The sequence below is a fragment of the Amblyomma americanum genome, chromosome 5, assembly GCF_052857255.1.
Source record: "Amblyomma americanum isolate KBUSLIRL-KWMA chromosome 5, ASM5285725v1, whole genome shotgun sequence".
Lineage (NCBI taxonomy): Eukaryota > Metazoa > Arthropoda > Arachnida > Ixodida > Ixodidae > Amblyomma > Amblyomma americanum.
The window spans coordinates 143,478,405-143,545,725 of record NC_135501.1 but is presented as its reverse complement, the minus strand read 5'-3'; the positions used below and the strand labels follow the sequence as shown (position 1 = coordinate 143,545,725).

At 44.6% G+C, this 67,321-nt stretch overlaps 2 protein-coding genes, 1 long non-coding RNA gene and 1 other non-coding gene across 4 annotated transcripts; all 4 read left to right on the top strand.

The window, feature by feature from the left end:
* The first annotated feature begins 13,851 nt into the window (after positions 1-13,851).
* Positions 13,852-22,949, top strand: LOC144132801 (U20-hexatoxin-Hi1a-like). The gene is made up of 5 exons (XM_077665461.1): positions 13,852-14,007; positions 15,317-15,368; positions 18,792-18,822; positions 20,712-20,969; positions 22,509-22,949. The coding sequence occupies exons 2-5, from the start codon at positions 15,339-15,341 to the stop codon at positions 22,682-22,684; spliced, it is 495 nt and encodes a 164-aa protein (XP_077521587.1). The 5' UTR covers positions 13,852-14,007; positions 15,317-15,338; the 3' UTR covers positions 22,685-22,949.
* A 1,840-nt stretch (positions 22,950-24,789) lies between these two features.
* Positions 24,790-40,898, top strand: LOC144132804 (uncharacterized). Its single transcript, XR_013314935.1, has 3 exons — positions 24,790-24,881; positions 33,544-33,726; positions 40,765-40,898. It is a non-coding gene; the product is annotated as an uncharacterized LOC144132804 (long non-coding RNA).
* On the top strand, positions 36,264-36,334 carry TRNAG-CCC (transfer RNA glycine (anticodon CCC)). Its single transcript has one exon. It is a non-coding gene; the product is annotated as a tRNA-Gly (tRNA).
* An 8,052-nt stretch (positions 40,899-48,950) lies between the features above and the next one.
* Positions 48,951-57,786, top strand: LOC144132797 (uncharacterized). Its single transcript, XM_077665458.1, has 5 exons — positions 48,951-49,139; positions 50,158-50,200; positions 53,667-53,697; positions 55,487-55,741; positions 57,315-57,786. Exons 1-5 carry the CDS (start codon positions 49,027-49,029, stop codon positions 57,647-57,649), a joined length of 777 nt encoding a protein of 258 aa, XP_077521584.1. The 5' UTR covers positions 48,951-49,026; the 3' UTR covers positions 57,650-57,786.
* The last annotated feature ends 9,535 nt before the right edge of the window (positions 57,787-67,321 follow it).

Here is a 67,321-nt window from a genome sequence, read left to right as displayed (position 1 = left end):
TATGGCGATACACGGCTAACGTGGTTGGTCTGAAGGTTGTCCAAGGTCATTCTCCGTAAAGCGTAAATAAATCTAGCCCATGTGGGATTTTCTCCTATCTTTTCGAAAACATTGCCTTCTCCAAGACACGCGCTCTACTTGCCTACAGCGTGGTTTACAATGCTGAAAAGAGGGATGAATTTTTGAATAGGCACCCACTGGCCAATCTTGACAATCGTAATTTTGAGCTTTTTTGAGAAAAAATACATTTTAATTTGCATCCACACCAAAGCACTCAAACTGCTGCGTCCTGCGGTGGCCGCGTTTCGCTGGCGGTGGCACGCAAGGCACCCAGTTTCTGAATGATGTTAGTACACTTTCAAGATGACCAGATGGTTTAAATTAATGTGGAGTCCTCCAATACCGTTCTTCTTTGGGCTTTTAACACAATATACCATACATACCATACCAAAGAAAAAAAGCGAAATTTTTCACAGAAAGTTGTGCAAATTTTCTTGACGGCCATTTCGCAGCTCCTTAGTGGATGCCATTGTGTCACAACTCCCTTACACAGATTGTCTGCATTTTTGGAGGCCTCCTAGACACAGTTAACTAGGATCCAGGCAACCTCATGAAGTTTTGACATCGTGAGGTCAACCTCAACCTCAAAATGACCTCAACCTCATGTCGTGAGGTGAGGTTCAGGTGAGGTCGGCGACGGATCGAAATTTTGTGACTGAGTTCAGCAAATCAGACCTCAACATCAAGCAGGAGTTTGAGGTTGAGTGCGGTCGTCATTCCGTGAGGTCGAAATTTTGAGGTTGAAACTTTTTGCAGTTGCCACGTCTTACTCCGACGAGTGCCGCTTCCGAAGCTGAGTTGCAGGGCACCGCCGCAATTTTCATGCAGTGATGTCGCTTGGCGATCGGTTTCCCCTGTATAACCGGATGCCACAGTTCCTTTAGCTTCCGGTGCTGCGCCCTAATGTCCGTTCAGTCCGAGCCTAAAGGACGCGCACCCCTCTGGTCTTCCCGGAAGGAGTGTTACTGTCAAAGCACGCCACTCTCCCTCCCCTTTGCCCCGTTGGCGTAGCATCCGGCTGCCCGCCGCTCGGCTCAAACTCCCGGGAGCCCGCAAAACACGTAACTCGCGTTGACCCGCGATAGCTTTGTTTGATGCAGCAAACAATTAAGTTCAATCCAACAAGCACGCAATAATTTCATCGCAGCGCGGATGGCTCCAAGCAAGACTGCTTCGTGTTCATGCTGGTTGCCGGCACTTACGTCATGGCTCTTGCCTTGCAGTCGAAAAAAGGGGATCCTGCTGTACATTACAAGCTGACATAACAGAAACTAGAGTAGTCGGCACAGGCGAGGTAATGTGATTCAGGTGGTTCCTAACAATGACACCTGCCGATTAGATTTAAAAAGCACGAAGCCAGAAAAACCTGTAACACCGTCGAAGCCTTTAATCGGTGACTTCCCCTTTCTATTCTCACACTAATTATGTATATTCCTGTTCCATAATGCAAGCAGATACAAATATAATTTCTTTTTTTAACCATACGAATAACCTCTCTCTCGTCTCCTGTTCCTTGTTCCTTCTCGGAAATTCGCTTATTATGCAGAAACACCACAACACGAGGCGAACACACAAGCATAGCGGTGTTGCAGCGGCGAAAAAATGCAAAACTATAATGAATGTATGATGATGTGGTTGTTGATTCCTTTTCCTTTTTCTTAAGCAAGATGTTTGAATGGAGCTGATCACATGCTCGCACTCTGCTGCTGGGTTGCGGTTTCAAACCTTCCAATACGACGTTTAATGGGGCACACTGTTGTTCGCTTCGGTTTTTAGTGTGCCATTTTTGTTTGTACGTCTCTAATCATTCTCTTTTATTTCTTTTCTCGTATGGGATCAGTTAGGTTGGCGGACTGCTTTGCGGAGGAGCAGGCACTACACGTTATCTTTCCTTTACCTATTTTGCAGAGACCCACCGTTCATCATAAACGGCTTCGCTGAATGCTCGCGCGGTGCTCGTGGGTAAAAAACATCGATGATGCTGGCGTGCCATTGATTAGTACAGTTTTGAAGGAAAACAAGTGATTGCCTTCAAGCAGCTTGTATAAAACTGGTTGACGAAATTTAGCCAGAATTCTGTTGAGGCGTATGAGTACTTAGGCGGGTTTTTTCCCCCCGGGGTAGGGAGAGGGGTAGTAGGTGGGCTGGGGGGGGGGGGCGCTTTGGAAAAAGATATCGCTGCAGGAAAAATTGAGCGGAGAGCCGTGGTGATCCTGACAGAGAGTGTGCTTCACGCTGCCCATAATAGGCCAGTTGTTTTGACCCGCGTGATTTTAATAGTTGGCACAGTGTTCCAAGACGTAATCTAGCCCTTTCGACCAAAATGCCGTACGTTCACCGAGTCATCGGAGACTTCCCAGGATTTTGAAACCGTTACCATCGCCACCTGGAGGGAAGTGGCGCCAACGGGGGAGAGTCTTGACCTCCCAGGTACATTATCATCCTTAATTATTAGCTGCAGGTATTCCTATTTTCCCGCACAATAATTGTCTTCGGTTGCATGGTAATGTTCAATATTTATTTAATATTCTGGCAACTTTTAAATTGGTAGCGGTATATCAGACTCCCCCTGGCTCATAAGGATACACTGTTAGCATCATCGTCATTGCGATCATCTCGAGTGTCAAAATCATGTGTCGTTGCATGGTATTTGCTGTATGATATACATGAGAACTGGCCCGTTTACCTGCTGGGCAATACGAATGTTCTTAATAGGGGCCGGGTTGTGGGCACTCTTTGTAATATGCCATGCGCGTATGTGTAGTAATGTGGAATTCATATGGATCTTGAAATGGAGTGGAAAGGGGATGGATGGGGGCCTGGTATGACGAGAAACTACAGCGCCGTAACGTGATTAGGTTTGACGGCACATTACATCGCCGTCACGTGACCTGGTATGACGTCACACTCATATGATGTCATAAATAATATTACCAATTAGTCTTAGCGTTACCAAATTATATTAATTAGCTTTGAATAATTATGCGAAGTCATCATTATCGTCGCGTGACTCGTCGCGTCGTGACGTCGCATGGCGCCTTTTCCTTTTCTTGCGGATACTTTTTTGCGGATATGACCTGGAAAGTGAGCCATCTAATGCTTTCGAATTAATAAAAGAAGCCTCTCGCTTCTACACAGACATAAATACAGCGTTCCTCTGTTGTTAAGTGTTTTCGAAGGCAACATAAAATGACTGAAAAGAGGATTATCGCTATGTGGGATAGAGCTAGAAAATCGAAATATACTGATGTGCGTTTGCATAACCCTCGCGTTGGAATGTACATCGACGAGTATCGTGAATACCTCCCCCTCCTCCCAATTTTTGGTAGATGGTGTAGAAGGGCTGTGTTTGTCAATTGACGGTTCTTGCGTGAATGAGCAAGAGGCTTCCAATACGAACAAGTATGCACGAAGCAGGTTGCTAAGTATTGACACGTATAAAGTACTCACCGACGTACTACTGGTGGTAACCGCGTATGGGACACCCCTGCCCTCAGGCCATATGCTTTATGAGGGTTCATCCCAGATTATAAGCTTGTCCTATTGCTTGCATATCAATAGTGTCTGTAGACAGCTTATTAAGTAATACCATCATCATTTTGGCTTTCCTGTCTCACAGGATTCTCTGAATTGTTTTTAACTGAAATACTTCTTAATCGCTTTTTGTTATGTTTTCCGTTAGTTTTCTGAGGTTGAGGCGAGGTTGAGTGAGGTCAGCAGTGGCCTCAGGAAAAGTGAGGTGAGGGCGTCTAAGGAGACCCCAACCTCAAAGATGAGGTTAAGGTTGAGTGAGGTCGGCAAATTATTTTTTAGGTTAATGTGAGGTTCAGCGTTTTGAGGTCAGATGCCCACCTCTGGATCCAGGTGCCTTTTTGGCAGAGAATCTCTGTTTTGTTCACATATCTGTACCAAAATTAACGCACACTTTTTAATTTATACCCCCAATGAGAAACCAAGCTAATCGAATTGCGGGGACATTCGTTACGGATCCAAAGAAGTCCAGAGACAAGCGTTTCTCAATATTAGAAGCGGTTAGAACCGAAAGAAAATAAGAATTAAACGTTGTCATCGATACCGATATGGTGATCTCACATAAAGTCTGAATTATATTCTCAGCGCATATGGAAAATTAAAGGAGGCATATGTTTGCGATTTAGTGCAGTCGATTTTAATTTAAGACGGAGAAGGTGCAAACAGATAATCTGCGTACTTGTTTTGAAATGATGACGACAGCGATGCCTTTGTGTGCAAAAGATGATACTGTAACGACAACGCAACTGGCCTGAACGGTGGGCAGAGGGAGTTCTGCACAGTAATCCAAGGTTTCTGAGGTAATTTAATTGTCGGTGTCAAGCTCGAGGCCAGGTCCGCCCTGTCGCACTGGAGCTTTTTGAGGCCCTTTCTTACTTTATTTACAACTCATGGGTACTACGCCCTCCAAATTGTATATTCATGAAAGCTTGCCCAACTTACTCGAATTTTCACTCGTTTCCATCAAAATAAGAGGCCACTTTATGACTATTCATCTCTTGCCGGGCCCGAGGACAGTGAATTTTCCTAGTTCTTCGAGCCACATAATTACATCGTTACACAACGCATCCACAATCGCTTTTCTTTGTATTTTGTTTTTGTTTGTTTAGTGTGCACTTTAAAGAATATCTCTTTGTAATCATGCTTCTTGAGTGTTAGTTCAGTGGCGCATTAACTGCATGCAGTGTTTTTTGTGTGCGTGTTCTGCTTTACGTTCCCTTTATGTAATGAATGCCCCGAGAAGGCCCCTAGGGTATTTGAAAGAACAAACAAACAACCCTATAAATAAACAAACAAACAAGCAAACAAATAAATGCGCCAAGCACTAGCCTCCTCCGGCGATATTGTCGATCCCACAACTGGCGTAAGAGACTAAGGGAGGAACTCTGCCGCCGAATGACAACATATGCGCCAGTACGCCCATTTAAGTGGCCCCTTCGACGTTGAATTTTGGTTTTAGCATGGGGCAGACGTATTTGGGAATGTCGGAATTATTGTTATACTGCAACACTGTAGGGTACAAAATCAATGATATTCTGACGGACTAGAAGACGACAAATTGTGCAGTGGCACGGGCAGGAGTGCTCGCGCCAGGCCGTCCGCCATTGAATCATCCCTGTAACCATCCGTTATCTCATCTCATTCATCGGCTTACCATCACGTAACATTTGGTGGAGGTTCTGGGAAATCATCTTCATCCTGGTTCCGAAGCTTCGGCGTCCTCCGCCTGCCGAGGTCATCGGCAGTGTGCACCTGGTCCGTTACGCACGGCTCTGCCCTAGCCCGCCGGATGTGAACCAACTTCGCCGCTCACCCCAGCCCCGTCCCGCCCACCCAACCACAAGACACGACAATACGACAACACTGCCGCGACCCGAACCCATGACCCGACCTAACCTAGACGCTGCCCTCCTGTTCCTGCTGTTCGGTGCGTTCAAGGACCTCGGCCGCCGGCTCCTGGCACCCTGAGGCCCGGATACTTCGTGGACCAGGACTCATTCGCCGATCTTCTTCCATCGTGGCGGCAAGCCCTTCTCATTCTTCATTCAACGATTTTTAAAGCCCATCATCATGTACATAATTTCATCTTCAGTGCCGATCTTCTCGTTCGCGATCGGGACGATCCCCCGACGGCCCCGAGTGGTGTGACGAAATAGAAGAAGACGAACTGCGGAGTGGTGCAGGCAGGAGTGCTCGCGCCAGGCCGTCTTCCATTAAATCATCCTGTACTCATCTGTCCTCTCATATGACAAATCGGCATGGCTTTAAGTAACAATACTTGTGTACATTAAAAAAAATGGTCGAACGAATGCTGCCAGCCATAGGTGGGCATCTGACCTCAAAAATGTGGACCTCACCTCAGCCTCAAAAAGAATTTGCCGACCTCACAATACCTCAACCTCATCAATTGAGGTGTTGAGGTCTCTTTAGGCGCCCTCACCTCACTTTTCATGAGGCCACTGCTGACCTCACTCAACCTCACTTCAACCTCAAATTGTGAGGTTGAGGTCGGCTGCTCGACCCTAGAAAACTAACGAAAAACAAAAGAAAAAGCGATTGAGAAGTCTTCAAATAAAAACAATTCTTAGAATCCTGTGAGACAGGAAAGCGAAAATGATGATGGAATTATTTAATAAGGTGTCTACGGACACTTTTGATATGCACGGAATAGGAGAAGCTTATAATCTGGGATGAACCCTCAGAGAGTATATGGCCTGCGGGCAGGGGTGTCCCATGAGCGGTTACCACCAGTACATCGGTGAGTACTTTATATGTGTCAATACTTGGCAACCTGCTTCGTGCATACTTGTTCGTATTGGAAATCTCTCGCTCATTCACGCAATAACTGGCAATTGACAAACACAGCCCTTTTACTCCATCTACCAGAAATTGGGAGTAGGGGGGGAGGTATTCACGATACTCGTCGATGTACATTCCAATGCGACAGTTATGCAGACGCATATCAGTATATTTCGATTTTCTTGCTCTATCCGACATAGCGAGAATGCTCTTTTCAGTCCTCTGTGTGTTGGTTTCGAAAACACTTATCAAGCTCATGACTGTAGTACACCAGCAGAGGCACGTTGAATTTATGTCTTTGTAGAAGCGAGCGGCTTCTTTTATTAATGCAGAAGGATTAGGTGGCTCACTTTCCAGGCCATATCCGCAAAAAAGTATCCGCAAGAAACGGCACCATGCGACCTCACGAGCCGACGAGTCACGCGACGATTATGATGACGTCACATAATTAATAAATGCTAATTAATATAATTGGGTAACGCTAAGACTAATCGGTATTATTAGTGATGACATCAAATGAGTATGACGTGATACCAGGTCACGTGACGGTGATAGAATGTGCCATAAAACCTAGTCGCGTGACGGCGCTGTAATATGACATTACACCTACTCAAGTTACAAAGATGTAATTTCTCGTCATACCAGGCCCCCATCCAACTCTCTTCCACCCCATTTCAAGATCCATGTGGATCACAGATTGCTACATATAAGCTCATGAGGCATTACAAAGAGTGCCCACAACCCGGCCCCCATTAAGAACATTAGGGTTGTCCAGCAGGAAGTCGCGCCAGTTCTCATGTATATCATACTACAAATACCATGCAACACACATGATTTTGACACTCGAGATGATCGCATCGACGATGAAGCTAACAGGGTATCCTTATGAGCCAGGGGGAGTCTGATATACCGCTACCAAATTAAATGTTGCCAGAATATTAAATAAATATTGAACCTTACCCTGCAACCGAAGACAATTATTGTGCGGGAAAATAGGAATACCTTCAGCTAATAATTAAGGATGATGATGTACCTGGGAGGTCAAGACTCTCCCCCGTTGGCGCTGCTTCCCTCCAGGTGGTGATGGTAACGGTTTCGAAATCCTGGGAAATCTCCGATGACTCGGTGAACGTACGGCATTTTGGTCGAAAGGGCTAGATTACGCCTTGGAACACTGTGCCAACTATTAAAATCATGCGGGTCAAAACAACTGGCCTATTATGGGCAGCGTGAAGCACTCTCTCTATCAGGATCACCACGGCTCTCCGCTTAATTTTTCCTGCAGCGATATCTTTTTCCAAAGCGCCCCCCCCCCCCCCCCCAGCCCACCTACCACCCTTCTTCCTACCCCGGGGGAAAAAACCCGCCTAAGTATACTTGCCCCGCCGCGGTGGCTCAGTGGTTAGGGCGCTCGACTACTGATCCGGAGTTCCCGGGTTCGAACCCGACCGCGGCGGCTGCGTTTTTATGGAGGAAAAACGCTAAGGCGCCCGTGTGCTGTGCGATGTCAGTGCACGTTAAAGATCCCCAGGTGGTCGAAATTATTCCGGAGCCCTCCACTACGGACCTATTTGTTCCCCTCTTCTTTCACTCCCTCTTTTATCCCTTCCCTTACGGCGCGGTTCAGGTGTCCAACGATATATGAGACAGATACTGCGCCATTTCCTTTCCAACAAAAACCAATTATTATTAAGTACTCATACGCCTCAACAGAATTCTGGGTAAATTTCGTCAACCAGTTTTATGCAAGCTGCTTGAAGGCAATCACTTGTTTTCCTTCAAAACTGTACTAATCAATGGTATGCCAGCATCATCGATGTTTTTTACCCACGAGCACCGCGCGAGCATTCAGCGAAGCCGTTTAAGATAGTTAAAGGAAAATAGTTAAAGGAAAAATAACGTGTAGTGCCTGCTCCTCTGCAAAGCAGTCCGCCAACCTAACTGATCCCATACGAGAAAAGAAATAAAAGAGAATGATTAGAGACGTACGAACAAAAATGGCACACTAAAAACCGAAGCGAACAACAGTGTGCCCCATTAAACGTCGTATTGGAAGGTTTGAAACCGCAACCCAGCAGGAGAGTGCGAGCATGTGATCAGCTCCATTCAAACATCTTGCTTAAAAAAAAGGAAAAGGAATCAACAACCACATCATCATACATTCATTATAGTTTTGAATTTTTTCGCCGCTGCAACACCGCTATGCTTGTGTGTTCGCCTCGTGTTGTGGTGTTTCTGCATAATAAGCGAATTTCCGAGAAGGAACAAGGAACATGAGACGAGAGAGAGGTTATTCGTATGGTTAAAAAAAGAAATTATATTTGTATCTGCTTGCATTATGGAACAGGAATATACATAATTAGTGTGAGAATAGAAAGGGGAAGTCACCGATCAAAGGCTTCGACGGTGTTACAGGTTTTTCTGGCTTCGTGCTTTTTAAATCTAATCGGCAGGTGTCATTGTTAGGAACCACCTGAATCACATTACCTCGCCTGTGCCGACTACTCCAGTTTCTGTTATGTCAGCTTGTAATGTACAGCAGGATCCCCTTTTTTCGACTGCAAGGCAAGAGCCATGACGTAAGTGCCGGCAACGAGCATGAACACGAAGCAGTCTTGCTTGGGGCCATCCGCGCTGCGATGAAATTATTGCGTGCTTGTTGGATTGAACTTAATTGTTTGCTGCATCAAACAAAGCTATCGCGGGTCAACGCGAGTTACGTGTTTTGCGGGCTCCCGGGAGTTTGAGCCGAGCGGCGGGCAGCCGGATGCTACGCCAACGGGGCAAAGGGGAGGGAGAGTGGCGTGCTGTGACAGTAACACTCCTTGCGGGAAGACCAGAGGGGTGCGTGATCCTGTAGGCTAGGATTGAACGCACATTACGGCGCACCACCGGAAGCTAAGAGGGCACTGTGGCATCCGGTTGTCCAAACAGGGGAAACCGAACACCAAGCGTCGTCACTGCATGAACATTGCGGCGGTGCCCTGCAACTCAGCTTCGGAAGCGACACTGGTCTGTGTAAGACGTGGCAACTGCAAAAATTTCGAACTCAAACTTTCGACCTCACCGAATGACGACCTCACTCAACCTCAATCTCGCGCTTGAGGTTGAGGTCTGATTTGTTGAACGCACACAAATTTTCGAGCCGTCGCTGACCTCACCTCAACCTCAGCTCACGACGTGATGTTGAGGTCATTTTGAGGTTGAGGTCGACCTCATGAGGTTTCCCACCTCTGGTGCCATCTCACTTACGTCTATACTCAAGCCCAACGTGCAAGAGGGTTCGTGCTCGTCGATAATAAAACAATATTAGGGGACACTTAAGCTCCGGATTGAATTTATGATGCGACAGCGGTTTTGGTTTTTTGCTACACTCTTTCTTAATTTTTACCTTTTTCTAGACACACGCATTGATTAGCATGCTTCCGTTGGCATACTGCATCACGTGAAACATAACAAGAAACACATGATCTCCTCTTATTTATGTCGAACGAACGCGGCTCAGTGACCTAGGAGTAGAGTGTGTGACTCGCAAGTCAAGGCTCATTGGTTCATTACCTTACTACATACCGCATTTTTCTCTTTTGTGTAAGTAATTTACTTTATATTCATATACGTCATAATGACGTTTTAATCATGCTACCATATTATAGTCACAGTTTATATTGAGCATAATGAATTTCGTTCCACAGACCAGCATGGGATATCAAAACCCTGTCTGCCAATCCTGAATTAGTGTCAAACGCGCGCGTATTTCCTTCCGAACATTCGCTTAAGCACTGACGCGTTAACAGGCGTCATGGCACTCATGAATGCGATTATGCGATGTATTTCATAAAGTGTGTTCTTTTAGAAGTCACCAAGGAAGCCGCGTATCGTATGGAGATGTCCCGCAAACTAAACCGGGCGATTCAAAGGTGAGTGTTATTCAGCAGTTCTTGTAGATAATCTAACGCAATCAGTTTGTTTGCCCGCGTCCTTGTGCGCGCCAGTGTCTAGAGTAGGTTCCTCGTAAGGTGCAAGAACAACTCAAATATTGCACTGTTTTGGCTTGAAACATTTCCTGCGCGAATAACATAGCATACAGAACTGAACTCTTAAACTACTGGTTCACGAACTGCGAAAGAAAGTGTATATGCCAAAAAGCAAGTGCATTTACAAAATCATTTTGGCACGTACGCAAAGCACATTCAAGGTGAGCTAGATTTCAAAAAAATATTCAAGGGCATTTGAAATCAAGACGGGCTAGAAGATGTTTCCTCAGTTCTTAGTGAACTGCTGCTCGTGCGTAAGGCGCTGTTCGGGGGTATGAGATGAGCAGGCTGCAGAAAACAACATCCGAATTTTAGCTAGAAGTAAACAGGCTGAGAATTCGAAAGCTTTGTCATAGAAAGAACTTCTTTAAATCTAATAAATGACGATGATGGCAGTAACAAATTGAGATCAGCTTTTGAAGGCCCTGTTGCAGTGGTTTGCCTACACGTGACTGGGGAAATTGTGGAATGGCCGGTAATAATCCGATAGGTTGGGACATGGTCGCTGCCATGGGTTTCTTCATCCGAAAACCACCGGACGCTGTTGGTAAGGCACTGTGAAACGAATGTCAAGTCCAAGCAGCTGGTATAAGTCACCCATCGAATATAGGTTGGGCTTCCGTCATTCAGGCACTGGAGGTCATGGTCAGATGCGGACACAAGCTGTCTTCCCTTAAAGTCCATCATAACGCCTCCTCACATGGTGTGATGAGCATTGAGGTCACCCATTGGACTTCTCTAAACTTTCAACTATAATGTCTTGAGAATGTCAATAAAGCTAATACTAGCTTTTAACATCAGACTTATATAAAAGGCCGGATCGGGTGAGTGACGAATGAACCGAAATGAAATACGAACTTCATTCACTAAACAATATTTTTTCACTACATTTTTTAAATGATTGGCAGGTAAGTGAAGGAGAGGCGTTGCACGTGTCGAGGCAGGATACAGAGTGCTTCTTCCATCCGCTTGAGGCCACCTCCATCTCCGCTGATACTCGTCGGGGCGATTTGCTTATCATGCCGCTTTCTCAGTATTCACAGTAGTGGTGTATGTCGTTTTTTTCTTTCTTCCTCCTACCGCCCCTCTGTTTGTCGAGGCGAGGGTCAGTTCGCTTGGAAGAAGGGGGGGGGGGGGCGCAGATTTCATTTTTTTTTGCTAAACGCCGTTTTCGCCCATGAAGAAGGTGGCGAGAATTTACATTTGTATACCGGTCGGTGATCGTCCCTAGAAACGATTATCTTACACAATAAGCCTAATACCTTTCTTTCATGGTGGTATACTACCTCGAATAGGAAGAACAGTAATATTGTGTAACGGCTAAGGTTTTGATTCTGCATGCAAGCTATGAAAGATCTCACAAGGAACTACTCCGGACAAGTTTCAGCGGCCTGTGTTCCTATATCATGGACGAACAAGTCGCAGTACGCGTCCGTTTTTCATTCCGCCTTTACAGAACTGCAATCACTATCAACACCCTTTAATTCAGCGAACGTAAACTGGGTAGCTGAAGACCACTGTCAATGTAGAAGGAGAAAAACTGGTAAATTAAGCTTATAGAAGTAGCGAAAATAATTATTAGCTTAGGGCAGCGTTTAGGACGAACAGGTAGGACTGATAAAAACGCACATGAAGACAAGTAAAGGCAATGTTCGGTGTCGTCTAGAAATTATGCTCCCTTCTACTCAGTACTCGTAATTATTTAGCCTGCGGCGTAATCTGCTATAAGGAAAGGAAAATTATGCTGCACGAAAAAGGAAAAGTTAGATACGCACCTCAAAGAATTAAAGATTTATGGCCAGAAAAAAGCAAATAATTCGCTTTCCAGACAATCATTATATACAAGGAAATGAAGCTCACCGTAGACTAAGTGTTTTCCGTCAAATTCGCGCCTTAAGGAAACAATGAAAAAAAGAACTTCCAGGGCCGCTGTTGCAAAGGTTACGCAGCACAGGCACATCCTATTCGTACCGTACCCTCCTCCAAACATTCGCGTAGATGAACCCTTATTACCTCAGGCCTTCTAGACACACCACTAGCAGCAGTTAAAAAGTTCTTTTCTTTTGCCTGAACCAAGGCTGTGTTTTGCCTGGGAGAACTCATGAAATCTCTTAGTTCATTACCAGATTTTATTATGTGTGTTAGAAAGGCGTGCACACTTTCTGAGTGAAAAAATGGCAGCAAGCCTAAAATATTCCCTTCTTTGTGTCCAAACAGTGACCATATAACCTTGTTCAGTATTTTGTAGTTGAAAAATTCATGTTAATTGTTTACAGACTTGTACCACTTATCAACTATCAGTTACTTCAAGTAGCGCCCAGCATATATTTTGCAAGTTATCAAAATTATTTTGAAGCGAAATGTATTCCAAATTTTTAATGCCTAATGGCACCTGTCATACATTCCCTAAGCTCAAAAAATGAAAAATCATGTTTTCGTTATTTTAGACACGGGTAAGTTGAGAGCACTTCTGGTATTAAGGGTAAGGAACACTGCTTCACGAAAATGAGAATTGAAAATTGGTTTCTGGGAAAAGGAAAAAGCGTAGTAAGTGTCTTACAGCTCGATATGTACCTGAACCGCGCCGTAGGAGAAGGGATCAAGGTTGGAGTGAAAGAAGAAAAGAGAGAAAGAGTAGCCGTAGTGGGGGGCTCCGGAATAATTTCGACCACCTATGTATCTTTAAGGTGCAATTACATCGCACAGGACACGGACGCCTTTTGCGTTTCCGCTCCATCGAAACGCGGCCACCACGGCCAAATTCGAACCAGGAACTCTGGCTCATAGCCGAGAGCTCTAACCACTTAGCCACCGCGGTTACTTCACAATACCCTCAACTGCTCCTCATCACGTATCTTCTAATGCCAAGAGACGAAAGGTGATTTGAGAGTTTTAATATGAAACTGTCGAAATCAGCTTACTTCTTGAAAACACGACCGTGTATATAGAAGCCAAACTGTATACCATAAAGTGCAATATTCAATAAAATATAATTTAAAGTAATAGGAGTCACTGGCCATGCGCTCGCCAAGAGACGATTTATTGTATATGTGTGACATTTCCAACTGTCCACAGCACAGCTTCATTTCACTTCCGAAGAAGTCAAATCGTGGCAGACAGACTTCGAGGGAAGACGACGCGCTCTTGTGTTTTAGTGAACAGTACTCTCCAACTCAGAGCCTCGGAAAAACCAGCTCACACACCCATCTCGGATAGCACCGTATCTGTAGCCTCCTGGAAAGCGCCTAAACTAGAATGGGGGTATCCCTTCGGGGCCTGTTGCTGCTCTCAAAAAACACAGCTGTAGCAGAAAAGCAGAGTGTGAGGAGGAGATGGCTAGCAGTGTTTCGTCCTCGCCTTGAATCTACAGCCAGGCATTTTTCCGGTGATCGCCACCCTGCGCACACGATCCGATGCTGTGCCCTCTCCTACGGCTGCAAGATAATGGGCGCCTCGTTCCGCTTGACGACACAACCGGTTCCCCGGGTGTCCTTCATAAGCGGCACGCTCGGGCGGCGTTCTCTACAAGCAACCCTCGGAGAGGCAGGGAACGGGCGTCAGCGTCGGTTAACTTGCACTGAATGTAAGCGTCAAAGTTTCTTACTCTCGGCAGTCTTAATAGGGCACGCTCGCCTGCAGCAGAGGCACGAGATGAGAGTCTTACTTTTGTGAACCCGCTGCAGATGGAGAAGCCGTTTAAGCACTTGCTCTCTGTAAATTTCTTCGGCCAGTTAGCAGGCCATAAAGAAAAAGATGTTTCTTAGACAAGTCCAGCTTTCTCGGGCAAAAATTTCGGTAATTTCAAAATTGTAAGACACTTTTAATGGTGTGTTATTCTGATATGTAGCAAAATTTTTCTTTTAAAGAGTCTCCGCCCACTCGCACCGAAGAGTTAAGACTGGCATATAAAACTAATGAGGAACGTTTTTGATGACAGCAAAAACCTGAATATTAAGACACGACAAGAGTGTTGTCGGGTGATCTGCGGATAAATTTATTGTTGTAGTGAAATCTTACCTTATAAGAAAAAAAATGCGTTCATAAACGGTTTCCGATTCAAAAATGCTTTTTTCCTGAATTGCTGGGTAGCGACATCGCAATATTATGGGTAGGCATAACATTCAAAGTTATATTTGTATAGCGGCATGCAGATGCAGTGAAGTTGATTGGTTATCTGTCAATGAAAAGGGCATCGAACAGTAATGAATGGGATGAGAAAAAAAGCGGGCGCTGTGTCGTCGTCTTCATAATTTTTTTCTCCTGAATTTTCTGCCGTGTCCCGTCCGGTTGAGCAACCGAGAAGCCTTTGTATACGTCTTAACATAATTCATGCATGGTCTAGGTTATTATGGCTGACATCAAAGCACAGAATACGAACACTGCAATGAACGCTCAGTTAAGCTGCCGGTTCATAATCAATTCTTTTATTTTGCTTTTGCCTAGTAATAATTGACTGAGAATTCCATAGTGTCAGATTCTACTGAATATCGACATAAGGATTGTGATCTGAGGCGAGAGATTGTTAAATAACATTAATATCTTCGATAATGTGGTAGAATACCGTGATTGTGGATGGTGCAATGTCAGTATAGTTTTATGAACAGAAAAGAATTCCTTTTCATAAAGCAAACCCAAGCGTATGCACAATTAGTATATTTGGTATTATGCTATCAAGCCTAAAAAAACTCGACGACTTCTAAAAAAGTTGAATAACCGTCAAAACGTTTTGACAAAAAATATTTTCAGCACCGAAACCTAATGAAATTATTTTTGATTGTTACATGTAGTGTCTAGCCTGCTTTCGGGAAAATCTCCGGGATTAGCTTTACGTTAGAACAGTGGAGAGGGTTTTCGAAATTGCTTCTTTAAAACACCCGTATCTTTTCTTCTAGTGATAACAGAGACCCCTTCAAGATGACCCGGATCGTGCCTTGTGTAATCGTGGTAAGATTCTCGATCACAGTTTGCATTTTCAATCCTAATAAAAAGTTATATAGGTAAATGAAAATTACAACACACATCTTCAACTTCCAATGTTTACTTTTACTTACTTATTCTAAACGACTCTCAAATTGCATTAATGCATCCACAGGCGAGTAACATGGTGTTCACAACGCTTTGGGCGTAGCTGATATCGAAAATTCCTACATCTGGGGACTTGTAGTGCTCTCATTTTGTTGTGGGTACAAGCGTTTCCAAAGGACGAGTCGTTCTTCTAGCTTTAAATTTCAGATAAAGTAGCAACCTAAATTTTCCAAGGGAATCGCTTTCTGTTATCCGCGCAATGAGCAACAATGGCGTCCATAGCAATTTTGTTATATAAATATTCACTGGGTGACCAAGGCGTTATTTTTTTCGGTAGAAGCAAAGTTAATTTTGCAATGCTAGTAGGTCGTCATGACGAAAGAAATGGCGCAGTTCTGGCTGATCTAGAATCCATGTCACTAGCCTAAGATCCCTGTCACTATGATGAACCGTGACCTAGATAGTTACCTAAAAATTCTACCTATGAAATGGCTATGGCGAAATGGTCATACAGTTTCTTTATTAAGGCAGTGCGAGTAATCGAGGGATAATAATGAGAACGCGGCATCTGTAGTGCCCAAGATCATGATTATTGGACATGAAATTTAGCTGAGAAGCAACAGTGCAATATTTTTAAGCGTTGTTGTACCAAATAGGTAAAACTGTCACAGAAAAGCAATGAGAAACGTTTTTTGACGAGTATAAAAACGTTAATATGCAACAAATACAAGCCTGCAAAACGGAGATCGGCGGAAATATTAGTTTTTACAGTAAAATCTTACATTATATGAATAAAATGCATTCATAAACTGTTTCTCGTTGAAAAATGTGCTTATCCAGAATTTCTGGTTACGCCAGCACGGTCATTGTTGAAAAACATATTTAATAATAAAAACAACTTCTGAACAGACCGTCCCGCAGAGTTAGCAAACGGGGTAACCTGACCTAACAACCCTTATGCTATTCTCTAAGTGCGGATGAAGTTGAGATATCATGGAACGCCTGGAGGAAACCCAGCGTTCTCTGTAGGTTTTTAGGCGATCGGTGCTGAGCATGATTACTGAGAGTAACTAGGTGTCAGGTATATGCGGTGTTTCAACGAGCGCTAGCCGGAAGTTTTTGAAACTAGGCTTCTGTGCTACACCAATAGCATTAGCGGCATATTAACACCATTTTTTGAGAACATCAGAAGACAGGTGTGTCATCTTGACTAGTAATACAGCTAACGAATTTAATGTCTAGCTATTCAGCTATTACATTTGGGCGCCATGCTGCAATTAGAGATTTGTAGCGTGTCGCATTTGTAGCTTGTGGTAGAGAACCCGCCTCGCATTCGGGAAGTGCTGGCTTCGATCCGCAGTGCCGCCAGGTACCCACCGGTTTTCAAATTGATACAAAATTTCCGCGGGCTATGTGCTCGGCTCTTCTGGGGTGAGATTCTTGGGAAAAAGGACTTGCAACAAACAGTTGCGTTGACGGATCGGGTTTAAGTTCCGCCGTCAAGCCACCCTAAATCCGCCTGGCGCGGTAGAAGCCCATTTGTGGCCCTTTTTATCAGTTTTTATCAGATATCAGTTTTCGGAATTTCGACAGAGCGAAAGGGCTAAGACTGGCGCTTGTTCGTATGTCATGTATTGGAGGAAAAGCGCTAGTCTGGAATATGGAACATGGCTAGATGTACGAAACACAGTTCGCTACCAGAGAGTGTTTGTGTGTTTCTTTCATCTATGCCTGTCCCATCTGCAACATAGGGCTCTTCGAATAATACGAAAAAGTTAAATTCGGTGCTGTGACTCAGTAAGTTTTCACCATGGCGCATCTTTGACAATCTCAAAGGAAGCCCCACCTTTACACGTCCGTCTGTGGACTGCGTGCTGACTGAATTTCAGTCTCCATAGCGGCGTTTATGTCAGTTGGATAAGCAAGCAGTGAGCGGCAGCGGACTCTGAGCGCCAATGTAGCTTTGGTGAAAAAAAAAAGAGTCCTTGGGTTGTACATAGTAGGTAGCGTGACACACCCACCATTGTGTAGCGTGGCTTCGTGGGCGACTCTTCCCGCGCTTATTTCGTAAAGAGCCCTCGATGGTCCGAACTTTGTAGTGACGCGACCGTGGGGAACTGCGTTTTGAACGAGCAAAAAGTGACACGAATTTGACTAATGAGCAGCTACAAATCTTTAATTACGGCTTGGCGCTAAGCTGCATTATTTGAATAAATGTCTACTAGAAATTAGCTCTCTCTCTCTCTCTTAGTACTTAACATGGGATGCCTCTTTTCTGAAGGTCTCCACAAATGGTGTTACAATGCTTTAAGTGCCATCTTGATAGCACAAGAAGCTTGGTTATAAAAATTATGCGTGATGTTAGCGGAAATAGCGCGTATAAGTAGCACGTAGCCACATAAAAAAATAATGTTCGAGCAACCGGGCGCCTAAATGCGGTACTTAAAAAAAATATTTATTAGAAACTAGTTCCACAGCTTTTGAATTGACATGATTCACTAGTTTGTCTAAGTCAGTCAACATCGGTATCATAAAGCCAATCAAGCCATGTCGAAATCATAATAAAGCTATTTGGTCGGATTCGCTAAAATAGCCTTAAGATTAGGAATCTTCAAGTGCACGTACGGCAAACCACTTTGAAAACGCGAAATGTGTAGACAAATTATGCAGTAGGTACAAAATTCAATTGAACTACTTCGTTAACATTTGTACGCAAAAGCTGAATAATGAATTCATTTTGCTCCGGCGATATCATTCGAAAAAATTTGTTTTTGGAAATAATGGCGCTGCCCTTATGATTGAATGTCGCATTCATCTTACATGTTACATTCAAAGAACTTCAAAAAGACGTTATCACATGCAGCCATTTAAGCGTAACAGATATACATGTAACACGTGACTTTGAAAAGGGCGCATACGTTCCGCCTCATAGGCTTATAAAGCAACTGTCATTTGCGAAAGTGGCAGAGTCAATTTAAAAGTATCTGACAGTCATTTATCCTGCGTCATTTATTATTATACGAATATTTGAGCAGTTCCTCGCTATTCGCTCATTAATGGGATTATTAGTTCTGAGTGCGAACTACCCTACTCATTTTATTCAGGCGAAGACGGATAACGGCAGGGTTATTTTAAAAGGTTTGTAGCGTGCTGTGCAACACGATTCTTTTTCTCTAGTATGCCTTGATAATTGCTCAACCATTACTTTCATAAACTTTCCGCTAAAAGGGTTTTCCTCGGGCAGCTTCAGGAACAAATGCGTAGCTTGCAGCTACGCATGCCAGTAGCTCACTTCTTTATGCTGCCGATCACAGCGTTAAGATCTTTTTTATTTCTTTACAGACCGTGGCTCTAATCGGCTACATTTACTGCGGTAAGTGATAATTTTCAGATTATCAAATTTTTAACGCCGGCAATAGGGCATGGTTCACTGAATGGCGAGATTTGACAGTCTTTTTCAGGCATAGTGCCGCGCTGGACACGTGGCTGTGTTCTGCTGCGGTTTTGACTTTGACTAAGGTGGCCTTTAGTGAGTTACGTTAGGGCGATCCCAAATACATTTCTCTTGCAGCACCTAATTACGTGAAGACGCTATTGTAGTTTTTTTTTCATGTCCTTCAGTACATGGAACTGATAGATTATGCCTTTCTGGCAACCGTTCCCAATGCATGCGCCGCAATATTCTTTTTTGCTTCTGTATAACAGTTTGCAAAACATGACGAATGGCTTGAACGGGTGTGCAGGATATGATCGGCAGCAGTTTCTTCTTTCTTTACTAAGCACTTCAACTGGTTAAATAAATAACAGGAGACCGCAATTCACATCACCCCTTCAGTAGCGGCCTGTAGGTTATTTGAACAAGAAAAGCTTTCTTGCATTCATTTTAAAAATCCGCCTGTTATACGAATATGCGCAGTGCCGCTTCAAAAGATCTCATTTTATAACCATCCCTTCCGTGCTACAAATTCTCACAATTTATTCTGATAGCGCTGTCTTTACAATACACATAATGAATACCGAAGAATTATGTTCTGGTTGGAAGCAACGTGCAATTGATTCTTTCGCGGCCGCCAGTAGCATAGGAAGAGAGACATACATACGTAAATATAGCCTACGGTGCACATAGCTGTAAGGTATGTAGACAAACATATCTTTTACAAAAGCTGAATAGTTTCCTAATTCTTCTTCCGTGAAGATTATGAATTATATATGCATACAGTGGCTCGCGGCAATCGCATCTTTATTTCCTTAACTTCGCCGCATTTGTTTATATCTAGAAATGTGGCATGCAGACAGCTGTTATTCAAAGTGTAAGAACTTAAAGAAAATAATGTTACTGATTAGCTCATGCTTTCATGTGTTTGAAGCTACTAAGAACAGACCGATCTACCTTATGCCACAGTTAAGCAGTGACAATGGTGCTATGACAAAATGTGAGAACTGTTTATTTGCAGTACTGGAGTTCGTCAGGTACATATTGGATTTTTTTTTCAAAGACAGTTCCACGGAGACGTTCTTTCTCGAGTAAACGGGATTCGATAATTTTCACAGAAACAATGGTCACTTCAACACTACCATACAGAAGTTTTATTTAGACAGAAATAGACATCGTCAATTAGTAGTGGACTGCCCGGAAAAGAAATTACATGCTTGGCCAAACCTGCCACACACACTTCAAGCACAGAGAACAACAATTAACGCAAATGCGCCTACAGTTATTTAGAGGAACAAAAATACCCGTATCAACATACGTTGAGTTAAAGCCAAAATGAAAGGAAGCATTAAAAATAAATAATTTTTTTCGCTCGAGCTCAATACAGCTAGAAAGGGGGGCGGGGGGTGACAGCAAAAAAAAAAACATGCATGAAAAAAAAAGAAGACATGTGTCCCTGATACTTAGCGACCACTTCCTAAAGCTAATCTATTGAAGTAGTCCCTTTAAGCCAGAGCATCTAAATTGAAAAGGCGACTATATTAAAGCGAATGCTCTGTTTTGAAAGTTCCAACCATGTACTCTATCAATGAGCTAATGAATAAATGCATTCATGTATGTATCCACACAGACAAACATCAATTGAAGTGCAGGCAAATAGTTCGCACAATTGCTTATTATGCAAGGGGTATGAACGTTGACGAGGTCTAGCGTTTCGCAATCGGCAGATGATATACTGCAGTTTCTCATTATCGTGTGCCTGCGTTTAAAGCAAAGCTCAGTTTCCTGCTGTAATGTGGTTTGTAACCAGTTCCCTTTTATTGAAACAGCTCACACCGGTGAGACCGACTGCCAGCGTCGTCGCCGCAACGAACAGCGCGCGACACGAAACCTGACAGGTCTACTCGTTCCCGAATGCGACGAGCACGGCGAATACAAGGCCATTCAGTGCTTCGGAGAGACCGTCCGAGGAGGAAGGCCTTTCTGCGCTTGCTACGACCGGGAGTTCGGGCAGATCAAGGGCCCCTCCAGGAAACTGAAGTCTTGCAACTGCGTTCGCGAGCACTACGAGTGGGAGCGCAGCAGAGGCAAGTCAAAGCAGTGTGCACTTTTAATCTTTTCTGTTTTAATAAGGAGATTAATGTCCATCTAGGATTTGCCGTCTGCTTTGAAACAGCAATGCTGGGGAACCCCATAACTCACCGTCACTGTTAGTGTCGTGATCATTGCCCAAAGCAAGCCATTGGTACAAATAGGAGCATGGTGTTTCAGGTGCTTTGCGTTTGGTTAGCTTCTTTCGGCTTAGGCGGTTGGTGCGACACAAAATAACTTGAAGAATTACAGCGCGAGACACGGGCTTTCATGAATGCTTGTACGCTGCGTTTAAAGTCTCGAAGCTACCCTTGGGCTATGAGGGACGTCGTAGTGAACGGCTCCGGATTAATTTCAACCACCTGGGGTCCTGAAGCTATCGCTGACATCCCGCAGCACACGGCCGTTTTGCAATATGACTCGGTAGAAATACGGAGCGTTCTTGTTTTGATGATCTATCCGGGTTGAGCATCTGAATAACTGAAGGACGGATCAACCGTGGCGAGTTCCGGATTTTCAGATGATATAAGAATGGCTTCCGGTAAGCGCCTAGTAATGGAATTTTAGGTTGAAATTATTAGCAGTCGTTTTTGTCTTCCATTTATCATGCACGATGTGAAATTAAAAAGGTGCAGGGAAATTGCTTTTGTAGCGACATTTTTGGTACTGAGTCCTTCGCTCAGTTCAACTCAAGCTGACTGAAGAACGAGGCTCTCTGCTATGCATTCGTTTCAGAAATAGCGGGACGTAAGCTTTTTTTACACAAAATTTGGCACGTTATTTAGTTATATGATTTTGCGCAATACAGGAAAACAAGGCGTGAATTTTCTAGCAATTTCGATCCGCATCAGAAAATAACAAGCGTTATAAGTAGACTACTAAGCACTTAGGCAACAATGTCCTTTTTGCCGTGATCATTCTTTGTTTCCCGTCGGTCCTAGGCTAGGAAGTCCTAGCCGCGAAATATAAATTATAACCATCCAAAATCTTCAAACTTGGTGCAAATAATTTTCCTATGTAAGAGAAAAGGAGCAGCTTGAGATGCTGTACGGCTCGGGTTGTCAAATTAAGATTAAATTTCTGAAAGCCGTGTAAAAGTTTGAGTCCAATTTGTCGCTTTCACGAGCTTTTTACTCATAAGCATGAAATATGCATTCAGGCGTGAAATACGGGTGGTCAATTAGAACGCTGTAGATATAGCAAAACCATAGTCATTGAATAGGTATGTATAACTGCATAAGCGAATGTACACATTCGGGTTGACGGAAAACATAACGTAAACTACATATTTATCAATCTGCACACATAGACCTCACGCAATCTCCTTAGGGAATGTTGACGCCACACTCATCGTACGAAATGCGGGCGGCACTTGTTTATGCAGCTTTCATTTATCTGAACGTTAGATTGGGGTAGCATCCCCGCGCACATGAACGTTTGCGCGGAGAAATACATCTCCGTACGTGGAATAACCAACGCTATGAGTCTGAAGATTAACCACTAGTGTAGACCTGAAGCTTGCCTTCCGCCCGCAGCTACCAGCAGGGGAGACGAGCCCCGGTGCAACAACACATCTGGCGAGTTCAACCCGGTGCAGTGCAACACGCAGCAGCACTGGTGCGTGGACAGCGACACGGGAGCGGTTCTTGGCAACAAGCAGCCCGGCGGATGCTCCTCTGATCTTTCCCGCACCACCTGCGGCTCTCATTAGGACGGCAGCTCTCGCAGGCACCGCACCTCTGGCTCACGCAGTGGCACCAGCTAGCGTAGTGGCCCTGGTTCACTCTGCGACTGTAGCGCCTCCCTGCGCACCGATTTCGATCGTCACGGCGCGTCGCACCACAACGAAATGAAGCTGCAGCGTTGGGTTCCAGCCGTTTTCTTCTGGTCGCTCTAATGTATTTTTTCGCGCACTGAATTTGTCTGTACATCATCGAGACTTTCGGGTTATATAATAAACCAAAGAAATCAACGAAGCTCAGAAGATTTGTTTTTCTGGGAAGAGCGCGTCGTCAGCTTTGTTAAAAAAAGCGCGATGAATGCCCCCTCAAGTAATGTGGTGTGGCTTTTTTCGCAATTCAACATATGAGAAAATTCCATCTACCCTATCTGTGCTGGAACTGGTTTGGCAATTTCCCGGGAGCAAAAAGATTATTGCGATCGCCGGGAAATAAGCACCACTACATGTAACCATATCATTAGCCATGGTGAGTTTCTAACTTCAGGGCTGTAAAATTGTCGACATAATCTGCGATTTCTAGCTCGCAATACCATTTCCTAGCACACATCAACACGCTGATTTACATGACATTGAATTTGGCGAACACCGATAGGTTCAATTATCAGGTAAGACGCAATAAAGTGATGAGCTCGACGACGCCTGACCATCGGGAAGTCGCAAGCCCTGGTAATGTTTCAGAAGATGCTTAGCATTTAAGTATCAACTTTGACAAACGATTTCTGCCCATTAAGTCGGTGAACGGGGACATTAAACATGTCGGTGAACGGGGACAAAATTTACGAGCGTGCGCAGTGGCGGCGAGAGCCACTAACGCCGAGCGTGTAAAACACGGACGAACATTCTCCGGACATTGCAGCAAACCCACTCCGCTATAAGATCCCCGTATGCGGGTGACGAGAGCAACAAATGTGAGGCGGGTTGATTAGAGGGAAAACCATCTCCGGACGTGGCCGGGAAGCGTGTTGCGAGGAAAGTTCGCGCGGAAGGCGTGAGCCACAAACCTACGGCGGCTTAATGAAGTGCCAAAAACTCTCTGAAAGCTGGCCACAAAAGCGCCGCAGGACTGCATCCTCAATTCTGTGCAAATCCTCAAATTCTCAAATGTGTCACCAAATCCTACGCAATAAAATATGTAATGCATACTTCCCGGAAGACAAACACAATCATTGTACCTCTGCGTTAGCTTCATCATCAACGATTTCGTATTGTGACTAGCGCTGAGCATTCACAATACCTTGCAGGTAAGTGTTAGTAGCTTTTATAAGTACAAAATGTAAATTGTTGGTTGTAACATCCCCAAGCGACACTTTGTCTACGACGGGCGCCATAGAGGAGAGCACTGAATTAATTTAGATCACCTGGGGTTCATTTCTGTGCACTTTCGTCGCACAAAACCCAGGCAGTTTTTGCATTTCGCCTACACTGAAACGCAGCTCCTAAAACAGCTGGGTATTGAACGCAGGTCCTCAGACCCAATAGCAGAGCGCGCTAACCACTGAGCCACTGCCCCGTTTTCCTCAGAAGTACGTTAAGGACAACTTCATTCTCGCAATATGCAAAGAATACGTTCTTCATTGACGTGTAAAGAAAAATATTCCTGCAAATAATGTTATATTTACTCTGTATTAGACACAATATTCATAAACGAATATAAAGCCACCCTCAACACTTTCTCTTTCACTGTTAATGCTTATAACTAAGATGTTATCGCAGTCCATGGATTGAAAAAACTAAGCCATAAAAAAACACCGCCATAAGAAGCTTTTCGTAATTCGAAGTTATACTAGCAGGGTAAGGAATACTTTATAGGCTCACATCTTTTTTAAGGCTTTTTTCTAATGTGTGGCTGGCAATGTGCTGCTTTATAGTTTAAATCAAGACCCATTTCGCTCCGGCTTTGAAATCAACAGTTGGCTTCAAATGAGGGCTCTTTAAACTGCATCTTTAAACAAGCGAACGCGGCCAATTGCTCATTTTGTAGTTGCACACGCATCTACCAAACAAAGGAAATTGCTCCAGCAATAAACGTCAAATGAGTTACCGTAGTAAAATTTTTCCAATAGTTAACTCTCTATAGCGAATCGTAGCACCAATTTCTAATGTTAATGTGACAATGCGATTAGCATTACCGCCTGCTTGCTTGCCTTGATTGTGTGGGTTTTATTCGGTAAGCTTTCTTGTTTAATTATTAACCAGGGCTTTTATCGGTGCTTGTTTCTTCCTGTTTGTACAAGACGTGTTTCAGGTGCGGTGTATTTTCGTGATGTAAAGAGAAATGAGGGAATCATTGTGTGAAATAGGGGCATCGATTGTGTGTGTCCTCGCCGCAAGCGCTTTGATTCCATGATGGTTGACAAAAACCGCCTCGCCCAGTAATATGCCCTGCTTAAGAGAATCATTCTGAATGTGCATATCTATGCGCGCTTTCTTCAGAATACGACTAACAGTCGTTCGGCATGTGTAGGTTAAAATTAAAGCTAAGAAGACAAGGCCTGGTGGAAGAATTTCTTGAAGTAGAAAAAAAATTTCTGAAATTAAGAGGCCCGATTATAAACATCTATTCCACTAAGACAAGAATAACGTGGTGTCTGCATTGGCGCTACAGTTACAAATAGAACCTTTAAAGTTCCGCTCACACTGACTGGTGTATTACTTTAACGTGCTTACGTCCAATGCGGTGCAATTAGCACGAGTGTTTTCTAAAGCTTTGTCTGCTGACTGTCGATCAGCCCATGTTTCTGAAACGTGTGTGGGTACTTAATAATGAATTTCAGCTGAGCTGCCTTTTCAGACATTATTGCCAATTATCCCATATTTACTTTGCAATTTATTCAACTAATAATTTACTGAGAAGGAAATAGCTCCGTAGGAAAAAAAAATATAGAGAGCAAAAACCTTCGTTTAGAGTCATTAGACTACAACAATATTGTGCTTGTAGAACAGCATAATAACAAGAAAAAGGAAAGCTGGAGCAGTAACGAAAAGCGCGAAAAAGTAGTAAAGTGATGTCTATCTGATCGCGTGTTTCATTCCTTATTAGAGGATTCATAGCGAACGCGCCGCGGAAGGGTTAAAAATACGTTGAGTACGTTATTATTTTAATTGGCCGGGTTACTAGGCGTACGTTATGCAAGAAGCCTTCTCCCATACGCTGGCAATCCTCCGCATTTTATAGGGCTTGGCTGGCGCTTTTACATACACTTTTTTGTGTTTTGAATGACAATTCTCCTTTCGAAATATTTTTAATTCCCTACGTAACTGCTCTCTTCAACGCTTTCTAATTAATCTTGGTTTCCGCACTTTCGGAGACCTAGTTTGAATCTTACATATATGAATGTTGTACACAAACTTTGAAAGAGCGTAATGAAAGGGCCAGATGGGAAACTAAATATCAGAACGTCAGGCGCTGACTTGCAACTGGCAGCTTTGTTGCAAGGCAGGCGTAACAAACACTCGCCAAGAGTGAAGGCTATAAAATAAAAAAATATAAACATTTAATTCTCCTCCTATAGCTGCGCGAAAAGCGGGACTGGACGGCCGCCGCAAGTATAAGTAAAGAATAAATACGGCGCCGGGCTGTGACACGTGACGCCTCGGCGCGGCAGTGCGGTTTGCGTCTTGATACGGGGCAGTATTCAGTTACGTGATAGCGCAAGAGAGACCGCTGTGCTGAAAATGCGGCGTAGGCAGCCGTCCTACGTCAGAGGGAAAAAACCCCAGAGGTTACAAAAATCAGGATATAGAATTAGATCATTTACAGAAAGTAGCCGCCATTAGGATTCGCAGCAAAAGCTCGGCGTGCCAGGCGGGCACGCAGCGATTAGGCCTTCAAGAGTTTTTTTTCTGCATGGTATTGATTAAATTCGTTTGTATGCAGAAAGAGCTTTATGCATTGTTTACAAAGTAATCAGCCAGAAGCCAACAATTGAAATAAAAACAATAAGGCAGTGGCTTAGCTCTGGTTAAGCCTGGTCTATACAAGCGAAAAGCTTCAGTTATGCTTGGTTTGACGTCATGGTTATGCTTCGTAGCTTAGCTGGTATTGCATACATTATTTATCTATAGGCGTAGACTTGATTACTCAATGGCATATGTTTACGAGTTAGACACAGAAGCGACAGTATTGAACTTATTTATTCATTATCGTTGTCTTGCAGTTTCTCTACAGCCATAAAGACAGCCCGGTGATCCGAGTATAGTAAGCGGCTGAGGCTATGGTTGTTACAGAGTATGTAGAATGCACAGCTTTTGTTTTGTATACAAGGTCTATCCCCCATTGAGTTGTCTCTTCAGTGGGAGAACTGACAAAGTTCAAGTTAAAGGAATCTGAGTGGCACGTCAAGGCATCTTGAGTCACGGTTCAAGTCTCCCGCGACTACACAAAGTTCACCATTCACTTGGCTCGGCATCGCAGTAGCCACCACACGCACAACGTCGTTCACCGTATTGTCAGGCAGGCAACATGTACACCGCCTGTACATCTATGCTAGTTTCTTTCAGTCGAACAGCACACCATTGACCGCTCGTTGTAGCGACGGTCGGCAGTTTGGCGGCCTCAATCCCGGTCGTCACATAGATACACGCCGGAACTTTCGGTGGGGTTAACACGACGCGCACACCCTAGCCACTGTTCCACTCAACTCGACAGATGTTAAACTTAACGTCTCACGCATACTGTCACTTAACGGCGTCAAATCTAGCAAGTGTCAAAGTCTTTCGCACGCATAACAAACATGGCCGAATTGGTTTTTCACCAAAGTCTGTCGTAAACACCCCAGTCGGATTAGCACTTCCACTACGTCGTATCACGTGGTCATTGTAACGGCGAATCTTGGGATTTTCCTCTTGTTACTCTCTTGTTTCCTCTTCCTCACTCGCTTCGTGGCTGCTGGCTGAAGATGCGGCCAAGACACGCTTTCCGGCTTCTTTCCGACGTCGTTTATCAAGGCGTATTTCCCGTTGTTCAGGCATTTCGGCTGCACGTCTAGCTTTGGCTTTTATCATTTTTTCGCTGCTGTGCAGCCAACTTCCAAGCGAGTACTTCTCGATCGGACGAATTTAGTTTCTCAGCTTTTCTGCGTAGTCTAGCAGCAGCCGCACTTTCCTTCCCTTCCATGTCGAGTGCGCACGTCTATTCTCTAGCAAGCGCATTATGCAGCTTTCTTGCGCATGCTCAAGACGCACATGTGCAGTAGCGCGCGCTGCGCCGAAAGGTCAGGCGATGGAGTCTGCGGCGGCGACGGCTGCGGCAGCGGCGAGGAACGAGCGACCACCTGCGCGGCGCGCGATGTCGCTCGTTTTCGCACATGCGCATAACTCACCACTTCGGCTCACGCGAAGCTCGGCTCTGACCCGCGTGGTTAAGCTTTTCGCTTCAAAACGACACCACATAACTACACACACATCTTAACGAAACTAAAACCGTGGCAAAGAGAAAAGACATCGATAACGGGAACCATTTGGTTGCAATAACCACTGTCTAATAAGGTGGATTGTTGAGCTAGTTGGTGCATAATCGAATAAATGGCAGCGGAAAGTAAACGAAGACATCGAAGAAACACACAAACGAGGACGATGCTGCACTGACAACTGAACGTTTATTGGAAAGGCCGCATATTTATACTTAGAGACCAGCCAGTGCTTCGAATGATATCTTATCGATTCCTGCTTGCATCCCGGCACAGATATCTCACTTCTTTTTTCGATAGGCCAACCGATGGCGTGCTGACGCATTGCTCTCCGGACTCACGGATGGCCAGGCTTCCAGGATTTCTCTTGTCAGCTTGTCTTTGCTCTTTTTCACTACCTGCACGTGGTGAAGGTCAGCAGGGCTTGTTTGTTTTTTGCAAGTTTCGCAATCTGTGCAGTGTATCGCAAGGTTGGTGCCAGACTTGCCTGCTATGGCTGTTGCGTGCTCTCTTGCTCTGTCGTTGACGCATCTCCCGGTTTGGCCTATGTAATGCTTCCCGCAGAATAGAGGGATACGATAAACAATGCCCTGAAAGCACTGAGAATACCTCGTTCTGTGTCCGATTTGGCAATCGGATTTGTTTTTCTGCCCATTCACTCGCGCACACATGCTTTTCGCCTTGTTTGGCGCCGTGGGAATGATCTTGATGTTGTGCTTCTTCCCGATCTTTTTGAGATTGTGGGTCAGCCCATGAACGTAGGGAATAACGGAAAACTTCTTTCTTTGAGTCGATGCTTCAGGGGCACTTTCCTTTTCCCTGCCAAGCTTCTTCGGCAGCACGAGGTCTTCTGCTATGCTGCAGAGCAACGCCAAAGGATATCCGTCTTCCTGAAGCCTAGCAACTTGCCTCTGAAGGCTCTGGCTCATCTGGTGTGGACACGACTTCTTTAGAGCAGATTGCAATGCTGCCCTCACATTCCTCTTTTGACCGTCTTAGAGTGGTTAGAGCTGAAAGGAAGAAACTGCTTCTTTGCTCGAGGCTGGTATGTCCAACATAGGTGCCCCGGCGAGAACTCAAGGCGTATGTCTAAGAAGCGTAGGGACGCCGTGCTCAGGAAGCTCCCATGTGAACTTGAGCCTGGACAGCTATTCTGAAAGGTGGTCAGTGTGTTGTCTTTTAGGGTGTCCGTGTCCTCTTTTTTCTGCTCGCATAGAACCAAGTAGTCGTCGACGTACCGGACGATCCTCACGATGCGTCTGTCCTTGGTTGCTTCCTGTATTCTTTTGTAGCAGGCCGCGAGGTATAGATCACTCAGGCTGGAGCGACTCTGGACCCGATGCACACTCCACTCTTCTGAATGTACAGGGTGTCTTCATGGGAAGCGATGGTAGACATAAGGTAGGCTCCCAACAGCTCCAGGAAGGAGTCCACTGAAACTCCTGCGGCGTTTTGAAACGACACAGCTCCCTGCTTTTCTATAGTGTCTCGTAGAACGCTCATCAATTCATCATGTGGGATGGAATAGTACATATCTTCAATGTCGAGTGAAAATCCATAAGAGATGTTCCAGTTGTTACTCTTTATCTCAGAGATTAGCTCTTCAGAGTTCTTGATTCTAAAGGGGTCATCCACGTTTACGTTGCTTAGTTGCTTGGCAAGATAAGCCGAAAGAAGCATCTGCCAAGTGTGTGCTTCTGACAGAATCGCCCGGAAAGGGATCCCAACTTTGTGCGTTTTGGCACTGAAAAACGCACAAAGACACGAAGACACTCACTGTCTTCGTGAGTGTCTTTCAGCTGGAGCACCAACTGATCAAAATTTGTGCTGGGGCAGACGACAGGCGTAGCATTCCGGTACAACAAGCGCGGTTTCCACAGGCAGTGCAGTCCGAGCAGGATGGTCTGTTAAATTGTGCTAGAGGGGCACCTAATGAGGGCCTCGCGGTGTGTATGATTTAGTGAGACGTGTTGGAGATGTGTACTGATGTTAGAATAATTTGAAAAATAAAACCAAATATTAGTACGCTACTTAGGAGTCAGAAATCGCGCGGAATGGAAAGGCGGTGTTATGGTGCTACAGACTAATGAAACAAAAGGTGTGTACGTTTATCAGTTTTTAGTGGAGCAGTATGTCGTGCACTGTAGCCTAGATAAAGATTTATGTTTATTAATCGCTACAATTGCTAAACGGGCAAGTTGGTAATACATTCTTGAAGGTAACAGCTCAAAACATGGGAAATAAGGAAAGGACACAAGACGAGCGCTGACTCAGAACTGAAGTTTATTGATAGGGAACAAGGTGAATAAGCACCGGCAAACAGTCATACAACAAAACAAAGCGCTCTTGTTCCTACGTGGCGTTTGTTCGAAGACTATCCAGCGTTGAACGCCAAGACCATCTATGTCAACTGTAAGCATACTCACAGAGAGGGCTCTACATCGCACTTGACCTTCTGCACACTACTTAGCAAGTTGGACCTGGTTAAGGCGTAAAATCAGATATTCATCGATTCCGCTGCCTTATCAAGTCGGCTCAAAGCTTGTAGTGGTTCTTCGTTGACGTACCGAGACGACTCCCTGCCGTGTTCGCAGACATCGATGATGTCCTCATCGACAGCACGACGCCTGAAAATCACGAGCGCCATCTACGCCACTTCTTCAAGCTCTACGTCTCCCAGCTCTAGTGCGGCATTGTCGTAAACGACAAGAGTGTCATCAGCGCATCTGAGCATCAGTTTTGCAGTCATTGCATATCATCGCTTGGTATCCGCGCGTTCACGTCCGACGTCAAGAACATTCAGGATTTCCCCCACCTACTGCGCTGATCAAAATGCACCAAATCCGTGGAGCTGGTGGAATTTTCCTCATGCTTCGCACCGCACTGCGCTGAGCTACTCCGCCCACTCGGCAACCTCATCCGGACAGCCGGTGCTCGTCCACAACCATTTACTGGTCATCAGAAGCTCTGGCCAACTTTAATACTGCCAAGCAAGCTTTCGCGTATGCCGTATTTTGATCCACCACCGAACAGCGCCTGCGGTATGCTGATGTTAGATGCCTCCAGCGTGGCCGTCGGCGCCGTCCCAAATCAGAACAGTTACTCCTTGTGGCAGCCTTTGTTCTTTACTCTCAGTCTGCTGATAACCAATACGTCGGGACGTTCTCTATTTTACACATTTCTAAAAGGACGCCAGTTGACTTGCTGAACGATCACAAGCCAATGGCGTAAGTTTTACGGAGCAACTCGTTGAACTACGTGTCTCGCGAACTACGCCATTTCGCTTTTTTTAATCCACTAGTGACGTCCACCTCGTGAAGGGTGCCAATAACCGCACTGCTGGTGCCCTATCCCCTACAGCCATGGTTGATCTTGCACCATCAGTCGTCTACTGGGCCACACGCATTCTTTTCTGCACCGCACATTGACCGCAAGGTCAAGCTTTTTAGAGAGAAACCTAGTTTTCTTCTCTGTGGCCTCTGTCCTTCCTTTTCTCGTCTTACCGTTTATGGTGCGGTCTACTTCAGGAGCACTTCCCTGCTCTTTTGTTCCGGCTTCAGTCCGCCGGGCCATTTTGCACTCGATCCACAGTGTTCGTCACCCAGAGATTACCGCTACCTTGTGCCTTCTTACCAGGGCTATGTCTAGCATAGGATTAACGGTGATGTGCGCGTGTGGGCACACACGGGTGGAACCCCTCTGCCAGGCAACAAAGGTGTGCCGCCATACAAAGACTCCTCAACAGGTCAGTTTTCCTCGAGACCACTGTTTCGACCATATTCGTCTTGACATTAAGGGACCCCACCTTGTGTCTGAAGGTTCTCGCTACTGCCTCACCATGGCCGACCGTTTCACACGCTGTTCTAAAGCTGTTTCCATTAGAGACACCACAGCTGAGACTGCTTCCCACGCCATCGTTTGTATGTGCGCGTCTCGCTTTGGTCATCTCAGTACCGAGAAAGCAGTCCCTGGCGCTAATTTGACCCCCTCTGTTTTCTTGCCTCAACCGCATTCTCGGCGCCAAGCATGGCCGTGTCGTGAATATTACCCGTGTGCTAAGGCATGGTGGAACGCCTTAACCACCAACTCAAGGCCTCCCTAGTTACCCGGCTCAACTCCAGCAACTGAGTTTATGTCTTGCCGCTTGTGCTGCGTGGTTTAAGGGCCGTCCTCCGAGCAGACCTCCAGTGCTCTACGGCAGAGCTTGTTTACGGTGGTTCCTTGCGTCACTCCGGAGACTTGTTTTCGTCAGAGGCCCAGCCACAAGAGTGCCTGCAGCGTCTTGTGGACTGCGTTGGAGTCTTCCTACCTGTGCCCGCTCACCTTTCCTGCTGCGCACCACCTTTGTGAATCGGGACCTTGTAACTTACTCGCACGTTCTCCTTCGCCGCCAGGCAGCGCGAGCGCCCCTCACACCGCTCTGCCTTTATACCACACTCAGAACTAAATGCAAGCGGCAGTAACTGCTGAATTGTCAAAGAAGCACAGTAAAACTAAACGTATATTAAATTAGACTAGCATATCTTAATGTATATAAATTTGCATGCAGTTGTCCCTTAAAGATGCAACTTTATAAGTAATTGCGATAGAAGGATGGCTGTTGGAGGAGTTTATTTTCGTTGACGCGGATTGCTTACGTAACCTCGCAGATCATTCGCCACCTGTAGCGAAAAGCAAATGTTCTGCTTGAAATCAAGAGCACTCAGACGTGGAGCAATGTGTTTGTAGACCTTCCAGTGAAACTCCTTCATTAATGGTGGCGTTTTTCAAAGCGAACTTTAACTGGGTCCCGGTCTGGCTGCTGTAAACACTTCCGCGTGTTAACGGCACATTATAAGGTATGTTGATTTATACTTCGTACTGCATGAACCTTCCTACCGACCAGAAAAACCAGATGTTTTACACCTCGGAAACGCAACAAAATATACAAGTTATTGGGTCAACACTGAATCGGAAGCTTGACGCTACTTAAGCACCGGAGTGGAAGTGTGGAAAGCAGGAGATTACTCCAGCACTGTGCACTGTGTCAGAAAATCTATGAAAAGTTCTTTAACGCTCTGTTATCGGCGGAAAGACTCGGCAGTATGGTTTGGTATCGAAGTGCTAGAGGTGATGGTCGAAACAAGAAGAAGAGCAACGTGAACAGATGAAGAAACGCGTCTCAAGGGCTCGCAAGGGAGGGCAATCAGGCCAGGAAAATGTACTGGCGCGGGGAACATAATGCGCTCGCCAAGTCACCGATGGTTTAGCGTTAACTAACAAAGTTGAGTCCACGAGAAGGGAAGTCTCAACATGGTGGTTGCATCTAGAGAGAAACTTGGAGGGTATTTAGAAACGCTTTTCTCTTGCGAAGTAATGCTTGGCTGATGATCAGGTTGATGCCATACAGAAAAAAAGAGAGGTTTTTGTCTTTCGTTTTAGGTGAAGTGCGAACGCAGGAGTGCTCAGTACCAGTTGTCGACAACAAATGCGAGACAGCGAGTTTTTCGTGGAAATGGTACTACGACGAGGAACGGGGAGCCTGCAGACCATTTTTTTACGGTGGCTGCGGAATGAATGAGAACATCTTTCTTGGCTGTCCGGAATGCAAGTCGGCATGCGGAAGTGAGTGCTGTCATCATATTTCCGGAAAACAATTTTTTTAATTTGGAGACTTGACATGATGCAGCTTATATAATTTTCGATGAGGCAGACAACTCAGAATGTATATATAATGCATTTGCACGCGCGTAAGGAAGACTTTGGGCGTTTTAGCATATCGTGATGAAGGCTTCGATTTCATTCAACAACTTTGACATTTCTATAAAACGGAACATCGTTTATTCTGGGTTAACTTTCATTAAAATGTGGCCGTCGCGACCACGTTGTTGGCAGCAGGACACCGCAGCGATTAGGTGAGGGTGGCGGGCAAGGCTCTGCCGTGAAATTGACCAGGAACTGTGGTACTTAACGCATTTATCGAAGTTTGCTGCATTTCAGTAGAGGCCAAAGGTTTAATGGAGGCCCCGAGGCTCAGCAGGTTTTTAATAAGGAAGTAATCAGTATGGAAAGCAATAAAGCCTCCCAAGCAACTTCGTGGTATAAGAAAAATTCATCTTAGACCGGTGTTCCAACCCGGCACCACTCCCTCATCGGGCCAGTCGCTCTAAAAAGTGAACTAACCGTGACGGCCAGCATATGCTAAGGCGAGAGTGAATTCTTCAGTAACTCGAAGTCTGAACAGCAATACAAATTCCTAAGGAAAGTAACAGTTTTGTTTTGTAGTTGTATGGCTGCGCTTGGGATGATGACGATAACCTACCCCCTCATTAATAACCTACTCCACCTTGCAAATGCCCTAAATATTCGGCCATCACTGTGACAACTGGGAGGTATTGTTCAATTTGCTCTCACCCAACAATATGCCAGGAGTCCCGGTTAGGTCACTTGGTAATGCGAATGTACCGCTTACGAACTGGTCTTTGGTGCGTACCTCTTAGCAGTACGAATTTTCCTTTAATGCAATGTTTCTGAAAACATGTATACCTTTCCCTTGTAGTCGTATGGCTGACTTAGGGTAGATGCCTAGTGAGTTATTGGTCCCTTACGGTGGTCGCAGCTCGCAAAGGGCAGGGTTAATTGTAGGGACATGGGAGAGGCCATTGCCCTGCTGTGGACGTAGTAATGCTGGTGATGATGGTGATGATATTATTTCAGTACATTGGGCTTATGACCGCAAATTCAATTCTCAATTCATCATCCATGTATTGTTTGAGGCAATATTTTGAATGAAGGTTGGCTAGTATTGATAGCGAGTAAAAAGTAAAGTGTCTAGCCTGCCATCCTTTGAAGTGAAATTGGGTTCGTTTAGTTCGAAGGTTTTGGTATGTGTCTTCTATTTCCGTTATTAGAATACAAAGCTAAAGTTGCTGTCCTCCTGGAGGAGGTACCATGCACGGGCTCTTTGCGCGAAGTGCCACTCACGGCGGCGCATAACTTCACCACCTCATGCACCTAGCACCTTCCGTACTCAAAATAACGGCCCAAAAGCAAAAAGAGATGAGGTTTCCGAGAAAAAAAAATTGTTTTGAACTTAGAAAATGTCTCAGTGACTGCTTCCCGTCTCGGTGGACACCTTAACTAAGCCGTAAGGAATGGGAGGAAAGTGGGAGTGAAATAAAGAGAGAGCTGCCGTTGTGGTGGGCTCTGGAAAACTCGCCTACCTGGGGACTTCTTTGGCGGCGCAAGTAACTGCACATGTTTCCTACCCTGTTTACAGTCTATTGCAGCGATAGCTACATTACGGTAGCATTTCGAGCCTTCAGCCTGGCTGCACCGCCACGCTGTCACGTGGTTGGTCACGTGGTGCGGAGCAGCTGCTGGCGGCGCGGCGCCATGGCTGATCAAGTGGTTCGTCACGTGGTTGGTCATGTGACCAACCACGTGGTGCGGAGCTGATTCCGCTGCCGGCTGCGCAGCACACCGGCGAAATCGAGATGCCACAGCTGTGCCAATGCGCTGTGTCAAGTCGGACGAAGATGAAGAAGGAACGTCCAGCGAAACGGAGCGGCGAAATACTGGCCTTGAAATTCAACTGAGCAAGTTCCACTCGGCCAGCTGTAGCTATCGCGTTACTCCAGGTTTAACCAGAGCGAAACTAACGCCAATTTTTTTTCTCTCTCCTTTGTAGCCCCGTTGGATGAATTGGTTGTTGATTTTTGGGGAAAAGACATGGCGCAGTATGTGTCTTACATCTCGGCGGACACCTGAAGCGCTCCGTAATAGAAGGGATAAAGGAGGGACTGAGAGAAGTCAGTAGAAAGAGGTGCCGTAGTGGAGCGCGCCGGAATGATATCGACTACGTGGGGATCCTGAACGTGCACTGACATCGCACAGCACTGGCCGCCTTTGCGTTTCGCCCCATCGAAACGCGTCCGCTGCGGTCGAGTTCAGAGTACCAGCCCTCCCCTACGGCACCTCTTTCTTCCTTTCTTCTCTAAGTCCGTCCTTTATCCCTTCCCTTATGGCGTAGTTCAGCTATCTGCAGAGATGTGACACAGATACTGCGACATTTCCCTTCACCAACAACCAGTATCTGCAATAAATATCTGCAGTAATGCGTCACTTATCTAACTAGGTTAGAGTGCACACTGCAACGCCCCGCGCCGCTGGTGTAGTGGTATCATGCAAGATTCCCATTCTTGCGACCCGGGTTCGATTCCCGGGCGGCGCATTTTTTCCTTGCTGAATTTTTTTTTCGTTTCTGATTAAATGAATCCCCAGACAGTATGCGTATGGAAATGTTTTGTATTTACCTTGCTGATACGCTTACATGCCGTATCTCTAATGCCGCTTTCTTCGGTTTCGTTTATGTGGGTTCAACGTCGCAAACCGACTCTAGCTATGAGCGACACTGTAGTGAAGGGCTTCGGAAATTTCCACCACCTGGGGATCTATAACATCCGCTGACAACGCACAGCACACGGCCGCCTTTTGCGTTTCACCGCCATCGAAGCGCGCCCTCTTCGGTCGAGTTCGAACCCGTGTACTCTGAGCGCCCCAACCACTGAGCCGCTGCTGCGGGTAAACACGTAGCGGAGGGCTTCGGAATAATTTTGAGCACTTTGGGATCTTTCACGTGCCCTGACATCATACAGTACTCGGCTTCCTTTTGCGTTTCGATGGAGGCGCCCATGTGCTGTGCGATGTTAGTGCATGTTAAGATCCCCAGGAGGTCGAAATTATTCCAGAGTTCAATTATGTGAAAAAAAAAATAATTGCGGTCTACCGCGTGCTGCGGCTAGACTACTCCACAGCAGAAACGCGTGTATTACCTTTTTTTCTTTGTCATGAATGGACACCGACCGTTGTCAGATAGCAAACTTGTCACCCCTGTTGCATTTCGCATGTCTTTCGTGCTATCGCCGAGGACGGTGACCCAATGACCAGCGTCAACTTCAAGCGATACCTCGTGCATCGATGAAGCTTCCTACGCGCCGAGAGTCCAAGGATGTCGTGAAGGTTAGGCCGCTGCTTGCGAAGGCCTTCATGCGGACGGTTTGGTGCGTTTTTGTCTTGGTGGCGTTCGTGGTATATTATTCACTCTTTTCTGGCGTGTAGCTGTTCCCACATAGTCGCACATTTCTTGTAGCCCTCGCTCTGGCCAGACCCTCGAAGCAGCCGTTGCAATTGTCCGGCGTTCGTGACGTTCCTGTTCGACTCGGGCGTCGTTGTGTCTGCCGCACGACGCACGCGTTTGACCTCCTTCTTTAACTCTCTTCGATCTTCACGTGGCTGCGACATTGACCTACTTGGTGCCAGCCTATAAGCGTTTGGACTGTCCATTTCTTTCTTGCTGGTGCTAGGAGTGATTACTTATGTGTCTTTTCCGTACACTCGGCGTTTTACATTTCGCGCTTCTCTCAACCACGCGACCAATTTAAGAACGACGTATGGGCAAATTTAACGAGAAGAAACACGAACGCTGACTGAAAATTCAGTTAAAAACGGCGTTCGAGTTTTTCATTCTATCCACATGCTCAGTGGGATTCTTGTGCTCGTTGTTGGCACTAACACTGATTCTGTCTGGAAACAAATGCGCAGAACACTTGAAAAAGCCGCTGCTGCTTTTCTTGTTTTCTAGAATGCAAAGAAACATTGCAGACAATAGAAGCCATAGTAAAATGAAGCGAAGAGGTTTTGAATGTAAAAATTGAGAGTTTGCGCTGATGGTCAGTGGTGCGGTTCAGTAGTAGTCTTCGCTGATGCCAAGAAAACGAAAATGTGAGGAGCCACTTATAACAAATAAAACAGAACACTTTGGTGCGATTGAAGTGGAAATATGCAAAGCACATCAAAATGGCATCACGAAGAACTTTTTTTTTATCAAAGGTGATTTCAGGGAAACACCATTAAAACGAATGATGACAAATAATAATATATGAAGTTTAGAACGAGTGATGAGCCACAAATTGTTTAGGAAAGCAGAAAGATCAACCGAAACACAACCAACAGAGCCTTTCGCAGCTACAGGAGGCATTCATAGGAGGCGATAGCGTCCTCTAGGCGGGGGAATATAATCCCATTCTAAACGCGTGTGCTTGATCTTCTCAGAATAATAATTGATGTGGAGTGGGCTGCCGGACGGACAAAAGCTTTTGGACAAGGAACGACGAAATGCAGCCATTAAATGCATTCATTTGCTAAAGCGGCTCCAAAAGCCGCTCTAATAATGTTGCAGACTGTTAAATAACGCTGCTTCACGTTTATCATCGAGCAAAAAAAAAACGCGATTTGTAAAAGCTGAGTTCTTTTCACACTAACTTTGAATTTCAGCCAGTTGGCTCCTTTCTCCTGTCGTTACTTTAACATGGCGAAAATCTTCCGCCAGCCTGACAGCCGACTCGCGCGGAAATTTTCTGGGGGGGGGGGGGGGGGGGGGGGGTTTCTGATCCGCCGGAGTGACGCGGCTTACTAGCCGCGGCATTTGTAGCCGCCTGAAGCCTGAAATTACCTAACTAACAGCTATCTCTGAATTGACATACGCCGCAGCGTAGGACGGATAAGGGTGAGGTAATGCAGACGTTGCCAGAAAGGGGTCGGTAACTTTCACGCTCAACTGTGGGTTCTCTGCTGCCTGTCGAAGTTTAATATTTGGCTCAGATGTTCATGCCAACAGAACGCAATCAATGAGCCAGTTCATGTGTTCTCAGAAAGTGTTTCAGAAACTGTTTTAAAGCCTTACTTGCTGTTTTGAATAGACGCGAAACAGTGAGATCGAATAAATACCTTCAACTCCGAAGGTGCGCAATGCTATGTTCAACCACAGGCCAGCACTGGGGAAAAAAGAATTATACTAGCCTTGTGTCACGAATCTCGGGCTGAAAGCGGACAACATTTTTCCTGTTGTTTATAGACAAAACTATTGAAAATAGGCGACATTGCCAGTCGCCGAAGTGAGAACTCAACAGCACAATCTTGGCTCATCGAAACTTCACGAAGGGATTAACATCAAGCTACTCATACTACCCCCAAAAAAAGCAACCTATGAAGGCCAATTGAACGGCCCGCCTAGTTGGAAGGTGGGAAAAATAGGTCACGTCACCACAATCTTCCCACCGGATTGCCAGTAAACTGCTCCCTGAGATAGGTGGCATTTACCTACGAGGGCTCGCTCGGGAAGAGTATCCTGGATCTCACAAACCCCCAAGGTGCCAGTACCTGCCGACGCACAGCAGTGGCGCATTGCTTAACAGCTGCACCACTGCGCCAGCAGTGGTATGAGGACTTCCAGCGATATGTGAATGTATATTCGACAATCACTTAATTTGCATATATGGGTCATAACCCATTAATGCTATCGTGTCATACGCTTAATGTAAAGGTTAAGTGTTCTGTCCAGATTTTTAATTTTCTGACCAATAATTATATAATATCGTGCATACCCAGTGCACCTGTCACTTATTATGTAAGCAAATTAAAACAATTCGAATAAGAATGCACTCTAATTCTCTTCTGCTTATGAAAAGGTTATCATGGTACTTGTTCACAAGTGAGGATCTAAACATTTTTAAAATTAGTTTATTAATGAACGAAATCTTTTTGTGATAACACTCTGGCAGTGCTGTGGTGCTGTGGAACTATGATAGGTCTCTGTTGTGGTAATGTTGCACCGCAAATGAATAGAACGCGAGTGAATTTCGGTGTTAGGCTTCTAGATATTTGTGGTGATTTTTTCGCCCCGTTTTCGGAAGGTATAAGAATGATGCCCGATCCGTGCATCATTGGGTTTGTGTGCATCATGCCCACGGTTAGCGCAGTAGTAGCGTGGCTTCTGCCGAAATGAAGATGGCGCGTAGATTACGGGTACGGGTGCGTGTACGGGTGCGGAAGGGAGCAGTGTGGCATGGCGTGTATTTTTAGGGACAAAGCAGACGTTATCGTACTTATAAAGTCGCGACTGGTGAGGAAGCACATCAGTTTTCATTGCGAGGAGGGACATATATAGCGTTGACCGAGGTGGAACTTCGATCATGGGACGCTGCACGGAAGTTGAATATAAGAACACGTGAACGTATGGCTGTAAATACGATGGGAGATAGCATTCGGGGTGCTTACTGTACGCAGAAAAGCGAAGAGACGCGATCCACAAGTTCGTGTTTCCACATTTCTCGCATCATAAATGAATTAGCGTAAATATCCCTTCACAATATCACATTGGACGTGCCCTTATGCGTGGCGTCACCACTGCGTTTATATTTTCGCCAACATCTTCAAGGTTAAAGAGTATTCATTTAGGACTGATGCTTTTCGGAATTGATTTTCTGTGCCAATAATTCACCAGTGGAATGAGCTATCGCATGGAATTGTTTCACTCTCAACAAGTAAAGCATTTTACCACGCCTTGAGTGCTTTATTTCGCTATGTTTATATGTAAGTTTTTTCGTGCATCATGGTCATTGTGCCCACGAGCGTTTTAGTATCTACTGCCCCCCCCCCCCCTCCTGCTGTAATGCCATGAAGGCGATGCAGGTATTCAATAATTGAAATAAATAATGTAATAAGTTAACAAATGATGTTATATGGTGCATCTCTCGCTTATAACTGTGGCCGTCCAGAAAAGCCCTGTTTAATTACGTTTTTGTTGTGTCGTTCTCTATTTAGCTCAAGTATGTGCCCAGAAACAACCTGGACAAGATCCGTCTCTAAGCCTGGACCACTACATCACAAAAGCTGCAAATGGACGATGAATTTGCAGTTACATTGTTAAAATAAAACGACGTCTATTAACGACGGCTCTGCTTCTCCGGAAATGCGTGTTGAAATGAATTTGTTTAAAAAATTGAAATGACTTTCGTTCTGCAGAAGTGGTCCGCGTTTTTCAAGGCGTTATATAAGACTTTCAGGTGATCCAATTAATGGACATAACTGCTGCTATTGTACGGCATAGTTTTATTTGTAGAGAAAATACTCCACACAGATTAATGGTTTTCTTAGCGGCGGTCTTGTTTTTTCTCCTTTCACTGTTACAACTTAACAGGAAGCACGCGTAACAGGTCAACAAGAACTTTTATTATAAACAATGCAACTTGATCAAAGTTATGGAGCAAATGCCAATCGTCTCTCTGCAGATATCTGCCTTGCTCTGCAAATTGGCCGGAGCGCATGGCACTTATTCAATGCTGGTATTTCAGACAGCTAGCACCTCCAGGAATTGTGTGGCATATGATAGCACGTGAGCTATAGAAGAAGCGTTTTTGCGCAGACCAGTGGTCGCTTCTCAGCGCATAAAGGAGAATGCAATGAAAATTGCGACAATACATATAATTATGCGCTTCCGTTTTCATACGGCGGAAGCCTATTCTGTTTGTTAAGCATCTTGAAGAGCAGGACTCCTACGTGCTCCAATAACTGTAATACAAAGCCAAGTCTAAAACCAGTCGACAATAAATGGTAAACTGTGACCATTCATATCAAAAATTTTCTGGTCACAAGAGGGAGGGCTCACTTCTATAATTCCAGCACCATGGCTTTAACATCAAAGCTGACAGCCCAATATAAATGCATCCTATTGGTTCTTTGGTCATGGAGGTCATTCAACTCTCACGGATATACCTTTAAGACGTAGCTTAGCCTTTTTCTAGGATATGTGAGCCACCAAACCCGTTACATTAGAGCCAATGGTATATGGCAGCTCTGGCTGGCCGGACGATGGGTAATGAATGGGCAATCGCTGAGAGAATTTTAAAGTGCAAGTTGTAAAAACAGACTTTTTGAGGATTTCTAAAATACTCCTCTCAATTAGCAAAAAAGCAAGGCAGCGAAACGAACGAGGAGGGCAAAAGGCCAGCGTGACAGGGTGGTTTCCTCCGAGTTATATGTCCTTGGTGTTGAAACAATTTTTCAGTAGTTGTAGACTGCTGGAAAGAGCACTGACGCAAAAATCCGAAGTATTTTGACATATTTTAAAAGGTGTTTGGAGCCAATCCAAACCACTGACCAGGTGGCCGAGAACAACGGCATTTTCTTGATATCAGAATTGTCTTCAAGCCAAGTCACGCCTGTTAGTTATACGAACCAAGAGCTAACAAACCTCTGCTGCCATTTTCATCCGCACATTCAAAGCTTGAAAAGGAGCATAGCGCAATCATGCCCCTCGAAAGCGCTTGACAAGTCGTGCCATCATTTAATGGAAGAAGGTTTTCACCTGCAGATGTGGTGGTTACAAGGGACGGGTTCTCCAAAAGAGGTTGTGGCAGCAGTCGCTGAAAGCATGTACCGCAAAAGAAATATTCAGGTAAGGATGAGCGCTGAAGAACGAGCCGCAGAAGCAGCAAGGAAAGCACAAGCGAGCAGGGAGAAAAATGGTTGTCGTTCCGTATGCCTATAAAATATCCCATCACCACAAGAAGACAGGATCTCGCTTGGACGTCAGAATCGCCTTCTCGGCCCCCATAAAACTAGGCAGACTGTGCAGGATGAGATTTCTGATTATGCCTGATAGGGTCAAATGCCAAGTAAAGCAAGAAAATAGGTTTGTTTACTGTAAAATTGGCGCGGTCTTTTCGGTACTATTGTTGCGTGGCAAAAGCTACATAAGGCAAACTGGCCGGTGCCGTAAATGACCGTCTAGGAGAACACTGCCGCAAGGTGCGCCAAGGCGTAGAAGGACATATGGCAGAGCATTGGAGGTCGTGCGAGGGGTGCCGTCGAGTATTTCACCACTGCCGGATTCTGTGTACCCGGATCAGTTGACCCGGAAGATTGTAGAGGCCAGGGAAATTCTTGGATGTGGCCAGGCATACGTCAGTGCTCTTTCGATAGCCTTAATTGATAAAGAATTCAACTTTTTGGATAGGTGAAAGGTACGAAAGAGTCGTAGTTGGTATTTAGCACGTGTGGCATTGCAGGTATCGAAATGTTTTGCGCCAATTGCTTACCATTCATCTGACTGTGAGAGCATGCATATATATATGTATGTATATATATATATATATATATATATATATATATATATATATATATATATATATATATATATATATATATATATATATATATATATATATATATATATATATATATATATATATATATATATATATACACCAAAAGTGATTTCTGGCAGCTGATTTAGTCAATATAATATAAAATCACCAAAAATTGAAGAAACATAACAGGATTTAATTCACGACGTTTCGGCTGGAGGACCAGCCTTTTTCCTCCAGACGAAACATCGTGAATGAATGAAAAACTTGATTGAATTCTTTTGGTCAGTTCCGGAGAGTCTCCTTGCAGCTGCGTCTTGGCGCTTGCCGCAGCCGCCGCCGCCGCCATCGGGGGCTCCTTAGCAAGGGTGGTCCCTCATTCCAGGGCTCCACTGGTCCTGGCCACCTCGCACGCGTGCTGCACCAATGCCCTTTGGGCGGTGAGCTCTCTGCTGGTGAGCAGGCCCTCCCATTGCTCCGCACTCGGGTTAGTCTGTTTGTGGAAGGTGTAATTGTGTTTACACTCCCATGTGACGTGGTAAAGCGTCGGGACGTCCCCGCACCAGGGGCAGCTGTCGCTGTACTGGGTGGGGAACATTTTGCTTAGGACGTCGTGAATTAAATCCCGTTTTGTTGCTTCAATTTTTGGTGATTATATATATATATATATATATATATATATATATATATATATATATATATATATATATATATATATATATATATATATATATATATATATATATATATATATATATATATATGGCCTTGTGGTAGAGCATCCGCCTCGCATTCGGGAGGTGCTGGGTGTTCGATCCCCAGTGCCGCCGGGTACCCACCGGTTTTTAATGGGTACAAGATTTTCCCCGGCCTGCTGCTCGGCTCTTCTGGGTCAGATGCTTAGGAAAAGGGTCTTGACCACAGTTGCTCTGATGGATCAGCAATAAGTTCCGCCGTCAACAACGTTAAATCCGCCTCGTGCGGCAGAAGCCCATTTGTGGCCCTCTTTTTACCGCAGCCGTGGCCTCGTGGTAGAGCACCCGCCTCGGCTTCGGGAGGTAGTGGGTTCGACTCCCGCTGCCGGCCGGGTACCCACCGGTTTCCTCAAAATGGGTGCAAGCTGTGACCCGGCCTGGTGCGCGGCTTGCTAGGGTTACATGGCTTGGAAAAGGAGCCTGCGCCTTCAATTCCCGTCACTGTGGGCTTTACAAACTATATATATATATATATATATATATATATATATATATATATATATATATATATATATATATATATATATATATATATATATATATATGTTGCACTTGCAATACAAATGTAGTTGAAGTTTGCGTTTGTGTGCGTCCTTTTTCTTCTCCATGTTTGTTTTGTGCGCAAAATTTGCATTAACTATAAACAACCAGCTCGCCGAAAACGCAACGATTGCTTTAAGAGCAAGCAGTTTCACGTGAAAATAGCTGATACCAGCCTGCGAACTTCATTACTTCCGCAATGGCGGCGTGAGAAGATTGCATTAGGATAAAAATTTCTAAATGAATTAACATATTCAGAAAGAGCGTCTGTGTCAATGACGAAGCCACACGCTTCGCAATAAATTGTTTGGCTTGAAAAACAACACGTTGGGCCTCTGGAATAGCACTAAACGAATTCACCTCAGGCGCTGGGCGTACTTTAAAGTCAGCGCGGGACTTTTCATTTAGTTATTATTATCAAGTCTGTTTCACCTAATTTAAAGCTAAAAATTCATGTCTCGTGAACGCCGAGGGTGAAAGGCTTTTTTGCGTACAGTTAGGAATAATTACTCTTCAATCCACTGTAAGCGAATCTTGCTCTTTTTCAAAGGAACCGTGTGATACATGTTTTACTGTAATTTCAAGCCCTAAGTTGAATAATAAAGAAATTAAAATAAACAATGAATACTAATACTTCAAAACACATTATGACGGAGGCCAGCAGTCATTGACGCGATAGAATGCGCATGAGAATGTTTCTAAACTTTTTTATTTATGGTGATAATGAATCAGAAATGATTATTGTTAGTATTTTGTTGCTTAAAGATTATTAAAAAATTCACGACTATTACGATACTCCCCAAAGCGAAGTTTGAGCGCGGCTCTTTACGTGTTTTCACTTTGTGATAAATTGATGCAAAGAATATGAGAGCCTCGTATGTATGTAGAGCTGTGACTACTCTTTATTTTCCCCACGTATCCTTACAGGAGCGCTCCTCTTGAAGGTTTGAGCGCAATGAAGGAAGCCCATTTAGCAACAGCGGCAGACGAAGCACTTTCACCAATTGCGTTGCTCACTCTTCTGAAAGAACTGCCTGAGACAATTTAAACGCAGAAGAACGTAAAAGATTGGAGGGCCGATGCCGCAGCTGAGTTAGTTGAGCGCCGTACGCGAAATTCGAGGTCTTCGGTTTGCATTCCACCGGTGGCATGCGGGTATTTTGCTTATTTTATTATATGAAGAAAACGCACGGAAGAACTAGGCTGCGGAGAATCGTAGAGAGGAATGCAAGATGATTATCTCGCAACTTAAAAAAATCTACTTGGTTTGTATTTTAGCATTTTATTTCAGTTCAACGAATTATCTGTCTCACAGCCCTAAGCAACGGAGGTTGCTGCCAGATTTAAATGGCCACACGTGCTCTCCTATATTTTGCAGGCGTAACATAAAGCAGCGATGTACGTTTAGTGGGGACGGGTTATGAGTAGTGAAAGAGGCTCGAAATGAAATGCAGTTTGAGAAAGTAGCGTGGGAGCATAACGTTAAAAAGACCTTACTCCAGACTTGCGTTGTAACTTGTGTGGGAGATTCTCTGGTCCTTGTGCTGGTGCGCTATTTCGCCTAGATATATGAAACGGAAACCTCATTTTCTATTGTGAGCTGCCGTTACTTATGCAAATATTTCCCTCGATAAGCAGCTGATACAAGGTGCATCATGTCGATAGCAAGCGAATAAATTTGTCAGGGGTTATGGAGTTGCTCCGCTGCCGCAATTTACAACAACTATCCACACAACGCCGGAGCTTCTGTCGGCTAGTGTGGAAGCTTCATCCTGTAGCGTGAGTTTAGTTTATATTGTTTTACCTTCTGTAGGTAATTTATGAAATGAACTGACCTCGACTTTCACTTAAGAATGAAATTCACCGCCGTTTTCTGCGCGCTTTGTTGTCAAGAAATGCCGAAACGTTTGCAGCAGCCCGCTAAATAAAAATCAACGGAATAGGTTTTGTTTCGAAATCAGAAATCAGGATCCAAAATTAAAGTCAGCTTTGTATTATGAACAACCTGTCTTTGCACAGTCCTGATATAAATGAGTTAACAAGAAAAGCTGCAGAATTCATCCAAGATAACTGACGAGAAAGCGATATTTTGGTTATGACCTGGCTCCACTACGGCACCTATTTCTTCCTTTCTTCTTTCACTCTTTCCTTTATCCCTTCCCTTACGGCGCGGTTCAGGTCTCCAACGATATATGAGACAGATACTGCGCCTCTTCCTTTCCCCAAAAACCAATTATTATTATTATTCTTATGACTGGAACCGGATAATTGTACAAGGTCTGTCAGTAGCAGAAACATTTGGCCTTCAATCCTTGATTTACATTATTAGTGGGGTGTAGATTAATGTTCAGCTTTCTGTCTGAGCGAAAGAATTACCCATCCTGATAATATGCAATTTATGGCGCATGAGAGGCGACATCTCCTTCAGGAAGCGCATCTTGTGAATGAGGAAGCAGCAAGGAGAACAAATTTCTGTGCTCGTTTCCGCGTGTTTTATCAATCTGTCGCAATCGCCTCAGTCGTGGGCCTAAATAAGTGGCCTAATAGTATGCTGAGAACTGCAAGATACCCACACTGTTCTTCTGTTTCATTTTTTATGCACAGAAGTTAGATTGCGCCGTCGGTAATCACGGCTTGGAAAAGTTTCATCTGTAGACTAAAAACGGTTTAAATTGTTCATATGATCGCTAAGGAAAGAGAAATGACAAAATAGTGTCTTTACAAGGGGCCACACTGGTTTGCAAGTAGACTGATATATTTCATGGGACATCGGTTATAATGTAAAAACAGGTAGATCATATGTAGTCACAGAAGAGTGCACAACATTCAGTTTTAAAAGTTGTCACTGGGCTTTTCTGGCATAGAACATTACGCCATTTTGTCTCTAGTGGTGAAACACCTTTAGCAAGAGCTATTTAACTTTCACGTCTAGCTATCCACTAAAGTAAGCTTATATTTTTAACAGATAAATATCCTCCACATAATGAAGGATGTGTTCTGCGCATATCTGTATATCCAGCAGTGTGCGTATCTTAATGTTAGACTGCGTTTCAAGACGCTGGAGAAAATTATTTCCCATTTAGTTACCTGCTGGACTTCATGTGGTCCACTTATACATCACTTTTGCATATTGCGGTCCATAAAAAAAGCCTTTTGCTAAGACACAAAATAATTCCAGAAGAATGGCATTCCTTGCGCAATGGACCGCCAGCGAGCATTCATGTTCTAACAAGACGGCTAGGCGGATGGAAAATCCTACCGATGTATAGTACTGTAGGAAAGTGCCTGTCAAAAAGTGTTCATACAGTAAAAAAAAAATGTGATTAGGCTTTCTCGTTAGCTGCGCTTCCCCAGTGCAGCTTCTGCATGTGTTGCGTCATCGTAACGAGTATTGCTCCCTACGGGCTTCTTTTGGCCTGTTCTGAGCTTTTATTGTTCTTTTCTTTGTCAACGCGGTCTCCATTCGCGCTCGTAGCACAACACAAAAGGTTGTCGACTAGTCACGCGACCTGCACACAAAGAGCGCGCTAGGACAGCTCTAAGCTAGTAATGCCGTCAAAGCGCAAAGGCGACGTGACAAACTTGGTGTAGAAGGGTAGCAGACTGGGTAACAATACAATTTCAAACAGCGCTAGACAACAGGACCAGAAAGAGGAGGGGACAAACACGGCGCTGTGGCAACATGACAGGCTTCAACGCCGATGACAGTGGCTACATCGGATGTGCCAGGAATTACCCACGAACCGCTGTCACTGTTAAAAAGGTGGCACAATTTTAAGATCGATTTTCATCGAGGAGCCTCAGATAGTACCCAGCAGGTTCATTAGAGCGATAAATAGCGCATATAGTTAAGATGTAATGTAGCCCCCCCCCCTCTCCCGCAGAATATAAGGTATATCAAGTGGCAAACAATAATGTGCCTGCAGTCCTATTTAGCGCCTTTTAAACAGAGCATCCTTGGAAACATCCTGTAAACGTCTGGATATTCACAAGTTTAACTATTAGCTGTTTTAGCGATTATATTAGCTATTAGGTGTTAATTAACGGTTTTAGAATACCTTCAAATTTTACAATATCCTAAGCTTAAACTTCATTTGCTAAGCGCATGTGGTATCTTCTCCCCTGCGCATTACTGTCTGCCTTGCTTTGGGTTGCAAGCGATTGCGTTGTGTGATCGTGTCCTTGGGGGGTGGGGCTGTTCTTCAGACTGTCCTAGGACGAGTCATACAGCCCAACCCAGTTCGCTTATAAGGCCAGTTATCAAGAACTGAAAGTGAGCGTGCAGTTTCACTTCTTGAGCAAGAAACGTACTTTTTTTTTTTCAGTCAACTTTATCCGCTCCCCGTCAACGCCGCCATCGCTATCTCGGGCGACAGTGAAGACGACCCACTCAAGCAGATTGGGCGATGCCTTATCTGCAGCCCCGCTTAAAAGTCTACTGCTGAAGAGGCACCACGGTGGGGGCCTTACCATCTTGAAAAACAGCTGGTTCCGAGAGCGCGGCTGGGAGGCCAGTGATGCTTTATTCTTGTCGGGAGACGATAGCTGGCGCGTTTCCGGTCGGCACTCTTCCGTACAACCGATCTGGCGCTGTGCCTGCTTCTGAGCCACTCAGGAGGAGAAGGGCGAGAGCGTCGTGGCGCATGACGACGCCTCCGGGATTTCCACTCGTTTCCTTCAAAAGCGGGAGGCTGGAACGCTGGTCCGTACAGAGGCTTCCTCAGAGGCGACGGGCGTGGATTAACGTGCAGCATACGTAAGCTTGAGCCCCTTTAATCCTTGCAACTTCATTATAGTGGTCTCTCGTTCTTTATTCTTACTGGAACAATTCCTTTTTCAATGCCGATTTCTGATAGGACACGAAAGAAACGCATGTTTCTGTGCTTTTGGAGGATCACCCGAAAATGTTAGCTTATGCTTAATTTTGTCCCACATTCGGACTAGGGACAGATTACGCATGAAGTTCTTCTTTTGTGGCATGGAGGTGAACTACGCAAAATGACGTCTTCCGTTGTTTTAAGCACGAATACACCCTTCTCGCGCAGTTCTGAAAGATCAAGTTTTGAGCGCACACCCAACGACCACTTGTAAAACCGATGTGCTTGCGCCGATTATTTTCTCTATAAAGTTGTTGTTTATGCATACTGCAATAACGGCAACCATGGCGCCTTATTGTTCTGATTAGCCACAAAATAAAGGAAATGACAACTTCTGTCCCTAGAAGAATACATTTTCTCTTCAGCTGCATGCAGCTTTCATCAGAAAGGAACAGGCAGCGTTACATATAGAAAATATAGTTCAGGGTTCCGATAGAAGTATCAATTTCTGTGAACAATGATGTGACAGAGGTATAATGAGGATAACTTTGAAATAAAAAGATGCTCAAGAAACATACCGAAATAGAAGCAACATTCTTGTATTGGCGCAGCCAAATCCTCCAGCGGGGCATGCTTCCCCCTAGTGCCACGAGAGAGCCTCGTAAGCTTTCTTGAGCATATTTCTTGTATCTCTAAACTTAACAAGAGATTGTATGCTTACCTTCCCAGCTCTCTGTGTGGTAAGGATCTCCGAGGCTCGGTTATCTATACATATTGCAGTGTCCATGAAGTGCATGTAATCAATCATATTGCGTTTACCACGTTTATCCGTGTTCTCGTTCTAAGGTAATCGTTACAAAACTTTTTTCTGCCCTTGATCGCTCTGCATGATTATTTTGTGTATTTCCATGTTTTTATCCCTACTAACGTGTACATTTCTTCTGGTGCACTTTACAGAATTCCTGCCAATATGAATCGGCTTTTCGTTTTTGCCCTTGCGGTAAGTTTACTTTTCGTGACGCATTTTAGAAGGAAGAAAAAGAGACAAATTTTCGTTTAGAAATTTTCTTAAAAGCACTAAAAAGAGACTGCTTTAAACTGTAGTTAGCACCGCAGTGTTTCAGTTCAGCGGAGATAAACTGGGCTGCTCTTATATCTCTAGAAACAGATGAGATTTGGCAGGTAGAAGGTTAACTGCAAGGTTATTTTCATTTGGTTAGAATCCCTCGCAGTATTTTGAATATATCAATGAACTGATTGTAAGAACGTTGCGCGCTTCAGAGAAAGCTAGTACTGCTTTCCAATAGCTTAAAAACTTGTATCGGATAAGACGCACGAAGCGACGTGCCGCGTAGTTGTGCAAGTTACCGGGTACAAAGTGGGCACGGGCAACCGGCCCAATGTAACGGAGCGCATTATGGACGACGTGGAGTAAAAAGCTACAAGCTAAAATATGCAGCTCGACAATCGAGTGGCAAATGTTTTTGTGAAGCAGTTCTCGTGCCAAAACACTGTAACCGTCGGGGGAATGAACGCGAACCCCACATGTGAACCCTCACGCCACATTCGTTATCTATCTGAGGCGTAGAGGGATGGCTGCGTGGTATATGTAAATATATTTTCTTTGACGTGGTCTTCTGATTGGATGCAAGCGCGGTTTGTTTTGAATGAATAGGAAGTTCACATCGTCTGTCACAATGCTGTCGGAAATATAGAATTGTTGCATACTTTCTAGTAGCAGTGTTACATTGCGCCTGAGGCCGAAGGACCAATGCAGACGACGCGGGGCAAAAACTAATCCGCAGCCGGGGGCGTTCCTTCGTAGTGGTGCACTATCATGCCAGGGGGTACCAGTTGGTCACAGTACACCCGCTGCGGTTTTTAAATGGAGCAGCAAGTCGCTGGAATGCCACAACTGCAGGAGCGAGTAATTCCGAATGTTCCCGTTCATACGGCAATTCTGTATATTCGCAATGGCCGCCCTTTCACAATTTTCCCTTTGTGAAGGACAATCTTTTCGAGCAGTTCCTCACACACTCAGTTCTATATCACAAACACAAATCTTGGTATTAAGACTCGCTCTTCACATAAACCTGAAGAGCCGCTGCTGTGTCTCATTGGATGTGGCGCACACCTGCTGACCATAAAGACACTTGTTCGATCCCGGCCGCGACGGTCGAATTTCTACGGAGGCGAAGATATAGATTCCCGTGTACTGTGCTATGCCAGTTTACGTTAAAAAATTCCAGGTGGTAAAAATTTCCTGAGCCCTTCACTCCGGCATCCCTCACAGCCTGAGTCGCTTTGGCACGTCAAACCCTCATAAACCATGAACCGGATCATAAACGCACAGGAAAGTAATTTATAGAGCAAGAACTATTGTGGCAATCGGCCATTTACCAAATAACTCGGCCGATAGGTGAGATCAAGCGGTTTTAGAGTTCGCAAGTAAAAGTTAATTGCCTTTTCGCCATTGTAGAAGCTACAGAACCAAAACAACGCCTTTTTCCCCTGCGTTAGAATGTAGTACCTTATAAATTGCGAATATTCATACATCGGCACTATTTCTAACAAAGCTTTGAAAGTCATAATCTGAAGAAAAAAACTGTTTCCGAATTTAAAAAAAACTGCCAGGCACGTCTTAATACATGTAGTTTCCATAGGTGGCGCAGCTACACCGGCGAGAAGGTGAAACTGCCACGACAGCAACAGCGCCAGGCGGTAAAGTGCACAGTCACGTGGCACAGATGTTTAGCGGAATTATACATATGCGGACGCTCCCACATTTTAGTGTTCACTTAATTGCGAAGGAACTTTATACGGCTTCGTGAATCCCAAAAAATTCGGTAGGTCGCAATTTCAGGGCTTGGTAAGGGGAGTTTGTCAAGTTTCGACCGAGAGCTAGAATGGGTTTATTATTACTCTGTCGGCATTAGTTAGGCAACTAGCTTTCAGCGATATGGGCGGGATTTCTTGTGACCTTTCTAGGTGAATACTAAGCAATGATAGCAGGCGGTGGCAGAAAATGAGTTGGGCGGATCAGATTGAGAAGTTTGCGGGAATACGGTGGCCGCAGCTTGCAAAGGACAGTGTTAATTGGACAGACATGAGAGAGGCCTTTGTGCTGCCGTGGACATAGTCAGGCCGATGATCATGATGCTAGCTCTCCACTCGACTGCAGATGGAGGAGTTGAATAAATAAAAAGAGCATAGTGAATTTAATGGTGTCTGGAGGATCTTGAGAAAAATTAGAATGATGCGGCATAGATGGTTTGAGAATTAGGGTTGCCTCCAGATGGAGCAGAGGCTGACGAAGACTGGTTCAGACCCTACGAGTAGGAAGCGTGATGCAAGCGCGTCGAGCACCGTGCCGCAAACCTTCTTCAATATTCCCTTCTCGCCACCCGTTGCCTTCTACGAGTTCTTTGTCTTCCCTCTACTACTTTCCTCTACCTTGTCTCGCCTTAAATTAAACAGAAGGATTTCTCACCATTTAATTTGTTACTCGACACCCGACTTCTTAAGTTCTCTCTTCGTCTTCCCTTCCCCGCTTCGGTCTCTCTGCTGTTCCCTAAAAGCAGAGAGGCCTATTTTTCTCTCTGCAATATGCCACTTCCAAACCGATGCTTTAGATGGACAAGTGGACGGGGAGGCTTTTCTCGCATCTGGGTTTTGATGATGGCGCATTAGAACTTTAAAACGACTGGATCATTCTCAGACGGGCGCGGGGTTCCGCCCAACCTCTAAGCTGGCTTTATTTGGCGGCAATGTTTCTCAGTAGTACCTAGAAGGAGCTTCAGTAGCGTTCGTGCGCATGTTTCTTGATGTACTCTCTGATACGAGAAAATATATGCTTACTGCGATATCCGATATCAATATATGTGAAGTAATTTCGAAAGCACGTGATCACTTCGCAAGAATTCTCTGCGCGTCTTTTGCGCCACTGATTGTTCTCGTTTCTGTTGCCATTACGGCGACAACGCATGAATTGTTTTCGGTGGCAGCAGCCATGCTCATTTGATGTTATTGTTCAGTGGTGTGGTATTGCAACTTTTGCACGATCCTCCTGTGGGAAAGGATGAAATTATTGCGCGGGATGCCGCTGATCTGCCGCTGATGCCGCCCCAAAGAAGTAGTCAAAGAAAATATTTTGTCCAAACTAAGTTATCTTGTCGTTCAATGTAATTTTGTAACGTGCGGTGCTTTGCATTTATAAGGCAGTTTCTGGACCCACGACGACCCTACATGAGTCTACTGCCAGCGCAAAATAGTAGAAACAATTTTTAGTATCCTTCCTTGTATGTCAATGCCACAGCCACTTCTGCTTCAGCCAGTCGATGGGGTCTTCCTGTGATGTCGCCACGAGGGATCATGCTTAAAATATGAACAGAAAATGAATAGAATGTATGAATAGATTGTGTTTTTGCATCGTTGGGGACCTAACGGTGTTGTTCACTTTTTTGCAGTTTTTCGCGCTCGTGGGCTACATCAGTTGTGGTAAGTGGAGTCCTGTGACTGTTTCAGCTCAGTTTGTATAGAACTGTGGTGGTATATTTTAACGCCATGTTTCAGTTTTTCCTTTACACCTGCTTTATACTCTTTGCCATCAACATGCTACCTGCATCTTACCTGGATGTGTAAATGCCGCAATGCGCCCAAAAAGTTTTTCGCAATATTTTTATGGCGTTGCGTTCGCTTGAATAAAAATACGGACGAAACAACATACGCTTCAATTCTGTCATGTATGCTCGGTTTCATGGTGTAGTATCTTTCAAGTTATCAAGCTCGGTGTACAGGTTGAAGGATAAAGCAAGACACTTAGTGTCTATGATCAGCTACATTTATTATCACGCTTTTATCTATTTCGTGAAGAGAAACTCTGCGAAAAAGTTTTATTGTATAAACTTGACGTGAAACCAGTAAAGTATGAAGGAAGTACAAATTCTAGTAGGTGCAAGCAGCTGGTGCATTGTTCTTGTAAACCAGTGCAACTGGCTCGACGCCAAACAGGGAAGGGACAAAACAAGAAGGGAAGGGCGTTAAAGACGGCCCTGCATGAGAAATTGAACATTTTTACTTTGAGACGAATCTTGGGACCCTGAAGTAACACCGCTGTCACGTGTTGGCTTTCGTATTTCGTGGTCTGTTTTTCGGGTTGGCAGAAAATAGAACGCAAGTGGCACCTTGGTGAAAATTTTCCAGCAGCCTATTGTTCGGGACCGTCTAGCGCTTCGGCATTGACAGTGTGAGAATCGCAACAGCACTGAATTCATTGCACTCGCCTAAGTATCGGTCTTTTGTAAAGAATTGTGGTTACTGTTATCCTGCATACGCAGTTAAATCCACAATCAGTTAAACCTGCATCCGATACATAGTACACTGCGCGGCCTCTCTCTTCTGCGTTAATTATCCGGAGCATTAGCAGCGCCATTTTGTTGGCGCCAATAGAACATGCCGTGTCTGCGGAGAAAGCAACCAATTGAGCACTTCCTGAGAGTAATTTAAATTTCAGTTGATAAGGTTCATGCACTGGCTAATCATAGCTTTCACATTTGAGGTGTTTGCTGAACTCTATGATAGATATGTCTGCGAATCAGCGGGCAAATTTCTGGGATAGCTAAGCTCCGTCTTACGTGCATGGCGTGTTACCGTTAAAAGGTCCGGTCAGCTGCCTGTGGTCCACTTTTTATATACGATCACAGGCAGACGTACCTTTCTTAAATGTTCGCATTTTTTTGTTCCTCTACCTCTTCATTTTTATTACTTTCTGGTTGTTCATTTGCCACAAGGCGCACCTGGTGGCCTAGCTGATTTTAAGAAAGGTGAATTAACATTCTTCAGTGGCTTATGGTTGAGCTCCCAGCACCCGACCGAATAGGCATCGGGTCGAGTCCCAGCGCAACCATTTTTTTCATGAGTGCAGTCGCTTTTCTTTGTTGACAGACACTGCGTATTGATGGTCGAAACACGTCACCGCCTTGTATACCAATGAGGCACTGCGAAGTGACGTCATCACTGGTGTACTCTCTTTGACTGTTGGGGATTTAATTTATTGTGAGAGCTCACGTGGTTTTGACGTCATCGCCCACTTGACCAATCCTATTTTCTCGACATGCCAACGGCATTTAACTACGGCTATTACTGCGCTCTACAAGAGTCTTGGCGCTTTCGTGTCAATACAGTTCTGCGCGTAGTGTTACATGACAAACTGTTTCGTAACTTCAATGGTAGGACGCAGTCCTTATCCAGAAGTCACATGCTCCCGGTTTCTCCCTCTCCAATACAGCTGCAACCGGTGAGACCGACTGCCAACGCCGTCGCCGAGAGGAGCAAGAGAACACAGCGCACCGCGCTAACCTCCTTATACCAGAATGCGATGAGCACGGCGATTACAAGGCCCTGCAGTGCTTCGGAGAGGCCGTTCAGGGAAAGCCATTTTGCGCTTGTTACGACAAAGAGTTCGGTCAGATCAAGGGTCCCTCCAAGAACATCGCGTCGTGCAACTGCATTCGTGCACACCACGAGTGGGAGCACAGCACAGGTAAGTCAGAGGAGAGTACGGCAATGAAGTATGTGGTCTATTTGTACTGCAGTGTTTGGACAGAGTTTGACTTTCCTCAGGGTAGGAAGGTCGGTCCACACACGGAAACTATCGGGTAAATAAACGAAGATAACCACAAAATCTGTTGCCCCTTCAATATTCAACTTCTCCCTGTCCCGTTCAGCAACACACACAAATGGTTTCTTAGGCGCTGATTATTAACTCTAAATAGAAATCGCAACAAAGAAGAAAAACACAATGAAAATTCTTTGACGCATTTATAGAATGTTGTGACTGGGAACCAGTCTTTGTCAAGAATATACATGATATTAGGCGAACATACTGCATGGAAGCTGCGCTGAACTACCTCCCAATCAGCGATGGATCGGTTCTTAAGCGCCACGTCAAAATGGCCAAATCTTAATAATTAATGTACACCTGAAATTACTTCGCTCCGCTTACATATTCTTGAAACCAAAAAGAAATGCACACAAGGAGAGTGCGGAGCTTGTCACACAACTGTTTGCAAGAGATTAAAGCGGAAAAATAATTTTGCACAGCGCCGCACACACAACAATTTTGCATTGATGCTGGGCCTCGAAAGGAAATGTTAATCGGCTAAGAGCGCCATCTTCGTGAAATTTTTCTCGACGCAGATTTTTGTCATAGAGATAGTCTGAGAAAAGATGTGAAGAGCTTCGTTATAATGTTCTTTGTGGACTGCCGCTACCAGAATTGTGCATAGCTTCATGACACATGCTTGGCAGTCAAATTAATTTTCATGGCGTGGTGCTGGAAGAAGTATGACACTAAAGTTACGGTATTTTGTGAGCATTACCAATTCGAGAGCGAAATGCAGATTATTCTGCATGGACCATCGTGACCACATGTGCATGCGACGTAGATGTGAATTTAAGGAGTTGTGTAGCGTCATCCTAGGCGACTTTTGCAATATACATAAATTAAGTTACCTCATTACCCTTACTTTGACATGTGATGACACTGGTAAAGCAGGCAATCTGAATGTCCCTGTTTTGATGCATTGATAACACTTCTTTAAAAGTAATTTTCCTGAATTTTTCTCAGCTCAACTTAAGTCACGTGTAAACGAATCTGAAAAATCTACTTTCTGTTGCATGCTTTCTTGTTCAGGGGACACAGGTTTGTAAATAAAATATAAACTCTCGACAGGCAGGTATTTCTTACTATAATGATTCTTCAGAGCATTATTATGACAAAGTCTGACTTTGACTCTGGAAAAGACTTGCACTAAATACTTTTTGCATTGAATCACGATGGGCTGGTTCTCTCAACGCTCAGAACAATGCTTTTTTTAGGCCGTCAAGAGGGTTGGTCATGTAGTACTAGCGTTGCATATATGTGAAATGTGCATAAATGATTATAAATGCCACTTTAGGATTTGACAGCGTCTTGTAAAAGTGTACGAAAAGTCTGTCAGGCGAGTTATTTGCAAGATGTTCTGTAAAACCCGGATGTCTACCGAAACCTAAGCTGCATGCTTTTTACTGCGTGTGCATCTAAGATTAAGTTTTGATTTGCTTTGTGCTTCCAGAGGAGAATAAAGGCAGTGAGCCAAAGTGCAACGCCACCTCCGGGGCGTACGACCAGATTCAGTGCGACACCAACGAACACTGGTGCGTGGATTGGGACACAGGCGCACAGCTTGGCCTGAAGATGAACGGCGGATGCTCCACTGACCTTTCTGGCATGACATGCGGCACTGGCGGAAACCACCACGGTCACTCAGATGGTCACCACGGCGAATCTGCGCACCACCATGGCGCTTCGCAAGATCACAGCGGAGCAGGTTCAGACGGTACTTCTCACCACGACGATCACGGTCACCATGGTGATTCCAGCCACCATGGTGACGCCGGCCACCACTAAAATGTGAAGAAGTGATGATGCGGCTCTGTAACGGCATGCTGCCGTCTGATCTTCCTCTGCTTGTAAGAAGTTCTCGGTTATTAAAAAAAAAAGCCAAAGGTGCCTCAGAGAACCTCTGTTATTACTGGCGTCGTGGATATGTCATAAGCTTTTACTTTTAAAACCGTAATTTTTCAACCACTTTCTCTGAATATACACTCCAGTCAAACATTTAGAATGGCGCTTGTAACTGATTTCGTCTCCCTACATTTTTTTATTTTCTTTAATTCCCTTGAGACTGCTGTCACTGATGCAGTGTCTCCGGTTCTCGGGCAACATATAACAATTTCACTTTGCTATAACGACGTTTACATCGCGGGGTAGAGTTGAGGAGTTTAGTTGAAAACCGGTTGCTGGATTCATGCAAACACGGACGTGTCGGGTCCGGCAGTCGAGGGAGCTGGACCTGCTATGTCCTTGTCGCCCTAAATGATTAGCCGCGACTGTAAGCACTTAGTCTTGGAAGGAGCGAAATATTTATTGTTGGGCTGATGCCCTACTGTAAAAGACGCGCTGACGCCCTTTTCGGTAGACAATAATGATGGATTCACAGTTTTCTGCTAAAAGGAAGAAAGAATACATAATAAAGAAGAAAAGCACTTCACCGGCCCTTCCCATCAATGCGACAAAGATTGCTTTTTCAAGCTACCAATAATAAAGGAAATTTACAGAGACTGATTTCGCCACAACCGTCGTTCTGTTAATGAAACCGAATGCGAAGCAACGTCAAGGAGGGATTCAATAACACATCACTCAGCTGTCGTAGGCGAATATCACGCGGTAACGCATTTATATAATAATGTTTAATGTATCATTTGAGCGACAGGTACGTGCAAGAAAAAATTGGTACATGTACTCTCACAAGTTCCGGAGATCGCATAAAGAAGTTGTGATCTGACGTTTAACCTACCGTGGAATGCATGCGTCACCTGTTGGCTTTAATTGAATTCTTCAACTTTCTCAAGAAACAAAGAGAGAATGTCGTCGATGATGTATACCGTGGCAACAAACCATGGTATCATCTGCGTGCTCATGAAAGCCTAACCATGCGGGGCTGTGCCTAACCTGCGAAAGCGCCAGTGCGACAGGGATATGCTTAACATGCGCCGCCATATCCCATGGGAAAAGAAATCATGTCACGTGCGTGGTGGCAGGCCATTTGTATCTTCTTGGCGGAATAAGCAGTGATCTCTGCTATGCTGCCGTGCAAAGTATGATGAATCGGTGGGAATAGTCTTGTTTTTCGCAGAAAAGCTGCACGAACGATGCTAACCGGGTTAGTCGGCGCCCTGTGCAGCCTAGACATAATCACGCCTGAAAACTTCGCATAATTTCCGGAGAGTATGCTGGCAAACTAAGTAGCCTTACGGCACTTGGGCATTTAAGATTCACTTCTCTTGTAAATTTCGGTTCGAAACTCATTTTATCTATGTACACTTCTGAGTCCTTGTTGCTGCCTTCGTTTACCTATCTTTTGGTTTGCTGGAAGAAATTCGCTCATGCGGATTTCTTTAGATTTTATCTAATGCTACAATAAATATTGTGTACACCAAATACATTATCTTGCTGAACTAAAACACAATCGGAAAATTTTGCACGAAGCCTATGCTTGAAGGAGACTATTAAGAGCCCTTGTATTCTATATACCAAAGTTCTTGCAGGGATCCAGCTGCTCGAGGCCGGCGATGTGTATTACATTACGTTTATTGCCCGCGCAGGATTTCAAAACCATTAAAAGACAATTACAACACCAGGAACGCTCTCACAAATTAGCAATCTCAAGACGCCTTGAAAAGTGTACCTCTTGCTCAGAGAACGGCGTCGAAAGGACTGGAAATACGAGAATTATTGTGGATCAGAAACTGATTATGAAATCTCCAACCCTCGCTCAAGGGTTTCTGCTCTTCCTGCAGTCTATAATAAGCAAGTTTCCGTCCCTTCTAAGCAGGAGTATTTGACATGGCTTGCTTTGTCTAGAAACTCTTGTCGCAGTATTAGTTCAAGGAGACAATCGTACAAGTGTACAAGTGCCGTATGCAGGTAGAATGAGAGAAAAAAAATCAGGCGCACTGGGTTCAACACTCCTACTCTGAGACATTGTCAGTCATGCTCAGGTAAAAAAGGCATGCAACAGCACGGGTTTCATGATTTGCAATGCTCCAAATGGCGTGTTCTCTGGAAATGCTGGCCACGTTTTTCAGATTTCGAAACTCTGAATGCCAGAAACCACGCAGACTTCGAGTGACTGTATATTAATTTGGATTTATGTACAATCGGTGAACTAAACGAGAAATTTAGGCCATTAGTATGCATACACATCTCGAGATGTACACGGTTTGTTCTGTACAAAATCAGGACGCATGCGGACAGTGGCCTTATAATCGGCAGAGGATCTTACCGGCGAGTGTAACGAATAATTTTCTGTTCGAAACTTGTGAAGTGTGCAGAAAAAGCGTAATTACTGTTATGTACTTAGAATTGCGTAGGCGTTTTTTCTACTTCTTATTTCTCAGCTTGGAATAAAGCCCTTCAGTTTTTGTAAATCTCTCGTGAGTATAGCGCTTGCACCGCAAAGCAAGAGTTCGTTAGTACCCCAGAAAAAACTCTCAGGAGCACAGAGCAGCAGTGAAAAGACTGGGGTGTTCCTTTCATGCAAACGGTTCCGCGATCAGTGTGGGGAGTTCGTTTTTCGATATTCAACAAGCCTTAAAACAATTGCGACCATGTGAGGGTTCAAGTGACTAAATTTCGGTGCGATGGTTCTGTGTCTGCGGTGTCGCATTCATGCGACCTCCCCGTTTCTTTCTGGCACCAGTGAAATGACTATTGGACTCTTCGTTCCTTATAGGCCTGTTAAAATGAGTTTGTTAAATCAGGACTTGTTTGAAAACGCTAACGTCAGAACATTTGAAAATATTTTCGCTAGAATATTTAAGAAAACGGCTATTTTTGTTTGTACCCCATAATTAAAGGCAGTGCTCTGACATCAGTTTCACGCTAAACAAAGCATAGTGAAACTTTAGATAGACTACAACTGAAACATCCCATATATTGCGCTGCAGACTGCGGTAATATTTTCTAAATATGATTGTTTTGCTATAAAAAAAATGGTTTTAAAATATATGCTGACCGTGAGCCTGCGAACGTTATTTCTTTGGTGGTCGGTAGATTCCCTGGTGTTCCTTGAATGACCTGCCGTTAGTAGCACAAGTATGTTCTAGTGCTTCTCCTGCGCAGAAATAGAGGATGCGCAATGCTTCATAATAAATATTATCAAATCGCTCTTATGCCGATGAATGCGTGACATTTACCGGCAGTAATTTTCTGAACGTTAGTAGTTCTCTTCTACAGCAGAACGACAGCAACATAGCGTTAAAAGTTCTCAGCGTCGATAACCATTATTATGCACCAGAAAGTTCTTAGAGTGCACTCATTGGACGTGAAATATTGTCTACGAGATATTGAAAAAACAATTCGTTGTTGACTACACCTAAGTTATTGACAGTGAAACCTCTTTTTTTGAGGAGGTGTGGCTGTTTCCTAATGTTGCGTTTCTTGAACTAAAATTGAGCATAAGCGCACATCGTTGTACAAACGGGCTCACGTAAAAAAAGACCCGCGATGTAAGGATCAAAACATGCTAGATGGAGCTAAGAAAACCATTCCTCAAAGTAACTCTGTGAAAGATCGGCGCGCTGGCTCAACCTTATGTGGCACGTAATGTCATTTGGTGGGCGTAATACATACACTCTTACCATTTTCTCGTTTTTTTACCACACACTTATGTCTGTCCTAGCACAGGCCTTTTTTACCCCCTGAAGTAACATGAACATAGAACCATTAATAAACAAAAAATGCACGTTTCTGTGTATAAGATGATTATCTTAAGATAAGTGCACAACCAATCAAGTGGATTACTTATTGTGCGAAGCTAAATGCTAAATGTGCTAATGCTAAATCGTGCAAAGCTTAACGCTAAATGTTACTATGCGTGATGTAAATTTATACAAATGACACACTGCGACTTCTGATCAGGTGGCATACGTTGCACGCAATTAGGAATTCATGAAAGGGGGGGGGGGGAGGAGTTGTTTATGCAACGCCTATCTTGCTTTCTAATAAATTTTTGAAATAATGCTTGCTGGAAGAATTATAGCTTATATACAGGTTGCTGAGACAAAATTTTGACGTTTATATGAAGCAAAACTTTATATATTTAGAAACATTATGGATATAAAAATTATCTTGCAGGTTTTAAGAATTGTCGCTTTAGCAGAGCGGAGCAGCGCATAAAACCAAACGGTCTAAAGTCAACTTCAGATGAAGGAAGAGAACATAATAGGATATGTAACAAACGGCTGTCAGTAATGTCTTGAAATGAATAATATATGCTCAGGGCAGGGCATGTATTTCAGAGAATTGATAACCTCTAGCATCTTATGGTAATGGAGTTTATACAAAGGAGACATACATAATCCTGTGGTTTTAGCGGTTTTCAACGTTCGCGCAAATGTGATGGCTGGAGCTCGACCAGCAGATAATTATTTGATTTCCAGTAGAAAGAGTCTTTCATGTAATGAAATCAATGTGCTGTTGATGATGTTCAGTATGAGTACGACGATGTAATGTTGAGTTTTGTTTTCTACCTGTGGTCACTGTTTTCAAGCTTAGGCTTTGGGAAGGAACCCTGTACCACATCAGATGCTAGGAAACGAGAGATGTTGGGCAATGTTTAGAAGTACATTGCCCACGCTGCTTCCACATAGCGTATTTAATTTAAAGGTTGTTGGCGACCTGCGGTGATTCTGAAAACAAAGACGTGATAAAAAAATTTAATGAGGAAAGTCGTTTCTTTAACAAAAAATTCTTTTTCTGTCTTGGCTGGCGTTCGTGACAAAAACAATCTTCAATTTGATTTCTTTAGATGGTGTACTTAATTCAAAACACTTTCAAATGTGTGAAGTGCTCCCAAATGAAGAAGTGTGAATGTTTTTCAAAACTGACCTTCAAGAAGTTTTCTTCTTTTTTTCAACTATAGGTTAAGATCTACCAGAAGATGCTATGGGGGAAAATATTTTGGAAACTGCCAGATCTAGAACTTTGGTTATAAATGGTATTTTGATATGGATAAGGCATATTGCAGAAAATACCTTTACAAAGGTTGTGGTGGAGAAAGAAACATTTTTCCTAGCTGTGAATAATGTATGAGGTTTTTCAAAAGTGAGTGCAGCTCTCATTTTCTTTCCCCATAATATCCAGGCTATTTTCCAGAATTATTGCAGATGTGCTCAAAAGATGCGTTGTGTAGTCACTATTCGCTTACTTCTGAATCAAGATGGAATACTTTTTATAACATATTAGAAAACCAAAAACTCTTCAATATGCACTTAGCTGCCCGTGAAAAATGCTAAGGCAGGGTATGAGAGTTGGCTGTTGAATACAAGATAGGTCGAATAGCAGCGGAGAAGGACGCGTAAAACACGGTAGAATACAGAACAGCCTATGCCCACCGCAAAACGAGTTTGCTTAAGTATAAGCAGTAAGTCCATGTTACGGCACACCTTATAGCTCATGCACAGGCAATGGTTCTAGGTTATAAACACTATGCCGAACTATTCGACATTATATTCTTCTACAGCTGGTTTGGTGTTTCGTATGCGAATTAGCGCTATAATCATGCTCAACCGCCAGCCCAAATACGGATATATAAAAGCACTCTAGGTTATTCAGTGCATCTTTTCTAAACAACGAGTAGCCACGGATCTAAAATTAGCGCCATACACAGCATCATTATTCGTGCACTATGTGCAAAAAAGAATTTAAATACACAACATATCTTCACAGTGAACAGGATTTATTTTCCTTTCCATTGCTTTTAAACACTATTATGATCTTTATTCAATTTATATGGTCGCCTGTGGCTTAGACATAATGCGTGGCTTAGGAAGGGAAACCTGCAGTCCGTGAGGGCATTCACGTCGGACAAGGGAAACCCAGGAACGCGGCGTCATCCGCTGCACAGTCACTACAGGCTTCATACTTCGCGAATTCCGTCCGCTACAGGTCGCAGATGCATCAAGAAGAAGGTGTAGTTACCCTTCTTACAAAGAATAAACGCTGCCTCGATGTTTAGAGAGTAAGTAGGAAAACGTAAGGAACGAAAGCGGGTGGACGCAATAAACAGCCTCGCTGAGGGACATTATCGCTTCTAATAAAGCTTGAGGCGAACCACTCGGAGGAGCCCAGGTTGCGCGGGTCGTCGAGAGGTCTGAAATCCATCTGCAGATACTTCCTAGTGGCCGTCAGCCGATTACCTGTTCACTCGGTTAGGTCCGAAGTTGCGGTGGAGGAGTATTATGCTTAGCTTTCGTCGCCCACATTGCTGCAGCTGAAATTGCCCTTTGGCCAGAGGACGAGCCTCTTTGGCAGCATCGAGGCAGTTGTGGGCGTCAATGTGCACGCTGGAGTCAGGCAGATGCGGGAACATGGCTTGGAGCATCGTCGTCAGTTCTCGGCCGTAAGTAAACAAAAGGAAACAGGAACGTGGCCGCTAAACGACCGTATTGTAGGCGCATGTTCCTCGCTTTGTGTTCAATGTCAAAGCACATCAATAGAATATCGGGAATCGTTCTGTTCAATCTTTCCCTCAAACTGTTTGTCGGGTGGTCTCTGTGATTCTGAATCAGCATCTCTTTGCAGCAGCTCAGGCATTTGGACAAAAACATAATTATAAGTCAGTAGCGATGAAATTGCGTGCCTGAAAGCTCTTGCGGAGTCAGCGAGAGAGAATTGCGTCAGAGTATTCGCGTTCGGACTCGTTTTACTGTCAGGTCATATTCCTGCATCCGTAAACTCCACTCAAAAAGCGGGCGGGCAGGTATTTGACGTTCGCGAGCACAGAACAAGGCATGCACAGTTTAAACGTTTTCGTGTAGTGGTATGGCCGTAATTTCCACTCTGCCCGTACGGTGGCAGGGCGCGCATTCTCCTTTCCAGAGTATTACAATTCGCCTGCCGACAAACTTCGACTTGCGTAAGCGATGACCCCGCCTTGACTTTCCTGGACTTGAACGTGGACAGCGCCTAAGCCTAAGTTGTTTGTATCTGTGTACAAGTCTGCGGCGGCGTTTTCTTTTGAGAGAGCTAGAACGGGGGTTACCTGTTGCCTGGTGGAGGCATTGAAGATATTGAAATGTTTTTAAAATTCAGTGCGCACCATGTCAAAATAGTCAGATTTTGTCATACGCATGAAAACCTCGGAAATTTGAGCGAAGCGGAGGCAATCAAGAAGTGGAGGTAATAAGGATCCAAAGCAGGGAAACGGTGAACTTCCTTTTGGTCATGCGGTTGCGGGAAATGGGGAATAGGTTTTGTTTCTCCACGATCGGGTCGAGCTCTGGCTTTATTTATGATGTCGCCAAGAACGTAGATTCTATGTGAACGAAGTGAAATGTCTCGTGTTCTCGTCTCAGGAAAAAAAAAATGTACGGCTTCCACAATCAAAGCGAGGCACCCAAAAGTGCTTCTGGAAAATCGGGGCGAAGACGATAACGTCGTTAAGATAGTCAGGCACAACTGCGACTTCAAAGCAGATAGGACGGTCTCCATAAGTAGCTCGAAAGTTGTCGATGCAGAGCGCAGGCTAAAGGGCATGTTTTTGAAGTCATCAAGCCAATCTGAATAATTGAAGACACTTTTGTAGCGATAGCTACATTACGCCAGCCACATCGCGAGGTCAGCCTGACTGTGAGCTGAGCCATGGAACCACCGCTCCACCAGCTGTGCGCATGCGCGGAGTGACGTCAGAGCAAGCAGCTGGTCTGCGCGCCGCGCACCCAAATTATGTTGGCATTTCGAGCCTTCTTGCTTGACGGCGCCGTGGTCACCGTGGCAGCTGCCGGCGGCGCCGCACGCCGGCGAAACCGAGTGAGGAGGAGAGAGTTAATCCAGGTCGAGGGACGAAAATATTTATATTATTATATTATTACGCATTATATTTATATAGCCGCATCCTCGGTGACATATCGCTTCGATGTCACTAAGCATTACGTTGAAGTAGTAGTCTGGGGCACCGCACAGACTGCCACGGTGCTCTTGTCCCCAAGCAGACATCTCTTTTTATTTGTTTTCCTTACTGCGCGCTCTCGCGGACTTCGACTAGAAAGCGCCATCGTTTATAAGCGGCAAACATGCCTTCATAGCTGGTAACGTAGAGAACAAAACAATGAGAAATCGTGGACGGAAGTGATGTGTTCGTCCCTCGATTTATCTCATATGTCCGTCCGGTCGCCTTCGGTCTTGAATGTTTGCAGTTACACCGGAATGAATTAACAGTTTCTTAGTGCGAAATCTCACAATAGATGATGCTCTTTACTGCTAAGGCTAAAAAGTTGAATATTCTGTATCTGTTGAGCAAACTGGAAATTGGCACGTATTAATTCTCATGCAAACCACCGCTGGCACTGCAATACTGCATACAGCGCTCTTCTAATTAAAAAAAATTCCAGTTAAAAATTGATAACAACCTGAAGTGTAACACCCCGTCTACTGCAGCTTTCACCAAGCATTACTCTTTCTTAACAGGTATGGCTAATAGCTCTGCGTGTTCCGTCTGCAGGCGTGATGAGACTATAGCCCGCATTCTTTGTGAATTCCCTGCCTACAGAGCTGAAAGGCAGTCTCTCTGTCTTGCGCTGGAGCGTATAGATCCACGCCCGCTGACGGAAACAAAGATTCTCGGCCACAGCTGCGCCTGTCACACTTGTGAGGGAGCGGACTAGCAGTGAGGTTAACCGGAGGAATAGCCGGTTTGCTACCATGCACAGAAAAAAATGGGTGAGGAGGGAAACAAAAAATGAATGAGAAAAAAGCGCATCACAAAATTGAAGTTACTATGAAGACAACGCGCTCAGGAGACGCCAGAAGAACGCGCCGCACGACTCGAGAAGCGTCGTAACGAAGATGCAGCTAGAAGAAGTCGTGCCACGTCCCGGAGTGACTCTTCAACTGCGGAAGAGACCGCTTTAAGTTCTCGAGAGCGTCGGAATGAGACGCTGCGTAGACGACGTGCCGAGGAAATGAAGCTTTCACAATTCAACTAGGGTTAACCAGAGATAAACCACCGCCATTTTTTTTCTTTTTTTGCCGAGCGGGGAAGTGGCTGTGAATACTTCGTGCGTGTTCGGGAGTGGAGAGAAGACGTGCAGTGCTGTCTCTACCCTTGACGCACCTTTCCTCCCAAGTGCAGAAATATACTCAGCTATCAAAATTAAGCTTTTACAGATTTCATAACATTTTGCGTTGAGGTGGACGAGAAATTCTCCTCTGCGCAGAACTTATATGGTCGCAAGGACACAGAGAGAGAGATAAATATTTTAGCCATTTTGACATCCTGCCTAGCGTGAATGCTTATACTGGAAGCACAGAAGCGGTCACATTGCTAGGCTAACCCATTTGGTAGAGCACGCGCATTCCGAGTTATTCGCACCCGTTTTCACTCATTTCGTGTAATTACGCATGCGAAGCAGCCGGCAGTTGACGGGAAATTCCTGACGCCTGTGGCTGGGTGTAGCTTTCACCAACCATTACTCTTTCTTAATTGGAATGGCAGAATGTGACATCTGCAGTTGTGAC

Excerpts from the sequence above, each read along its gene's own strand:
- LOC144132801 (XM_077665461.1), top strand. The coding sequence starts at position 15,339 with ATGACCCGGATCGTGCCTTGTGTAATCGTG. Across the intron at positions 15,369-18,791 it reads TCGTGCCTTGTGTAATCGTG|ACCGTGGCTCTAATCGGCTA; the intron begins GTAAGATTCTCG and ends ATTTCTTTACAG. Across the intron at positions 20,970-22,508 it reads CGAGTGGGAGCGCAGCAGAG|CTACCAGCAGGGGAGACGAG; the intron begins GCAAGTCAAAGC and ends TTCCGCCCGCAG.
- LOC144132797 (XM_077665458.1), top strand. The coding sequence starts at position 49,027 with ATGACGACGCCTCCGGGATTTCCACTCGTTTCCTTCAAAAGCGGGAGG. Across the intron at positions 50,201-53,666 it reads TTTTCGTTTTTGCCCTTGCG|TTTTTCGCGCTCGTGGGCTA; the intron begins GTAAGTTTACTT and ends ACTTTTTTGCAG. Across the intron at positions 53,698-55,486 it reads CGTGGGCTACATCAGTTGTG|CTGCAACCGGTGAGACCGAC; the intron begins GTAAGTGGAGTC and ends TCTCCAATACAG.